General features: G+C 46.6%; 1 protein-coding gene, 1 long non-coding RNA gene and 1 pseudogene across 2 annotated transcripts; 1 reads left to right on the forward strand and 2 right to left on the reverse strand.

Annotated features, from left to right (window-relative positions):
• Positions 1-16,954: 16,954 nt before the first annotated feature.
• On the reverse strand, positions 16,955-21,299 carry LOC141100959 (RNA-binding protein Musashi homolog 2-like). Its single transcript, XM_073589717.1, has 5 exons — positions 20,971-21,299; positions 20,705-20,745; positions 20,423-20,504; positions 19,808-19,892; positions 16,955-17,107 (listed from the first exon to the last, which is right to left on the reverse strand). Exons 1-5 carry the CDS (start codon positions 21,030-21,032, stop codon positions 16,976-16,978), a joined length of 402 nt encoding a protein of 133 aa, XP_073445818.1. The 5' UTR covers positions 21,033-21,299; the 3' UTR covers positions 16,955-16,975.
• Positions 21,300-36,660: 15,361 nt separating this feature from the next.
• On the reverse strand, positions 36,661-37,603 carry LOC141100974 (uncharacterized). Its single transcript, XR_012234834.1, has 4 exons — positions 37,551-37,603; positions 37,379-37,479; positions 37,027-37,307; positions 36,661-36,910 (listed from the first exon to the last, which is right to left on the reverse strand). It is a non-coding gene; the product is annotated as an uncharacterized lncRNA (long non-coding RNA).
• A 3,865-nt stretch (positions 37,604-41,468) lies between these two features.
• Positions 41,469-49,559, forward strand: LOC141100973 (zona pellucida sperm-binding protein 3-like; annotated as a pseudogene).
• The last annotated feature ends 22,530 nt before the right edge of the window (positions 49,560-72,089 follow it).

A 72,089-nucleotide genomic window follows, 5' to 3' on the forward strand; every position in this document is an offset into this window, starting at 1 on the left:
AGAAGGATCAGGCACGTTGGGGGCTAGAGGAAAGAAGAAGGATCAGGCACGTTGGGGGCTAGAGGAAAGAAGAAGGATCAGGCACGTTGGGGTTTCAATAAGCCCAATCCTTTAACCACAGACAGTTTTAGTTTTTTGTGTCTTCGTCATTTTCCTCCCTTATTTCCAAGAGCCATAACAGTTTTATTGTTCGGTCAACCTGGCTGTGTAAAAGCTAATTTTTGTTTTTAACAAGGAATATACCAGAGAAAGGGGAGAGAGGGGGAAAAGTGTGGTGAAGTTTTTAAAAAATGCAATTCTGCTATGTTATTTGGGGTTTTGTTTTAATGGTGAAATTCTGTAACACAAATATTCCGAGATTTAAAAAAAAAAATATATATAGGAGATAGGGTGTGTGTGTGTGTGTGTGTGGTCGCCATTTTCCAACACACACAACATTTTTATTTTTACATCAGTTGAGCTGTGTAAGCTTTTTTTCTGTGCGTGTGTGATGTGCTGATGGTTTTAGTGTTACCAATTTGGGTTATAAATGGTATATGACTCTGGTCTACTTCTACATTGTTTAGGGAGGAGTGGTGAGACAAAAAAAAAAAAATTTTGATTTTTCTCGTTACAGCATTTATTGCTTGGGATAGTTTTATAATTTGATAAATCGGACTGTTATGAACGAGGAGTTTTTAAAATATGTACTTTTTTTTTCAATTTCTTTCATTTTAATCGGGTGAGATGAACTTTCATATTGGATAAAAAACAAACATCGTTTTTAGTCCCATCAGGGAACTTGCGATCGTCTGATCGCCCATACTATATACCTCATTAAGCCTTGAAGCACAGCACAAAGCTGAGCTTCATAAGATTAAAATGGCAGCGATGCCAGCCCCCAGCCTTCAGAGTAACCCATCGGCACTACACAATCGTGTCACAGTGCACCAACTGGCATGCAGTACTTCAGTGGTTAACAACCAGTGCCAAAATACAGCAATTGCCCCGGATGTTAGAGTCCTCTGCACTCACGATCACATACATGGATGTGATACTATGGGCAGGGGTTAAAGGGTTTTCTCATGTTGGTTATAATTGGAAAGTGAATGTGAAAACAAGCAACTGTGCAACTTACTTGTTTTTAAAATTCTTCTCAGAGAATGGAGGGATTTTAAATTAAATTACCAGCCACGACTACAATGTAGCAGGGGTGGCCAAACACGAGCAGTGCTTACAAGCCCTTTCCAACAGAGCTTGGAAGCGCTGCTTTAATGCTGGCCAGATTCGCCAAAGCACCCTCCTCTAAGGCTGTGTTCACACACAGCGTTTTTTTAGCGGTTTTCGCTATAAAAAAAGCTAAAAATAAGCTTCACAGTCATTTCTATGCATCTTGCACATTGATGCGTTTTTTACCGCGAAAAAAACGCATCGCGGTAAAAAAGGCAGCATGCTCATTAATTTTGCGAATTTTTCCGCGTTTTTGGCTTCGTCCATGCGTTTTGAAACCGCTGCGGAAAAAAACGCATCAAAAACACATCAAAACCGTCGCGGAAAAATAGGTGCAGTTTCTGGGACGGGAGTCAGGTTTTTGAGCAGAAATTTTCTGCAGCGTGTGCACTTAGCCTAAAGATGCAGATGCAAAGCTGCTACAAACAGCAGCATTAGAGAGTGCACAAGTCAGGTCAGCAGTGTGACAAGTCTAAACAGGCCATCAAGTTTGAGCACTCTACACCACCCTATCAAGCAGGAAGCTTGGGGAGCAGTGCATCAATCCCTTTAAGCAGGAGAGATCTGTCAATGACTGATTTCTCTCCACATATTGTCCTGCATAAATCCAAGTGCTAAAGTACATTTTGGCCGGCAAACTAACAGCCTTTCTATTACATCGTGGCCATTCACGCTGGGGATTTTTCAAAACAGAGCCATTAAAGTTCTAAATGATGAATGAATTAAAATATCAAATACTGATCCTTCACTTCCAAAGAGAGACCAGGTGTGAACAGGTGCATAGTAAAGAGTATTAATTATGCTTTCCTTATAAAGCGCTATCTTATTCAGCAGCGCTTTACATACCGTAATCATCCCTGTCTCCAAAGAGGCGCACAATCTAAATTCCCTATCTGTATGTCTTTGGAATGTGGAAAAACCCAAGGAAACCCATCAAACATGGCGTGAACATACAAATCCTTGCAGATGTTGTCCATGGTGGGATTTGAACCCAGGACCCCAGCGCTGCAAGGCTGCAGTGCTAACCACTGAGCCACTGTGCTGCCCTGATGCACCTGTTCACACTTGGTCTCTGTTTGGAAACGACAGTCTTTGATATTTGTATAAAGAGACTCTCTGAGCACACCACCCATCAGCCTATGGTGGTTTTAATCACTGCAGGACCCTACCCACCCATATAAATGCAGGCCCATGAGAGGAGTTACATTAGGTTAGGTTCCCAGCAAAGAGTATCGCCTTGTCGTTGGCTGCTGGGCACACATGAATTGGCCAAATTATGTGCTAACTATCTTTGGTTTTTACCATTTTGTAGAGCAGTAGTGTAATTCCATTTTCATACATTTCAATCTGCATGCTATAGCGTTACAGAGAGCAACTACCTAAATGATAATTGAACTGGTCAGGATAAACCATGGGCAAGGTTATTTATATTATGGAGCTATCCAACATACTGGCGCAGATTTCTGTAATGTTCTTCATACTGCTCTGACGTGCTATACAAAGCCATAGAGAATTCATGCTCATCTGTCATTTGCACTATGAAGCTAGCAATCTAATTTCCCTAGCACAAGACTGCATACAAAAGCGTAAATTTACAAGACACTAATTAATCATTTTGTTACCACACACTATAGGGACAAATGGCACTGGGAAAAAAAAAAAAAAAAAAAAAAAGTATGTTCACCCTCTCCAGAGAGCAGAGGCATCATTAGGCCCATCTGTAATAAAATAGGTGGGGGTAGTAGGTTTCAATCCGGTATAAAGCACACATGCACCAAAGCAATGCTACAAACTAGGCCCCAGCACAGCATCATGCCCCATACACACATGGAGGAAAATATATTTATTATTAAAAATGAAATATCGCATTTGCTATTTGGTTTGGAAAGACCATTAACACTGATGGCTTAATTGCCTAGAAATAACTGTATATAATAAAAAAAGGTTTCCAATCATTAGCTATACTATTCAACTGTGAAAGGAAAGTTAAGATCCCGATGGAATCCCAAATGAAAATAAATTAGAAAAATTACTATTTGTGTTAATAGGACTGATCAGGGACTGCGGTAGACAACAGTTCTATGAAAAGCAACTGGTTTTCAAGAATTATTTTGTCTAAACATCTGATTCAAATACCCATATAGTAAACCAAGTAAGGCTGGGATTAGAGGGGAGTTTAAAGTCCATTCATATGTTTTTGGTTTTTTTTTCCTACATCTGTATGGCATTTGTTTTTACACATCAATAAATTAAAAAAAAAAGTGCATGGCCAAATACCGTCGTATCTGGTTATGTACCTGCACAAAAAAAATAAGCAGAAGCAATATGAAGGATCCACATGGCAACTGCGAGTTTAAATTTATTTTATTCATTTCTTCTACATTTTTAAAATCTTAAGGGATGGTAACGCGTGATCACTTTTACTATATTGTACTACTCCAGTATATGGTAAAAGTGACAGTGTGCTCAGCCTACAGCTTCACAGCGATAGGGGTCTTCAGCAGACCACCAGATGTCATAGTAACCCATCAGTCCCCAGTGATTGCGCTGCAGGGGCCCGGTGGGAGCCAGTAAGCTCAGGCACTGGCGCACATGTATTTAAATGACGATGTCAGATTAGCAGCAGTGTTTAAATGGTTAACTGTGGCGGTCAGAACTCTGTTTTGGCAGCAGCTATTAGAGACTGATGGCGCCGATGTAATATAACCGGCAGCAACCACATGTGGCAGGAGCTCGGTCCCTGAGCTCCCCTCTCCACACATATAGACCCCTCAACAAGACGGTAATTCACTTTCTAATGCGAAAACGGGTTAAGAACCAGATGAGAAAAATGCACATGAGAAATTTGTGAAGTAAGACAAAACACTTAATATGTGGGCATTTTTCTTGTATTGCATAGAACAATGGTACAGATTTTAATTTGTGTAATATTCATAAAGGCTTTTTGTGGTTTATTCATTGAAACATTTAGTTCACAGAGGATTACCTAGACCTATAGTTGTAGAAAACTCACCTGCAAGAAATATTAGGCCTGGTCGGTTTCCATTTTTCGGATGTTACAAAGACTATTTTCATTAAAGGGAATCTATCAGCAGGTTTTTGTCATGTAAGCTGAGAGCAGCATAATAGAGCGAAAGAAAGACTAATTCCAACAATGTATCACTTACTGGACTGATTGGTGTAGTTTTCATAGACTCCCTGTTTTATCTGTTAATGTAAGGGTGCCATCAGCTGTATATATTCCAGCCCACATCCCTGATTGGCAGCATACCGTGGACACTGTATATTGGCAGTTTTGCTGACAATCACTGGTTGGGGCGGGATAACACAGATTAGCCTGACTTCTGTGCACATGAGACTTAGTCCAGCAGTGATAATCTCCTGCTGAGGATACACTGATTGTATTGAAACTACAACACAGCCAATTAAGGCTGGTTTCACACTTGCATTGGGCAGAACTGCAAAGGGCTGCTTAGTTTCTCTATGAAGCTCCACCCACTGCCGCACCTCTTCCATTCAGCTCTGCCTACGTCCCCAATCTAACATTGGGTACGCAGGCCATGTGAATGTATGCGGATGCCTCATGCGTCGTTTTGACGTTGCGCCGAACTGCGTCGAACGCAACATATTGCGTTTTGTTGTGGTCGGCGCAGTGTCAAAACGACTCATGCAGAGGCATCCGCATACAATCACATGGCCTGCGTACCCAATGTTAAAGATCGGAAGCATGCCGACGTAGGCGGAGCTGAATGGAAGAGGTGCAGCAGTGGGCAGGGCTTAACGGAGGAACTACACAGCTCTGGCCAACGCAAGTGTGAAATCAGCCTAAAGGCCCTGTCACACTAAGCGAGATCGCTGCTGAGTCACCAGAACTGTGACGTTATAGCGATCTTACCAGCGAGATTGCTGTGGGTGACAGTGACCAGCGACCAGCCCCCCTGCCGGGTATCGCTGATCGTGCCCGAAATGTCTGGACATTTCTTTGGTCGCTCATGTCCCGCTGAGTCGCTTGTATCGTCACGTTTGACACCTAGCCTAACGACCTCATTAGCGACTCAGAAGCAAGACAAAGCAGGGATTAGCGTTCCCGTTTCCACGCCTACCTCGGCTCCGATTGGTGGTCACTACAGCGTCCTGATTGGCGTCTGGGTAAATCAAACTGGAATCACAGCTCGTGAACGCTATTTGGACAGCCGGTGAACGCAAATAGGACACCGATGACCGTTACTTGGGTGTGCTAGCCAAAAGACGTGTTTGAGAACAATGAAATGGAGCGCTAGCAAGTCACCTTTTAAATGCACGGCCAATCAGGACGTGGTAGCATCCACCATTCAGAGCTGAGAGGGCGTGAGAAAGGGAGCGCAATCCACGCCTGTGTAAATACAGCGTCACACAGTACATCCCTCATCGAGGTGTGAATAGTCAATGGAACATGCAATGTGACAGGGTCCCAACGACCACCGACATCGTTACAAAGGTCGCTATGACACGCTAGATTGTTGCTCCGTCGTTGGGTAGATTGGACTGTGACATCTCACGAGCGACCACATAGCGATGCGGCAACAATCCCTGTCGTGTCGTATCGCTGTCGGGATCGTTATAGCGTCGCTAGGTGTGACGGGACCTTAAGTGACACATCCCTGGAATCAGGCCCCTATCATGCTGTTCTCTGATTAAATACCAAAAACCTGCTGAAAGATTGCCTTTAACCCCTTCACGACCTTTGACGCCACGTAGGCGTCATGAAAAGTCGTGCCAGAACGACCCATGACGCCTATGTGGCGTCATGACTTTAAAGCCCCCCTGCGGGTCGGGTGACCTAGGTCACTGAAAGGTCACCCGACCCGCAGATACAGGGGGCTTGGTTCTTCGCCACAGGGGGCGTGGCTTCGCCCCACGTGGCTACGATCGCTCTGATTGGCTGTTAAAAGTGAAACAGCCAATCAGAGCGATAGTAATATTTCATCAATGAAAATTGATGAAATATTACAATCCAGCCATGGCCGATGCTGCTGTAGCATCGGACATGGCTGGAGACACCGATTCCACCCCCCCACCGGCGATCGCCCCCCCCGCAACTGAATGACAGCGGCGATCTGCCGCCGCTGTCATGATCTGCCCCCCTCCCATTCCCTCTGCTCCCCGCCAGCTTCCGATAACCCCCTCACCCCATCTCACCTCCCCCGGCACCTTCTAAGTCCCCCTGTTGCTCCCGGTGTCCGGCGGGTCCGGTTCATGGGCGCCGCCATCTTAGAAAATGCCGGGCGCATGCGCAGTGCGCCCGCCCAAATCTGCCGGCTGCAGATTCCATTCTTTCATTTTGATCACTCTCACAGTGATCAAAATGTAAGAAAAAGTAAATAAACCCCCCGATTATCACCCCCATAGGTAGGCACAACTAATAAAATAAAGAAAATATTTTTATTTTTCCATTAGGGTTAGGGTTGGAAAGAGGGTTAGGGTTGGAAAGAGGGTTAGGGTTGGAAAGAGGGTTAGGGATGTGTTGGGGTTAGGGTTGGAGTTAGAATTGAGGGGTTTCCACTGTTTAGGCACATCAGGGGGTCGCCAAACGCGACATGGTGCAACCATTGATTCCAGCCAATTTTGCGTTCAAAAAGTCAAACGGTGCTCCCTCCCTTCCAAGCCCTGACGTGTGCCCAAACAGTGGTTTACCCCAACATATGAGGTATCAGCGTACTCAGGAAAAATTGCACAACTTTTGTGGACTAATTTCTCGTGTTACCCTTGGGAAAATAAAAAATTGGGGGCTAAAAAATTATTTTTGTGGAAAAAAATGATTTTTTCATTTTCACGTCTCTGCATTATAAACTTCTGTGAAGCACTTGGGGGTTCAAAGTGCTCACAACACATCTTACATATGCTCCTTGGAAGGTCTAGCTTCCAAAATGGGGTCACTTGTGGGGGGTTTCCACTGTTTAGGCACATCAGGGGCTCTGCAAACATAATGACGACCGCAGACTATTCCATCAAAGTCTGCATTTCAAAACGTCACTACTTCCATTCTGAGCCTTGACGTGTGCCCAAACAATGGTTCCCCCCCACATATGGGGTATCAGCATACTCAGGGAAAACTGGACAACAACTTTTGGGGTCCAATTTCTCCTGTTACCCTTGTGAAAATAAAAAATTGCGAGCTAAAAATTCATTTTTTGAGGAAAAAAAAAGATTTTTTATTTTCATGGCTCTGCGTTACAATCTTCTGTGAAGCTCTTCGGGGTTCAAGGTGCTCACCACACATCTAGATAAGTTCCTTGGGGGGTCTAGTTTCTAAAATGGGGTCACTTGTGGGGGGTTTCCACAGTTTAGGTACATCAAGGGCTCTGCAAATGTAACATGATGCCCGCAGACCATTCCATCAAAGTCTGCATACCAAAACGTCACTACTTCCCTTCCGAGCCCTGACGTGTGCCCATACAGTGGTCATCCCCCACATATGGGGTATCAGCGTACTCAGGACAAACTGGACAACAACTTTTGGGGTCCAATTTCTCCTGTTACCCTTGTGAAAAAAAAATTGCGTGCTAAAATTCATTTTTTTTGAGGGAAAAAAATGATTTTTTATTTTCACGGCTCTGCATTATAAACTTCTGTGAAGCACTTGGGGGTTCAAGGTGCTCACCACACATCTAGATAAGTTCCTTGGGGGGTCTAGTTTCCAAAATGGGGTCACTTGTGGGGGGTTTCTACTGTTTAGGCACACAGGGGCTCAGCAAATGTAACATGACGCCCGCAGACCATTCCATCAAAGTCAGCATTTCAAAATGTCACTACTTCCCTGCTGAGCCCCAACGTGTGCCCAAACAGTGGTTCCCCCCCACATATGGGGTACCAGCGTACTCAGGACAAACTGGACAACAACTTTTGGGGTCCAATTTATCCTAGTACCCTTGTGAAAATAAAAAATTGCCAACTAAAAAAAATTTTTTTAGGAAAAGAAAAGATTTTTTATTTTCACTGCTCTGCATTATAAACTTCTGTGAATCACCTGGGGGTTCAAAGTGCTCATTATGCATCTAGATAAGTTCCTTAGGGGGTCTAGTTTCCAAAATGGGGTCATTTGTGGGGGAGCTCCAAAGTTTAGGCACACAGGGGCTCTCCAAACACGACATGGTGTCCGCTAACGATTGGAGCTAATTTTCATTTCAAAAAGTCAAATGGCGCTCATTCCCTTCTGCGCCCTGCCGTGCACCCAAACAGTGGCCCCCCCCACATATGGGGTACCAGCGTACTCAGGACAATCTGGACAACAACTTTTTTGGTTCAATTTCTCCTGTTACCCTTGTGAAAATAAAAAATAGCGTGCTAAAAAATCATTTTTGAGGAAAAAAAATGATTTTTTATTTTCACTGCTCTATGTTATAAACTTTTGTGAAGCACTTGGGGGTTCAAAGTGCTCACTACACATCTAGATAAGTTCCTTAAGGGGTCTAGGTTCCAAAATTGTGTCACTTGTGGGGGAGCTCCAATGTTTAGGTACACAGGGGCTCTCCAAACGCGACATGGTGTCCGATAACGATTGGAGCTAATTTTCCATTCAAAAAGTCAAATGGCGCTCCATCCCTTCTGGGCCCTGCCGTGCACCCAAACATATGAGGTATCGGTGTACTCAGGAGAAATTGCCCAACAAATTTTAGGATCCATTTTATCCTGTTGCCCATGTGAAAAGGAAAAAACTGAGGCTAAAAGATAATTTTTGAGGAAAAAAAGTACTTTTTTTTTTTTACGGATCAATTTGAGAAGCACCTGGGGGTTCAAAGTGATCACTATGCATCTAGATAAGTTCCTTGGGGGGGTCTAGTTTCCAAAATGGGGTCACTTGTGGGGGAGCTCCAGTGTTTAGGCACACAGCGACTCTCCAAACGCGACATGGCAAGCGCTAAATATTCCAGCATATTTTCCATTCAAAAAGTCAAATGGCGCTCCTTCCCTTCTGAGCCCTGCCGTGCGCCCAAACAGTGGTTTTTGACCACATATGAGGTATCGGTGTACTCAGGGGAAATTGCCCAACAAATTTTAGGATCCATTTTATCCTGTTGCCCATGTGAAAAATGAAAAAAATTGATGCTGAAAGAAAATTTTTGTTGGAAAAATTAAAATGTCCTTTTTATCCTTCCATGTTGCTTTAGTTCCTGTGAAACACTTAAAGGGTTAATAATCTTCTTGAATGTAGTTTTGAGTAGCTTGAGGGGTGCAGTTTTTAGAATGGTGTCACTTTTTGGTATTTTCTACCATATAGACCCCTCAAAGTAACTTCAAATGTGAGGTGGTCCCTAAAAAAAATGGTTTTGTAAATTTTGTTGTAAAAATGAGAAATCGCTGGTCAACTTTTAACCCTTATAACTTCCTAACAAAAAAAATATTTTGCTTCCAAAGTTGTGCTGATGTAAAGTAGACATGTGGGAAATGTTATTTAGTAACTATTTTGTGTCACATAACTCTCTAGTTTAACAGAATAAAAATTCAAAATTGCGAAATTTTCCCAATTTTCGCCAAGTTTCTGATTTTTTCACAAATAAACGCAAAAATTATCGATCTAAATTTACCACTAACATGAAGCCCAATATGTCACGAAAAAAACAATCTCAGAATCGCTAGGATGCGTTGAAGCGTTCCAGAGTTATTACCTCATAAAGGGACACTGGTCAGAATTGCAAAAAATGGCCAGGTCATTAAGGTCAAAATAGGCTGGGTCATGAAGGGGTTACCAGAGCTTGAAAAACACTTGAAAATGACTAATGACTGAAAAAAAAAAAAAAAAAGTAACCGTTCTCACACATTTGACCATACTTTGCATAGATATATTCAATTCCTCTGCGGCAAAAAAAAAAAAAAAAATGTTTATTTACTGCTCCTGGGTCTATTGTAATCACACAGGTATGGAAACAGACAGGCTATTAAACACGCTGGAATAGTCTGGTCGCTACAAAAGAGGACTGAAGCATACTGCAATCCCAAAACACTAGGCCAGCCCAATGCTAAAAAGGATAGGTATTAGGAGTGCATGCAGCTAATGTTTTGTAAAAAAAAAAAAAAAAAAAAAAAAAAAAAAAAAAAAAAAGGGGGAGGCTGCCACTAGTGCCAACAACGGTATACATGAATTACCCCCGATACAGCAAAGAGGGAATCGCTGTATATTAAATAGAGGTCTCATGAAACCCCTGTATAATATACGGAGGACTTTTCAATACCAAATCTGCACGACACAAAAATTTGGCACGAAAATAGAAACCTGCTACATATTTTCGAGTTCCACGTCAGTGAAAGCCTGACACGTGTGGACAGTCTTAGGCCACTTCCACACGATAGTGTTGCTGTCCAAAACTTGGAAGAGTTGAAAATCTTTCAATTATAGTTTTCTCTATTTAATCTTGGCGCCAGTGATTTGGCTTACAAATACATGCTAAATTGGCCTTAGTCATGCTTTACTGCCGTATGGCCACAGTTTCCCCCCATGATATTCCGTACGGAAAACTGCAGCATTCTACGCTGTATCGGCGATTTTTACATCCATTTTCCATGAACACAAACATTCAGGGACATGTTTTTTGCAGCAATGGTTCCACTCTTTGTCACACCACTACTCCGTGTAAAAGTACCCTAACCCCTTAATGACCGCCAATACGTCTTTTACTGACCTGAGATATAAGAGAATAGCCTTCCCATCCAGGTGACAATCCAGCAGCTGTCAGCTGTACACTATATCTGACAACTTGCTGTATCACCAATGATCAGTGTTGGCACCATCCATATCTGTTTAATCCCTTAATTGCTGCTGTCAAAAGTGACTACATCAAATAAATGGTTAATAGATTGTGGAGACTTCCGCTTTAACCTAATTGACACACTGAGATCATGATTCTGTGGTCCTGATGTTTGCCATGGCAGTTCATGGCCAAATAGCGGCCTTACAGTCTCCTGGCTGAGAAGTTAGCAGCATTTAGGTGGTAGAAAAACACTTATTCATTCCTGCTATATCACTTTGCATTAATTCCTGAAAATCACCTGAAGGGTTAATAAACCATCTGACCGAAGTTATCAATAGGTCACGGGGCGCTGTTTTTAAAATGGTATCAGTTTGGGGGGTCTTCCAATATAAAGCACCCACAAAGTCACTTCAAAACTGGATAGGGCCCTCAAAAAAAATAAGTAAATTTTGTAAATTTCCTTGAAAAAAATTGAAGAATTGCTGCTACATTTTTAAACCTCCTAAAAGGCTATCAAAATAAATTAGCATTTTAAAAATGGTGCTGATGTAAAGCAGGCATGTGGGTAATGTTATTTATTAATGTTTTACTGTGGTATGACTATCTGGATTAGGCTGCGTTCACACGACGCGGTTTTTGACGCACGATTTTGCCGCGAAAACAGAAAAAAACAGCATCCCATGCAATCCTATGGGATTCTGCAATGCTGTGCTAATGCTGCGGATTTTCCTATGGAGGAATCGCATTGCGGAAAAATCCGCAGCATGCTCATTATTTTGCGGAATCGCGGCAATTTCGCCCACATAGGAATGAATTGTTCTGCTTACTTTCCGCATGTGGCTGCGCCCACCATGTGAAAAGTAAGCAGAACACTTGCGGATGGTACCCACGGTCCGGAGGAGAGGAGACGGTCCTCCGGGCTCTGGGTACCATATCCCTGCAAAATAGAAAATAAAAATCGGGTCATATTCACCTTACGATGACCCGCGCAGCGTCCCCAGGCTTCAGCGATACACGCGGCAGGTCCCGTTCACAGTAATGCATTGCGATAATGACCTTTGCTGACGTCGCTGTCTCGCGATACTGTAGTGGTCCCGCAACGTCAAAGGTCATTACCGCAATGCCTCACTGGTAAAGGGCCCTGCCGGAGCATCGCGGAGGCCTGGGGATGCTGCGAGAGACGTCGGAAGGTGAATATAACACTTTTTTTATTATTATTTTTAACATTAGATCTTTTTACTACTGATGCTGCATAGGCAGCCTCATAGTAAAAAGTTGGTCACACTAGTCAAACACTATGTTTGACGAGTGTGACCAGGCTGTTCAATCAGCGTTTTCCAAGCGATTTGTAGCATCGCATGGAAAACGCTAGCATTCTGCAAGCTAGTCGCTAGTTTTTCCGCGGGAATTTAAAAAGCGATTTTCCCACGGAATGGAATTCCGGAATTCTCGCGGTAACTTCAGCGGGAGTTCCGCAACGTGTGAACTTATCCTTACAGGGATAATCATTCAAAGTTAGAGTTGTCACCACATAAAGTGACATTGGTCAGAATTTAAAAAAACTGGCCCCGTCACTAAGGGGCTAATCATCATGTCTCACAAAGCTGGTGGGGTGAACCAGAAGGCATTTCACACAATGAGGGCCGACTCAAATGTCAGTCATTTGTATCTTAGGCTACTTTCACACTAGCGTCGTGTGATGTACGTCGCAATACGTCGGGCCGACGTACGTTGTGAAAGATTTGCACAACGAGGGGAGCGGATGCAGTTTTTCAACGCATCCGCTGCCCCATTGTAATGTCCAGGGAGGAGGGGGTGGAGTTTCGGCCGCACATGCGCGGTCGAAAATGGCAGACACGACGCACAAAAAAAGTTACATGTAACGTTTTTGTGTGCGTCGCGGCCGCCAAAACACAACGCATCCGTCGCACGATGGATGTGACGTGTTGCCATACGTCGCAATGCGTCGCTAATGCAAGTCTATGGAGAAAAAACGCATCCTGCGGGCAACTTTGCAGGATTCGTTTTTTCTCCAAAACGACGCATTGCGACGTACGTCACATGACGCTAGTGTGAAAGTAGCCTTATGCAAAAAAATGTCAGTTTTCACCATCAGATTTTTGTCTTTTGGGTTTTTTTTTTTGCATACGAGAAAGTTTTACAGGGCTTATGTTGTTTATGTTGTTAAACACAACATAAAAAGGTCTGAGGGTACCGTTACACTTAGCGATGCACCAGCGATCCCGACAACGATATGGATCGCTGGTGCATCTCTAAGTGGTCACTAGTGAGCTGCCACACAGGCAGATCTCACCAGCGACATCGCAGGGGTCGGGGGTCGCTACTTACCGGTCAGATGCGGCGATCCTGATGTCCTCCGTCCGTGTCCATGTGTAGCTCGTCGGCGCCACAGGAAGCTGACGACGAGAAACGGTCCAGGACGTCCAGCGGGGGAGCCGGTCGAAGGTAAGTATCAGACATAGCGATATCGCTAGCAATATCGCTGCTGCATCACAAAACCAGTGACGTTATAGCGATATCGCTATGTGTAACGGGCCCTTTACAAAAGAGGTCTATCAATCTGATCAGCTGTTCCTGATCTCTAACATGCTGCCTGCAGATCAGATGCCATTTTCAACCTGCCAGGTTCCCTTGAACTAATCACAGCACTATGTTATAATGTATGTGGTAGGAAAACCGCACTAAAAAGGAGACTTTAAAGGATTTTATGAAAATTTTGCCTAAAAGAAAAAAAACAAAACTCATCTTTTAATTAAGAGCTAACAAAGCGGTTGTCTGGCCAGTCCTGAATGTTGACATGACCTCTGCAGTCAATCACTGGCATCAGTCATCCCGTGCCAGACAAGTGGCATCACTGCTGAGGTCAGCGATTGGCTGTGGAGGTCCCTACTGGTGAGGACAATTGGACCAAAGGGGCTGGAACAGCCAGTGATTTCAAAGGGCAGTTATAATGTATAGGACAACTTCCAGAAAATCCCTTTTAAAAATGCACATGAAGGTGACAGGACTAAAACCAGCTTGTCTTGGAGACCCTCATGAATATCACCACTTGTACAGGAGTGACAAGTCATTCACCTTCAAGGGTCTTGAAGATTCAGGAGCCAGCTATAATTTTCGTGTTTAAAGACAGGATGATCTAGCGAGGATTATTTCGAGACTCAAGGTCCCAATTGAGATGCAAATAGTATAAGACTGTAGTTCACAGGGTGAAGATATTCCCAAAATACAACCTAGCAAAACAAGAAGCCCATACATTCAATAATTTTATATCAAAATCCACTCAAGCACTTTCACTGCCAAAGACGTATATAACAGGTCACGACTTGAAACCATTGCCGTGGCCAGAACATAAGGGCTAGACAGCAGGCACAAAACTCTGTAATATTCAGGGTGTAGCGCTCGTCTGAAGTCTGAGAGTGAGCAGGATGAAAGTTTTACTTCCTGCATTTCCATCTGTATATTGAATATGTAGGAGGGGAAAGCTGCCAGCGAGAGCAGAAAGAGAACGGAAAGCTGAAATGCAGCACGAGATGAGATTTGCTTTAAAAAAAAAAAAAAATCATGGCAATGCAGAACAACTGCATGATGTGAACATACCATTACAATTACCTAACCACCTGCAGTCTTCCGGTCACCCCAGATATGTGATACAGGAACTTTTTATCATGTCATCACCCCTCTTAGAAAGGAGAAGAAATACGTACAAGTATGTCACAATTAGGAAACGTCTCTTTGCTTCCCTAAGGCTAGAGTCACAGCTCCATTTTTTTTTCCCCCTCAAGGAAACTATGCTAATCATACTAAGAGTGTGATCCAATTTTCTCTAACGTGAAAGAGATGGGAAAAAAAAAAAAAATCTCATCCGAGTGCAGTCCAATGCTTTCCACGGGATTCTTTGACTTTCCTGGCCAAGTGCAACCCGAATATCGGACGCCGTGATTTTTTTTCCCTCGGACAAACTCAGTCCTAGGAGAAGAAATCAGACGTGCATAGCCTCATAGAATAACATTGGTCGAAGTGCAATCCAAACTCATCTGCACGAGCCCTAATAAAAGGAGTGACAGTATCAGCAGGCATACATGTAATCGCCTGCAAAGCCAAATTCAGGCCATTTGCTGAGTATCAGGATTGCTAATCCTTGGATCCGATCAGCTCTGGTGAATATGAATAGATATGTGCTTGTAAGAAAATGCAGTATGTGTAAACTTATTTTTACAAGGGGTTGTGCATTTCAGGCTGTTGCGATACAAAAATAACCTTTCATGCCGCATTACACCTGGTGTAAAATAGCAAATCAATTAAAGTGGCCATAAGTGTAAGGAGCCAAGTAGTATCTTTTAGAGTGTGTGTGTGTGTGTGTGTGTATACATACACACACACACACACACGGTATATTGAATTTACTTTACAATTCAGATCTGATTTGTGGGTGTTAAAAGTATGAACAAGATTTCTCTCGCGCATCACCCCTACTCTGGAACTCTCTACCACAACATATCAGACTCTCACCTACCATCGAAACCTTCAAAAAGAGCCTGAAGACCCACCTCTTTCGACAAGCCTATAACCTGCAGTAACCACCGATCGACCAAACCGCTGCACGACCAGCTCTACCCTCGCCTACTGTATTATCACCCATCCCTTGAAGATTGTGAGCCCTCGCGGGCAGGGTCCTCTCTCCTCCTGTACCAGTTATGACTTGTATTGTTTAAGATTATTGTACTTGTTTTTATGTATACCCCTCCTCACATGTAAAGCGCCATGGAATAAATGGCGCTATAACAATAAATAATAATAATAATAATAATAAATAATAATAATAATAATGCGTCCTGATGAGCATCATATATTAGGAAGGTAAAAAGTACAGTGTATTGGGAAGGATGAGAGTCATGGAGAAGATCGCTAGCAAAAAAAAATAAAATGCTGATACAATATCTGTTGCCATCATTAGGTTTTCCCAGAATTTTGGGTTTGCTCCATGTGCCAATTCAGGCCTGGTGAAACGCCCAATCAAGCAGTCCTGCACCAGAAGCCAGCTCCAGATTGAGCACTTTTGTGAATTCATGAATAAGGAATTAAAATTATTGTGTGCACAGAATGTTGTCTGCAATACATTTATCACACACTGCTGGTAAACTACAGAACAGTCTTTAGACAAGTGCAAGCAAGGAACGTAGTTTTGACCCATAACAGCAAATATGAGGACAGTTTTAGAAAATGCTGCAAGTTGAATTGTGGAACGATAACAAAAAATCCCATGTTGGATGAATGGTTTTAAAATGATTGGACCGCACTTTCGAAGGTACAGTGCGTTATGAGCCATTAAGACTCAAGGCTCTGTCTGTTCCAATGAAAACTAGAAGTGTCAGATCTACAACATGTCAAGGTCTCGCCATATGACAACAGCGACCAGACTAGCCAAGAAAGCTGATTACAATGCCAACAACTAAAACTGCTGCAAGCTCCGAGACGCGATCCATAATACTGCAGAAGGCCAAAACTACGTCTAACAGGCTACACAAACGTAAGAAAGGCTTGTGACAATTCACCGGATGCCAGGATCCTATCCGGTCTGGATTACCTTTTATTCTACCATCATTGGCCGTCAATCCCGTCATTAATAAACAGTCAACGAAACAGATGACGATCTCTCACAGGTAAAAGAAATTAAATGAAAAATAAAAACAAACTTCACTGAGCATTTTTTTTTTCAACAATGTTTAATTTTTAGAAAAGCAAATTACAAACCAAAAGCATCCGCTCTTTTCTAGTTATAAAATCACGGCAAGTTCTGAAAATCTCAAACAAGCAAAGAGCTTTATTTGCCCAATTGTAAAGTGAAAAAAACAAAAAAAAAAACAACAAAAAACTAGAAATGAAGTCAAGTAAACTTAATAAAGCTGTAACATTTTGGCCTAGTGAGTACAGAGTTAAAGCTAGACACCACAGATCTCCTGTAGTTTCCCAGCCATATGCTGATACCCTTAAGACGCCATGCGCTCCAGCTTTATAAGCTTTCATCTCCAATTCCCTGTTTGAAACCTGAACCGCCTGGTAACAATGACTCTCTGTGTGCCGAAAATCCTATTATTGATCCTCCTACTTACCTTGGGCTGGGCTCTTCTTGGAAATGCAACTTTAGGGTCAATCTGAAAAGGAAAGGACATAGAGAAAAAAAAAATAAAATAAAAAAAAATAAAAAAAAAAGAGAGGAGGGAAAAAAAAGAAAAGGAAAGTCAATGAGTAGCGTGCATTCATCTTTACCACCTGGAGATTAATGGCTCATATTTAAGGGTGGTATTATAGGCATTTATCATTTAACCGTTGAAAGGGCATTTTAGCGTACACTGTAATGCTCTGCAGCCCTGACAAAGTCAAAAAAGGGTTACTAGCCTGAAATAAAATGGAAATTTAATGTGCTCGGTTTGTACCTTACAGAAATGACATTGATTTCCTTTATTACAATGTATTGAGAAATGACAAGTCCCGGGCACACAAGAGACCCACTGATAGCTGTATAACAAAGTGCTTCTTTCTTGCTCAGTGTGCTGAACAGATGTTAGAGCCCCACAGCTAAAACTTAAAGTTATTTGCATGTGCTTCATAATGCACCACTCCGCAGAGCAATGTGCAAACAATTCTGGATAGAAACCTTCACCCAACAGATTAATCTATGGGAAAACTCAACCCCCTCTGAGCCGCCACTCGGAGCTGCCTGCAATGCAACATGCTGCCGCGGCCACCTAATCACCGATAACACGCACAAATACAGATGCCAATACCTGCTTCAAAACATAAATCCCTTCTGTTCAAAAACGACATGCAGTCTATTACAGTTTAGGAAGAAATAAAGTGGATTTTCCCTAGAAGACTTGAAATAAGCAAATGTTGTGGCTGGCAAGAAGCTATGTGCAAGCCTTCAAAAAATGAAGATAAACCCACAAATCCAAGAAGCTCCATAAAGAGTTCTGCTGCAACAGATTCCCCCGACCACCACCACCCCATTTACTTCAAAAAGCAGCAATGTATTTAATAAGGTCACCAACAGATCGGCCGGGTGCCGTGTAACAGAGGCAGCACTCCACTTTAATAAATGAAGTGCAGGGTGAAGAGGAATCTGCACAACGGATAACGTTTCTGCAAATCTCGATAATGCTCCCAAATGACCGTCGTCCTCTTCTTCTGGTCTACAGGGATAGCGTTCACAATGCAGCCCCTTAAAACGAGCCATTAAGCCTACTCTTCAATACATGGTACAAAAACAGTGAGAATTCTAATATCTTACCAAAGAATCATACTACTGGGGGGAAATGCGACAGGTAAGATTTTTCCTTATAGACCAATAAAAGATTCAACTTAAAGTCATCATTTTCACCAAAGCATAGATGACGGCAACTTTTTATCATCTCATTATCATCTCATTCACGTATATTATATCCAAATAAGGTGGTGCATTTTTGGAGGAAATATTGCCTTAAAGACTTAGATGAAGGTCACGGACCATATGTATGTCCAATACCAAACTGGCATAAGTTAGTCAGTCAATTCTACTTACTCTATCTACTAAAAAAAAAAACAATGACTTGTAACCCATTTCTGTGTATTGTAGGCCATTACTAAAAAAAAAAAAAATCAAACTTTTAACGCAGGTGTAAACAAGAAGGGCGACTCCATGCCAAAACCCAACCGAGCTACATCCTGCACTGAATGTTCGAACACGAGTCAAAGACTACGTTAACAATAGCCAAGAACGTAGGGACAGACATGCCATCACGATCCACGGACCCACTCAGCCTTCCCTCGTTACCCAAGAGTAAAGTCTACTAATAATACTCCAGCATCATGAAATTGACGTCACTAGTAAATAAGATAATATTGACCTTTCTGCACATAGCAATATACCGTATATATAAAATCATACAATAATCACGACAAAATGAGACAATGACCAAGCAACTACAACAACAAAAAAAAGCAGAATGAAGTTCAGTGACAAGTTGTATTGGCTCAAAAATAATGGCCCTGAAGGCACCGTTATAGCAGTTGGAAGATACAATATATACACAGATGCAACGAAAGATTACACCACAGATAGACGTGAACATATCTAGACGGGTCAGCAAGTACGGAAACTAACTCTAAAAATGCATTAGTGGAATAGGAATTTGATCATAGAGCTTATTCTTATCCCTTTCCCATCAGGAACAATAGCCCTAGATGAGGACAGTGTTAAAAACTCCTTTATCTAATCACTGTAATTAGCTCACCTTTCCCTCCTCATTAAGCACCATACCAGCAATGCAGAGGATCTTTCCTCAGCGTCCTGTCTCCAAGCTTTCTTAAGGCATAATTAAACTGGGTAATAGGGTGCAAAAAAAGGCCACATCTTCGCCTCCCTTGTGCTATGCAAACACCTAGGTGAGACTCACAGACAAGCCTGGTAGACCTGTCACAGACGCTGAAGGCTGGACTCAAGCAAATTGGGATCCGATACCCCTAACACCACAAACAAGTCAAATGTGACAGCGAATATTCCAGATTTCTAGATTGTTATAACCCCTAAGGTCACCTGGCCTTAAACTAAATTATAATGCGGTGACCTCACTGGGGAGAGGTGGTGTTTTATAGACTAAAGAGAATAAAACCATTCCCCGGTACTCAGTCAAGTGTAAAGGATCACAATAATGACAAGAATTAAAATAGAAGCATCTGCGAGGTATGGAAGGAACGAGCAGGTGGAATGCAGAAACTTTAGGCGGACCAGGTACGAGCTGATAGACACACCATCCAACCACAGAGCAGAAAAGAGAAATTGTAACAAAAAAAATAAATAAAAAAGCACAACATACCGTCTTGGAATCTAATTCATGGTGGGGTTGAGCTAATACTTTATCTACACTCGCAGGATCTGCAAACGTAACAAAGCCGAAGCCTCTGAAATCAGACAAAGAACAAGAGAAATGACAATGAGTGCTAAACATTGAGCACGGATGCAAGGCAAAAAAAAATTAAAATAAAAAAAACAAACAAATACAGATTAAAAAGTCACATATCTGAAGTGCAGCCTGGACACATCTAGGGGTTCTCAGAGCTGCAGCAAGCTGGCAAGGGGCTAAATAATGGCAGCTAGCCCTGGGCAGGGGGTGTGAGGGCTCCACTTTGTGTAGGGCAGGAGAAATATTTACAATAATAGAAAGATACAATTGTGACAGGGCACAGCTCTCACATTATGGGCTAGGGGAGAGGGCACAATTTACTTTGGCACTGGGCAGAATGGGTACAGTGGTGAAGGGTCCAGAGGCAGAACATGAGCGGATTTCTGGCACAGAGTCATTGTAGTGATGATCAGGCGGAGACGCCGTGAGACAAGGGGGTGTGTGCCTGACAACTGGAAGCTTACATCCAGATGGTATCTGCGCCCACCACAAGTTCTACACGCCCGGTACAAGGCACATGGACATTACCTGGATCGCTTCGTGGTGGGGTCCCTCATCACCATGCATTCTCGGATTTCTCCAAATTTGCTAAAATAGTCTCTGAGGCTGTCTGTGCACAAACAGAAGAGATGACAGCCATCAGCCATGAAGGGTTAACAGTCCAGCAGCAGCCACCCCCATCCAAAGAGCCCAAATAGCGATAGGGGTCGAATAGAGGACTCGGAAAGGGGGGAAGAAAGAGAAAGAAATGAGGAGGAGGAGAGGGAGAAGCTGGCAGCAGGGAACAAAGAGCCGAGAGGGGCCGCTTACCTGGGGAGGTCTGCCAGCTCAGGCCGCCGATAAACATTTTACTACAGGGGGGAGAAAACACAACACAAGTCAGCACAGATGTCACATCGGCCATTTTGACGTGTAACTTACAAAAGCTTAAAGGGAGAGGAGAGAGCTCGGCAGAGATGGGGGCACAGGATGCCAGGGCAGGACAGCCAGGTGGCAGAGATGCCCACATCCCCGTGCCCCTCCGGTGCCCACTCCCCCAGCCTGCCCTCTGCAGGGCACCAGCCCAGGGAACTTACCCGGGGTCGTGCTGAGAATCGCTCGGACTCCCGGAGGTGGCCTGGCTCCCATCTGCCTCCATTGCCCCGTCACACACTTACAGGAAAAAATAATAATAATAACAAGTAAAGAACAAGCGGCAGAAAGGCAGCGGAGCGGGGCTCATACACGGGCACGGCGGCGGCACTCCAGCACTGGCACTACTGTGTGTCACACACGGAGACAGGCAGCAGCTGAGCTACGAGGAGCCCACAACACAAGATTATTGAGCCGGGAAGGAGCTCGTCACACGTGGGATCAGCTCAGCACTGCTCTGCCTCCTCCTCCTCCCGCCCCTTGTCTCCCAGAGCGCCGGCTGGGGGCGGGCCCGGAGAACGTGGCCCGTGACGTCACGCTGCCCGGCTCCAGCTTCTGGCCAGTAACAACAATAACAAGAAGGAGCATGACGCGCGCGGCGCTCCGGTGTGTGGCTGCCGAGCGGCGGGGCTGTCACCTGCCTGGTGTGAGAGTGACGGGGTTGTCACCTGCCTGCCCGGTGTGTGGCTGCCGAGCGGCGGGGCTGTCACCTGCCTGGTGTGAGAGTGACGGGGTTGTCACCTGCCTGCCCGGTGTGTGGCTGCCGAACGGTGGGGCTGTCACCTGCCTGCCCGGTGTGAGAGCGGCGGGGTTGTCACCTTCCTGCCCGGTGTGAGAGCGGCGGGGTTGTCACCTGCCTGCCCGGTGTGAGAGCGGCGGGGTTGTCACCTTCCTGCCCGGTGTGAGAGCGACAGGGCTGTCACCTTCCTGCCCGGTGTGAGAGCGACAGGGCTGTCACCTGCCTGCCCGGTGTGAGAGCGGCGGGGCTGTCACCTGCCTGGTGTGAGAGTGACGGGGTTGTCACCTGCCTGCCCGGTGTGTGGCTGCCGAACGGTGGGGCTGTCACCTGCCTGCCCGGTGTGAGAGTGGCGGGGTTGTCACCTGCCTGCCCGGTGTGTGGCTGCCGAACGGTGGGGCTGTCACCTGCCTGGTGTGAGAGTGACGGGGTTGTCACCTGCCTGCCCAGTGTGTGGCTGCCGAACGGTGGGGCTGTCACCTGCATGCCCGGTGTGAGAGCGGCGGGGTTGTCGCCTGCCCGGAGTGAGAGCTACGGGGCTGTCACCTGCCTGCCCGGAGTGTGGCTGCCGAACGGTGGGGTTGTCACCTGCCTGCCCGGTGTGTGGCTGCCGAACGGTGGGGCTGTCACCTGCCTGCCCGGTGTGAGAGCGGCGGGGTTGTCACCTGCCTGCCCGGTGTGTGGCTGCCGAACGGTGGGGCTGTCACCTGCCTGGTGTGAGAGTGACGGGGTTGTCACCTGCCTGCCCACTGTGTGGCTGCCGAACGGTGGGGCTGTCACCTGCATGCCCGGTGTGAGAGCGGCGGGGTTGTCGCCTTCCCGGAGTGAGAGCTACGGGGCTGTCACCTGCCTGCCCGGAGTGTGGCTGCCGAACGGTGGGGTTGTCACCTGCCTGCCCGGTGTGTGGCTGCCGAACGGTGGGGCTGTCACCTGCCTGCCCGGTGTGAGAGCGGCGGGGTTGTCACCTTCCTGCCCGGTGTGAGAGCGACAGGGCTGTCACCTTCCTGCCCGGTGTGAGAGCGACAGGGCTGTCACCTGCCTGCCCGGTGTGAGAGCGGCGGGGCTGTCACCTGCCTGGTGTGAGAGTGACGGGGTTGTCACCTGCCTGCCCGGTGTGTGGCTGCCGAACGGTGGGGCTGTCACCTGCCTGCCCGGTGTGAGAGCGGCGGGGTTGTCACCTGCCTGCCCGGTGTGTGGCTGCCGAACGGTGGGGCTGTCACCTGCCTGGTGTGAGAGTGACGGGGTTGTCACCTGCCTGCCCAGTGTGTGGCTGCCGAACGGTGGGGCTGTCACCTGCATGCCCGGTGTGAGAGCGGCGGGGTTGTCGCCTGCCCGGAGTGAGAGCTACGGGGCTGTCACCTGCCTGCCCGGAGTGTGGCTGCCGAACGGTGGGGCTGTCACCTGCCTGGTGTGAGAGTGACGGGGTTGTCACCTGCCTGCCCGGTGTGTGGCTGCCGAACGGTGGGGCTGTCACCTGCCTGCCCGGTGTGAGAGCGGCGGGGTTGTCACCTGCCTGCCCGGTGTGTGGCTGCCGAACGGTGGGGCTGTCACCTGCCTGGTGTGAGAGTGACGGGGTTGTCACCTGCCTGCCCGGTGTGTGGCTGCTGAACGGTGGGGCTGTCACCTGCATGCCCGGTGTGAGAGCGGCGGGGTTGTCGCCTGCCTGCCCGGAGTGAGAGCTATGGGGCTGTCACCTGCCTGCCCGGAGTGTGGCTGCCGAACGGTGGGGCTGTCACCTGCCTGCCTGGTGTGAGAGCGGCAGGGCTTTCACCTGCCTGCCTGGTGTGAGAGCGGCGGGGTTGTCACCTGCCTGCCCAGTGTGAGAGCGACAGGGCTGTCACCTGCCTGCCCGATGTGTTGCAACCGAGCGGCGGGGCTGTCACCTGCCTGCCCGGTGTGAGAGCGGCGGGGTTGTCACCTGCCTGCCCGGTGTGAGAGCGACAGGGCTGTCACCTGCCTGTCCAGTGTGTGGCTGCCGAACGGTGGGGCTGTCACCTGCCTGCCTGGTGTGAGAGCGGCAGGGCTTTCACCTGCCTGCCTGGTGTGAGAGCGGCGGGGTTGTCACCTGCCTGCCCAGTGTGAGAGCGACAGGGCTGTCACCTGCCTGCCCGGTGTGTTGCAACCGAGCGGCGGGGCTGTCACCTGCCTGCCTGATGTGAGAGCGGCGGGGTTGTCACCTGCCTGCCTGGTGTGAGAGCGGTGGGGTTGTCACCTGCCTGCCCGGTGTGAGAGCGACAGGGCTGTCACCTGCCTGTGTGGTGCCCCTGAGGCTCAGTCGCCACAGAGGTACTGCACCTTCTTCTAAGGTGTAATGTAGTGCCCCACCACCTAGGTAAGTTGGGAACTCCTTTCCACACTCCAACACCTGCATCCCACACACAGGATAGTTCAGCAGGACCACATTGCGGCTCCATGCTTAGAGGGTAGCAGAGCACCTTTCATGGGTCCTTGCTTCGTAACACGAGATGTGCTGGGAGGTGGGTGGAGTTGAGATATATAAAAGGTTGGTTGGGAAGGTTTAGAATGACAGGATCAGTCTGGAGGTGCAGTCTGACAGAGGGCCAGAGAGGAAGGAAGCCACTCGGGAGGAGTGGGGATCCCTGGAAGAAGGGATGGAGGAAGGAGTGCTGCAGCTGCCTCAGTGACCTGAGCCAGCTGGCACTGGAAAGGAACAGAAGGAGAAAGACGTAGAACTGCCTGCCCCGAGTGAGAGGTTCGGGGCTGTCACCTGCCTGCCTGGTGTGTGAGCGGTGGTGTTGTCACCTGCCTGCCCGGAGTGAGAGCGACAGGGCTGTCACCTGTCTGCCGGTGTGTGGCTGCCGAGCGGCGGGGCTGTCACCTGCCTGCCCAGTGTGAGAGCAACGGGGATGTCACCTGCCTGCCTGGTGTGTGGCTGCCGAGTGGCAGGGTTGTCACTTGCCTGCCCAGTGTGAGCGCGACGGGCTGTCACCTACCTGGTTTGTGGCTGCGGAGCGGCAGGGCTGTCACCTGTCTGCCGCCCGGTGTGAGAGCGACGGGGCTGTCACCTGCCTGCCCAGTGTGTGGCTTCCGAGCAGCGGGGCTGTCGCCTGCCTGCCCGATGTGAGTGCGACGGGGCTGTCGCCAGCCCGGTGTGCGAGCGGCTGGGCTGTCACCTGCCTGCCTGGTGTGAGAGCGGCTGGGCTGTCACCTGCCTGCCTGGTGTGAGAGCGGCTGGGCTGTCACCTGTCTGCCCGGTGTGAGAGCAAGGGGGCTGTCACCTGCCTGCCCCATGTGAGAGCGACGGGGTTGTCACCTGCCTGCCCGGTATGAGAGCGGCGGGATTGTCACCTGCCTGCCCGGTGTGAGAGCAAGGGGGCTGTCACCTGCCTGCCCCATGTGAGAGCGACAGGGCTGTCACCTGCCTGTCCAGTGTGTGGCTGCCGAGAGGCGGGGCTGTCACCTGCCTGCCTGGTGTGTGGCTGCCCAGCATGCTGGGCTGTCACCTGCCTGCCCGGTGTGAGAGCGACGGGGCTATCACCTGCCTGCCCGGTGTGTGAACAGCGGGGCTGTCACCTGCCTGGTGTGAGACGGGGTTGTCACCTGCCTGCCCCGAGTGAGAGCTGCGGGGCTGTCACCTACCTGCCTGGTATGCGAGTGGTGGTGTTGTCACCTGTCTGCCGGTGTGTGGCTGCCGAGCGGCGGGGCTGTCACCTGCCTGCCCAGTGTGAGAGCAATGGGGCTCTCACCTGCCTGCCTGGTGTGTGGCTGCCGAGTGGCAGGGTTGTCACTTGCCTGCCCGGTATGAGCGCGACGGGCTGTCACCTACCTGGTTTGTGGCTGCCAAGCGGCAGGGCTGTCACCTGTCTGCCACCCGGTGTGAGAGCGACGGGGCTGCCACCTGCCTGCCCAGTGTGTGGCTTCCGAGCAGCGGGGCTGTCACCTGCCTTCCCGATGTGAGTGCGACGGGGCTGTCGCCTGCCCGGTGTGAGAGCAAGGGGGCTGTCACCTGCCTGCCTGGTGTGTGGCTGCCGAGTGGCGGGGCTGTCACCTGCCGGTCCAGTGTGCGAGCGGCGGGGCTGTCATCTGCCTGCCTGGTGTGTGAGCGGAGGGGCTGTCACCTGGCTGCCCGGTGTGTGAGCGGTGGGGCTTTCACTTGCCTGTCTGTTGTGTGTTAGTGGCAGGGCTATCACCTGCCTGTCCGGTGTGTTTTAGCGGCAGGGCTATTACCTGCCTGCCAGGTGTGGGAATGCCAAGCAGCGGGGCTATCACCTGAAAGCCTAGTGTGTGAGAAGTGGGGCTGTCACCTGCCTGCCCGATGTTACAGAGGTCGGGCTGTCAACTTCCTGCCGTTTGTGAGCTATGGGGCTGTCATCTGCCTGCCTTGTGTGTGAGCGGCAGGGCTGTCAACTGCCTGCCCGATTTGTGGCTGCAGGGCCCTGGAGCTGTCGCCTGCCTGTCCGGTGTGTGGCTGCCGAGCATCAGGGCTGTCACCTGCCTGCCCAGTGTGAGAGAGTGATGAACTGGCTTCAAGATGACTTCACCACATTCAAACATGCAACACTCGCATTCAAATCTGCCCTCACTTCTGCTAAACAGGCCTACTTTACGTCCCTTGTATTTTTCTTATCCCACAACCCCAAACAGTTGTTCAACACTTTAAACTCCCTCCTCTGCCCACTATTGACTCTCCGACTTCCCTAATCTTTGCCGAGGACTTTGCCACACACTTCAAAAATAAAATAGACCAAACAAGGCAAGTCTTTATTGTCTGACCACCACAACCCGTTTGTATGCCAGACCAATGCCCTAACCCCATAACTTCCCTATCCAAAATCACTGATGGAGAGCTTGCTCATCTCTCCAAATCACACCTCACCAATTGTGCACTTGACCCCATCTCACCTCCTCCCCAACCTCACCACCACACTTTTCCCATCCGTAACCCATCTCTTCAACCTATCACTAACTTCTGGTACCTTCCCCTCTGCTTTCAAACATGCCACAATCACGCCTATCCTCAAAAGCCATTCTTTGACCCGAGCACTATGTCCAGCTATTGCCCCATATATTTGCTTCCAAACTCCTTGAGCAGCACATTCATGCTGAACTTTCCTCTCACTTTGCATCTAACTCGCTCTTCGACATCCTACAATCTGGCTTCCGTCCCCACCATTCCACTTAGACTACCGTGACCAAACTTACTGACGACATATTTAGCCAAAGCTAACAGACAATTCTCTTTAAACCTCCTTCTAGACCTGTCCTCTGCCTTCGATACAGTTGACCACTGCCTCCTATTACAGATCCTCTCCTCCTTTGGCGTCAAATACCTTGCCATATCCTGGATCTCCTCATACCTTACCAACCACACATTTAGCATTTCCTACTCCCAGACTACCTCCTCATCTTGCCCTCTCTCTGTTGGAGTCCCTCAAAGCTCTGTCCTAGGACCCTTCTCTTCTCAATCTATACCCTTGGCCTGGGACAACTCATAAAGTCCTATGGCTTCCAGTGCCATCTATATGCTGATGACACTCAGATCTACCTTTCTGGCCCAGATGTCACCTCTCTGCTGTCCAGAATCCCAGAGTGTCTGCCATATCCTCCTTCTTCTCCTCTCGCTTCCTCAAGCTCAATGTGGACAAATCTGAACTAATTATCTTTCCTCCAGCTCGCATATCTTCTCTACCTGATCTATCAATCACAATTAATAACCTCACACTTTCCCCTGTCCCAGAAATATGCTGCCTCGGAGTAACCCTTGACTCTGCCCTGTCCTTCAAATCGCACACCCAAGCTCTCGCCACCTCCTGTCACCTCCAGCTCAAAAATATTTTTAGTTTCCGTCCTTTTCTCAACCCTCATTCTACCAAAATGCTTGTGTATGCCCTAATCATCTCCCGCCTCGAGTAGTGCAACATTCTCCTCTGTGGCCTCCCTGCTAACACTCTCGCACTTCTCCAGTCCATCCCGTTACACATAGCGACGCACCAGCGATCCCGACAACGATATGATCTGGTCAGGATCGCTGGTGTGTCACTACATGATCGCTGGTGAGCTGTCAAACAGGCAGACTCACCAGAGATCAGGAACCGCAAGGACGCGGGTAACTAAAGCGAGCGCGTCGCTTAGTTACCCGCTGTGTACCCTGGATAACAGCGTGCTCGCGCTGGGAGCTGCTATCCAAGGTAAACAGCGGGTAACTAAGCACGCGCGGCGCTTAATTACCCGCTGTTTACCTTGGATACCAGCTCCCAGCGCGAGCACGCTGGTATCCAGGGTATACAGCGGGTAACATCGACGAGCGCGATTAGTTACCCGCTGTTTACCTTGGATACCAGCTCCCAGTGTCTGCTTACAGCGCTGGGAGATCGCTGATCGTTGGTCTCCCGCTGCCACATGCGATGCGTGCTGGCCAGCGGGAGACCAACAATCAAAAAAAGGCCCAATACACTCCTGCGTGATCAGCTGTACCCGGCGGGAGGGCTGTCGCTGATAGGTGTCACACAGTGAGATCGCTGCTGAGTTCGCTGTTGCGTCACAAAACTTGTGACTCAGCAGCGATCTCACTAGCCATCTCGCTTAGTGTGATGGGGGCTTAACTCTGCTGCCCAACTAATTAATCTCTCTCCTTGCTACACTCCTGCTTCCCCTCTTTGCAAATCCCTTCACTGGCTTGCAATTTCCTAGTGTATCCAGTTTAAACTGCTAACACTGTCCTACAAAGCCATCCATAACCTTTCTCCTATGTATTTTCAAACTAATCTCCCAATATCTTCCCTCCCAAGTCTTCCTTCTCTTCTCCACACTTATTCGCTCCTCACCCAAACACTTCCAAGATTTCTCCCGAATATCCCCCATCCTCTGGAATTCTGTGCCCCAACACATCCGATTATGCACATTTGGATCCTTCAGATGGAACCTGAAAACCCATCTCTTCAAAAAAGCTTACAAACTGCAATGACCCCGCTGCTACCTCAACACCATCAGAGCTACTGCAACCCCCAACCTACTGTCTACTTCCCTATAATCCTGTAGAATGTAAGCCCGCAAGGGCAGGGTCCTCTTCCCTATGTTCCAGTCTGTCATTTAGTTTGTCTACTGTAAGTGATATTTGTATTTTGATGTCACCCCTTCTCATGTACAGCACCATGGAATCAATGGTGCTATATAAATAAATAATAACTGGCGTTACCAGGCAGGACACTGTATAGTGCCCACAGCTCACACAATGCAGGGCTCAACTGGCACCTCACCACAGCTACAGGGTGGCAAGCTCAGCTGCAGCTTCATCTTCAGTGCCCCTTACCAGGGTCGGTAGACCAGGCAGCTGCCTAGGGCCCCCGCTCCGCCAGGGGCCCCCAGCCAGCGGCACATCACACAGCCGCTATGGGGCCCCTTTGATGGAGGGGGGCCCGCCTGCCCCCAGCGCTGACTCCCGCCTCCGCATTGAAGGAGGCAGTGATGAAGGAGAGAGCGTCAGCTGATGTTCCCTCTCCCATCATTCCCCGCTCTGCCTCTGACACAGCACGGGCGCGATGATGTCATCGCGCTCTCACTGTGTGCAAGACAGAGCATGAGGAGACAGGAGCAGCCAGCAGCGTGGGCACGAGGAGAAGATGAGGAGAGTTTGTTTTTTTTTTTTTTAAATGAGTGTGAGTACTGGACTGTGGGGCCACTCTGGGGGGCTATATACCATGCTCGGCTGTATCATACCATGCTGGGCCGTATTATACCATGCTGGGCTGTATTATACTATTCTGGGGGGCTATATACCATGCTGTTCTGTATTATACTGTGCTGGGCTGTAGTACACCATTCTGGGGGGGTGGCTATATACCGTGCTGGGCTGTATTTTACCATTCTGGGGGGGCTATATACCATGCTGGGCTTTATTATACCATGCTGGGCTGTATTATACCATGCTGGGCAGGCTATATACCATGCTGGACTGTATTATACCGTGCTGGGCTGTATTATACCATGCTGGGCGGGCTATATAACATGCTGGGGTGTATTATACCATGCTGGGCTGTAGTATACTATTCTGTGGGGGCTATATACCATGCTGGGCTGTATTATACAGTGCTGGGCTGTATTATACCATTCTGGGGGCGGCTATATACCATGCTGGGCTGTATTATACCATGCTGGGCTGTATTACACCATTCTGGGGGGCTATATACCATGCTGGGCTGTATTATACAGTGCTGGGCTGTATTATACCATTCTGGGGGCGGCTATATACCATGCTGGGCTGTATTATACCATGCTGGGCTGTATTACACCATTCTGGGGGGCTATATACCATGCTGGGCTGTATTATACCATGCTTGGCTGTATTATACCATTCTGGGGGGGCTATATACCATGCTCGGCTGTATCATACCATGCTGGGGGGGCTATATGCCATGCTGGGCTGTATTACACCATCCTGGGGGGGCTATATACCATGCTGGGCTGTATTATACCGTGCTGGGCTGTATTATACTGTGCTGGGCTGTATTATACCATCCTGGGGGGGCTATATACCGTACTGGGCTGTATTATGCCATGCTGGGTGGACTATATACCATGCTGGGCTGTATTATACCATGCTGGGGGGCTGTATACCATGCAGGGCTGTATTATACCATGCTGAGCTGTATTACACCATTCTGGGGGGGCTATATACCATGCTGGGCTGTATTATACCAAGCTGGGCTGGTTTATACCATTCTGGGGGGGGTATATACCATGCTGGGCTGTATTATACCATGCTGGGTTGTATTATACCATGCTGGGCTGTATTATACCATGCTGGGGGACTATATACCATGCTGGGCTGTATTATACCATGCTGGGCTGTATTACACCATTCTGGGGGGTTATATACCATGCTGGGCTGTATTATACCGTGCTGGGCTGTATTATACAATTCTGGGGGGCTATATACCATGCTGGGCTGTATTATACCATTCTGGGGGGGCTATATACCATGCTGGGCTGTATTATACTATTCTGGGGGGCTATATACCATGCTGGGCTGTATTATACCATGCTGGGCTATATTATACCATTCTGGGGGGGCTATATACCATGCTGGGCTGTATTATACCATGCTGGGCTGTATTACACCATGCTGGGCTGTATTATACCAAGGTGGGCTGTATTTTACAGCCCACCATGGTATACCACCCAGCATGGTATACAGCCTGTATACCATGATGGGCTATATACCATGCTGTGCTGTATACCATGGTGGGCTGGGCTATATACCATGTGGTGCTGGGCAATATACTATGCGGCTGTGTTATATACCATGGGGGTACATTTTACATTATATTCTATAGGGGGAGGCTGTGTTATATAATATGGGGGCTACATTATATTCTATGGGGAGGTGGGCTGTATTCTATTTGGGGCTGCATTATATTCTATGGGGGGGCTGTATTATATTATATTCGATGGGGGCTGCATTATACTGTATGAGGATGGCTGCATTGTATTCTATGGAGGGGCTACATTATACTATATAAGGGGCTGCATTATATCCTATGAGGGGGTTGCCATATATTCTATGGAGGGGCTGCATTATACTATATGGGGGGTGGGGCTGCATTATATTCTATAGGGGGGTTACATTATATTCTGTGGAGTGGCTGCATTATACTCTGGGGTAGCTGCATTATTCTCTAAGGGGGGGCTGCATTATACTATAAGAGGTGGGCTGCATTATATTCTATGAGGGTTACATTATATTGTATGGTGGGGCTGCATTATACTTTGTGGGGTGGCTGCATTATGCTTTGTGGGGTGGCTGCATTATGCTCTATGGGGTGGCTGCATTATACTATATGTGGGCTGCATTATACTGTATCGAGGACTATGGGGAATACATTATATGAAGAACTATGGGATGCATTATGCTATGGGAAGTGAATTGTACTACATGGGTGACTATGACGGTGCATTATACTATATGATGAACTATTAGGAGTGTATTATACTATATGGAGGACTGAGCAGTGTATTTTAATATATGGAGGGCTATGAGGAGTGTATTATACTTTATGGAGGACTGAGGAGTGTATTATACTGTATGGAGGAATATGGGGCAGATTATATTATATGGAGGACTATGGGGTGTAAACTGTAGATGTGCTGCTGATAACATGATACTGTATGGTGATCTCTTAGGGTGTGTGCACACATTGCGGATTAGGCCTGTTTCACACTTCAGTTTTTTCAAATCAGTTAAAATCCGCCAAAAAGTGAAAATGGCGGATTTGCAAAAAATGTGTAAAAACGGAAGCCAGCTGATGGTACGGATCCGTTTTTTTCCGGATCCGCTATACGGATTTTTGTACGGATCCATAAAAAAACGGATCCGTACCATCAGCTGGCATCCATTTTTTCCATCGGTTGGATCCGTTTTCTTGCGGATCCGTTTTTCCACACCTCCAAAATGGGATGTTCCCAAATATGATTGGCTCTTGGAAAATGCTCCCAAATGTGATTGGATACTGGAAACTAGGGAAAACTATATCTAGGGTGTTGGAATACAATATCTTTGAAAGGTTTTAGCGCTAATGGCAGCGATAGAAGGAGTTATTGCGAGTGTTGACAGCTTCTGTGTGGAATTTGATCTCCACTGCAATCGGTTGGCAATTATTGCTCTCCAGAGGGAGAAAAGAAGACTGCGAATCCTGCGTATGAGGAGACGACGGCAGTGGATTCATCCGATTAATGCGCAGAGGTTTACCCGAGGCATGTTTTCAACACTATACCTGGAATTGAGGGATAACCTGGACAAGTTCAACTATGTGCGCATGAGGCAGGACTTGTTCGAGATATTGGTGGAGCGTGTTGGAGAACAAATCCGGAGAAGGGACACCTACATGCGGTTTTCTATTTCACCGGCGGAGCGTTTGATGGTGACCCGTTTCCTTAAGTTATCTATTTTTTAAAAGGTTTCAGATTCAGCATACTTTTTTTTGTTATGTTATGGCTTGTATTTTGTATTAATTTAACTTTTTTCCCTTTTTTTCACAAGTTTCCAGGCAACTGGAGAATCATTCACCTCCCTCCATTACCAGTTCCGCCTTGGGATTTCAACTATATCTGGAATTGTACAACAAACCTGCCGTGCATTGTGGGATTGTCTACAGATGGAATACATCCCAGAGCCAACACAGGAGAGGTGGCTGGAGATTGCTGACAACTTTCAACAAATCTGCCAGTTTCCAAATTGCATTGGTGCCGTGGATGGGAAGCATATCAAGATTGTGAAACCCATTGGATCTGGTTCAGAATTTTACAACTACAAGAAATTATTTTCTATTGTACTTATGGCCATTGCAGACGCAAAATGCAAATTCATTGCCGTGGACATTGGTGCGCATGGGCGTTCAAATGATTCTCAGGTCTTCAAGATGTCCGCAATGGGCCGTCGTTTGTATGGAGACAGTTTTGCTTTCCCACCTCCCAGACCACTCCCTGGAACAACAGGCCCACCAATGCCATTTGTGTGCGTTGGTGACGACGCATTTCAGCTGTCCAAACACCTACTCAAGCCATATGGTAGTCGTGGATTGACACACCGCAAAAAAATATATAACTATCGATTGACCAGAGCGCGCAGAGTGGTGGAGTGTGCTTATGGCATTTTAACTGCAAAATGGAGAGTCCTGTTAATGGCCATAAAAATGAAAACAGACTGTGGATGAGGTGGTGTCATCCTGCACAACTTTGAACTTTCAAAGGAACCTGTTTCCATAGAAGAAAATCTGTCTGAAACCACATTGTGGGATTATCAGCAGCCAACTGTTCGGAGTACTGGGTCAGTGGTAAGAATGAGGGACACATTTGCAGATTATTTTCTGACATCAGAGGGAAAACTTGCCTGGCAAGATGACATAGTATAATTTAGTTTTTTTATACCAATTGTGGGTAATAACAGTGTTGTGTTTTTGGGTCGCCCTCGCACACCTAGGGCAGCGGGATACTCGGTACCAGGCTGGTGTCAAAGCGGGAATGTGTCACAGCAGCGGTGACCCGGTCCGTGGCACTGGGCGCCCAATATCAATTGCGGTGATATTAATCGTGTTAAAGTTTATATGAATAGTTCCTGACGCCACCTGTGGTGTTTGGCAAGTAAGATGGTAAGCTAACGCTGCATACAGATCCGCTGGGACTGATGGTGTGGTGCAGCAAAGATGGTGTAGCTCCCCACAGGTGGAGCTGTAGTCCCAGGGCAGTGTAGGTGCAATGGATGAGGGGAGGCGCAGAATGGTATAGATGTTGTTACTCAGGTGTAGCGGTGCTGGAATAACTGGAGGACACCAGAGTATGCGGTTCCAAAGCTTTACTCACGGTTTGCAGTTCACACAACTGCCTGCCTCCATACCGTGTTCTCCAGGTCAGGGCTCCAGCCAACCTCCAGGCAGGATAGGATTCTCCCACACTCCGCCATCGTGTACCTTACTGAACGACTCCTCCAATGCGCCTTTAGGTGCGAAGCACTCCAGTACTTAGTTACCCTGGAATGCCTCTCTCTAGGTGTTCCTAGTCTTTACTTGTATGACAGACAGCTGTAGCCTGCTTCGGGGACTCCACTCTGCGTCCCGGCCCTCTATTCAGATGCTGTTGTGTCCCAAGTCTATGATGGGAGCAAGGCGTTGGCGGCTCACTACTCCGGTGTCTGTTGCCGGACATAAAGATCCAATCAACCTCGAGGACCGGGCCCCGGCCTTTGCGCTCTCTGGACTGGAAGGGTTCTCTCTCTTTCTCAACCTGCTTCCCACCGTCCTTCTATTCTCCTTTGTTCCGATCTGTTCTCTCTCTCTTATGGATGGTTAGGTTATCAATCTTATCAGTCTCTTTCTCTGGTCTTTCTCGTGCCAGCAGCCCAGATCACTGGGACCTGCTGAAGCACGTCCCTCAGACACCCATCTTCTCTCTCCTCTAACTAACTTTCACTCTTCCCACTCTTTTGTATCATCTCTCTCCACCCGCCTCCCAGCACATCTCGTGTTACGAAGCAGAGTTCTACGAGGGGTGCCCTGCTAACCCCCAGCCTGAAGCTGTTAGGTGGCCCCACTGAACTATCCTGTGTGTGGAATGCAGGTGTGGAGCATGGTCAGGAGTTCCCACCTTACCTGGATGGTGGGGCACTACACCTTAGGAGAAGGTGCAGTACCTCTGTGGCGACTGAAGCCTCAGGGACGCCACATTTTCACCAACGGTTTACTGTAAAATGTTACCAAGTGTTGTGTTTTTTTACCTTGTACACCACCAGTGTACTTTTAAATGTTACCAAGTGTTTTTTTTTTAACCTCACCACCAGTGTACTTGTTGTATTTGTTTGTTTTTTTACCTCACCACCAGTGTACTTGTTGTTTGTTTTTTTTTTACCTCACCACCAGTGTACTTGTTGTGTTTGTTTGTTTTTTTTACCTCACCACCAGTGTACTTGTTGTGTTTGTTTGTTTGTTCCTCACCACCAGTGTACTCGTTGTGTTTGTTTTTGTTTTTTTTTTTACCTCACCACCAGCTTACTTTAAAATGTTACCAAGAGTTGTGTTTTTTTTCCCTTTTACACCACTGGTGTACTTTCAACCTTTACCAAGAATTAAATAAAAAAAAATAAACTACACAATAAAGTTCTTTTTAACAAAAAAAATTTATTTGTCAAATTTTTTCAAACTTTTTTTATTGGTAAATAAAAAAATTTTTGTACAAATTTTTTTTTTTTAATACAAAAATTATTTTTATTACAAACACCTTACAACTGTTAGTATCTCCACCCAACAATACCATCGGAGGGGATAACAGGGTTGACCACATCGGGGGGGGGTGGAGGACTGGGAAGGGAGTTGGTGAGGATCAGAGGTGGAAGGGGGGGGTGAAAACATGAGGTTGGGACGGGAGTGGATGGACAGACGAGGTTTGTAGGAACATTGAAGGTGTGTGTGGGGGTGGGTATGGTGAGGGCATTGGGGTATAATGCAATGGGGAAGGAAGGTACTGGGAAGAATGGAATGGGGAACTAGAGAAAGGAGAGAGAGTGGTAGGAGGAGGGATGGTTGTATGATGGATGGTGGTGGAAGGATGGACAGAGGGAGGATGGGATGCTTCTGAGAGTACCTCCACTAGAGTATTGTGACAGGCTTGCATCACACGCATCTGCTGGTGAGTACTTAAACCTTTCATTTGCCGGACAACGGATTGAAAAAAGATATGTCTCGGCGTCTGGTTTGACTCTGAATTCATCTGTTCAATGTATCTTCTGAGTTCCATGATGCTTTGATTGATCATGGTCAACCCAGAAGATAACCGTTCTCCATAAGTATGGAAACCATGCTGGACAGATGTGTTCAGACTCAAACAGTCAGACAAGGTCATCCTTTCCTGACTCCTCATACGCTGCCGACCAGAACCAAAAGTTGGTTGAGATGTTGCGGCAGTGTCAGAGGGATGGGGTAAAGGGTACTGTAAGTTGTCACCAGCAGCTTCATGTGATGAAGTCTGCCCTGCTGCTCCAGTGCTGGAGGAGGGGATAGAGGGATGAGACAAGAGGGAAGGTAGGGAGGGGTCGGGGTCGGATACCTCGATGTGGTCACCGGGGGCAGTCTCTGAAGGGATCCCTCCAGAGGGAGGCAACACAGAAGCAGGCTCCCGAGTGCTGCAGACAGTGCTAAAAAAAAAGAGAAAAAAAGTATATTAATATCTTTATATTTCATTTAGCATTGCTGAAAAAAAAAATTAGGTTAAACATGTCAACATTTGTACTACAGAAATGGTGTGTGGAATATTTACCTTCTGCTCACCATCGTCGACCTGAGGAACGCCAGGGCTCTGTAATTTTTGTACTGGGTGCTCCGGCGTCCTCCTGATCCACTCGGGGCCTGCATCTCCTTGTTGAAGTCCCTCTTGAAGCGATCCCTGAGCGACCGCCACCGTGTGATAACACTCTCACCTGTGAAGGAAAAAAACAAAGTGGTTAGTATTCGACACTTCACATGCTGTAAATCAAGTTACTGAAATTAGAATACTTACGCACAAAATCCCTGGCCCTCGCATCGAGCTCCTCCCAGTTGTCTACTACCTCCGAACACACCTCATCCCAGAGCCGTCGTTCGGTCGGTGTTGTATCGGTTTGCCATGTTCCACAGCGGCTCCTGTGATTGCACTGCCTGGATGAGGTCGTCCGTCTCTATTATGAGACCCTCCTCAAACAGTCTCTGGGGAGCACGCTGTCAAACCGGTGAAGAAAAAAAAAAAAATTTACATTCAATTTAAACACATGAGGTTCATTAATCAATTAGCTAAGGGTTACTTACCGTTCACCGACCACCAGAGCCAGCACCTCGACGACGCTGGGATGTCCTGGGAGTCGCTCTTGTGCGGGCACCAGATTGTGAAGACTGTAAAAAAATAAAAAAAAAGATAAATTTGGGTTGGATGGATGCGTAGTTATTGTGTGTGCTGTGATGAATGTTTGTGTTGGGTGTAGCATTATGTATGTATGTGCTAAACTTACACTCTGCGCGCCCCCTCCTTGCGTCTCTCCACCCTGCATGTCTCCTCCTGGTAGCTCCTCAGATTCAGGTTCCTGTGAATACATAATAAATGTATATATTGTAAAAAAAAAAACCTGTAAAATAATAGTTAAATAAAAACATTTATCTAACCTCAGTTGGCTGTTGCTGTGAGGGGGAGCTCCCAGAAGAAGACATTTCTCAAACTGCTGCGGCCTAGCTGGGGGATTTCTTCTGCTGCTGCTGTGTTGTTCCAGGAGGTGCTGCTGCTTCCTGAATGGATCTGCAAGTATAAAAGACACTTGTAAAGCTACTATACAAAGGATATCAAAGCTTTCATGTCAATATACTTACAGGAAAATAGAAGTGCTTTGCTAACTGCTGCAGCCTAGCTGGCAGATTTCTTCTGCTGCTGCTGTGTTGTTCCAGGAGGTGCTGCTGCTTCCTGAACGGATCTGCAAGTATAAAAAACACTTGTAAAGCTACTATACAAAGGATATCAAAGCTTTCAGGTCAATATACTTACAGGAAAATAGAAGTGCTTTGCTAACTGCTGCGGCCTAGCTGGCGGATTTCTTCTGCTGCTGTGTTGTTCCAGGAGGTGCTGCTGCTTCCTGAACGGATCTGCAAGTATAAAGAGAATTATCATAACATAAAAAAATAAAACCTTCATTGGTATTAATGTGTGTAAATTCCCTGAAAATCTCTCACTGACAGTAACCACACTGTGATTGCATGTGTGTAATTCCTGAGTATACTCATACTTTTAGTGTTTGGATGTGTGTAAATTCCCTTACAATCTCTCACTGAGAGTAGCACACTGTGATTGGGTGAGTAATTCCCCAAAAGTCATATAGTATACCCTTGTATTTTCATGTGTGTACATTCCCCTAAACTCTCACTGAGAGTATACCCAAGTGTTTTCATGTGTGTAAAATTTCCTTAAACTCTCACTGAGAGTAAACCCAAGTCTTTCCATGTGTGCAAAAATTCTAAGTGTTTTAATGTGTGTAAATTCCAACTCTCACTGAGAGTATACCGAAGTATTTTCATGTGTGTAAAATTCCCTTCAACTCTTACTGAGAGTATACCGAAGTATTTTCATGTGTGTAAAATTCCCTTAAACTCTCACTGAGAGTATACCCAAGTCTTTTCATGTGTGTAAAATTGAAAGTGTTTTAATGTGTGTAAATTCCAACTCTCACTGAGAGTAAGTGTTTTCATGAGTAAATTCCCTGAAAAACTCTCACTTGAGTAACACTTGTATACCAAAAACCAACACTTCATATACCCATACTTAATTTTACCTGGTTTCTAAATAATACAACGGACAGTTTTTATTAATTTTTTTCTTCCACAAGTAGGAGCTACTCTGCTCTTTATTTAAAATACCACAATAAATAAAAAATAAAAAAAGTGATATACAACAGATACAATACACAACACAATCACACCACAATTGCAAATATGAAAATAAAATGCAATACACATGCAACAGAAAAACAATTAAAGTATGAAAAAAAAACCACACACACAAACACGCATGCCACACACACACACGACACACATGCAGACAAGCTACAGACACACAGACATGCCCCACACAAATATTTTAGCACAATTGCAAATATGGAAAAACATTACATTACTGTGAAAATAAAATTCTGTACACATGCAACAGAAAAACAATTAAAGTATGATAAAAAAAACCCACACACACACAAACACGCATGCCACACACACAGACAGACAGGCCACACACACACATGCTCCAGGGGTCTTGCAGTTGGAAGACTTACAGCTGGGCAGGCAGGTTTTATAGCTCTAGCTCGGTCTCCTTCTATCAGTCTGGCTGGTGCCGGATGTCTGGCTCTGTGTCTTCAGTGTGGCTGGTGCCGGATGTCTGGGCCCAATTACACCACATACAATACCAGTTACACCACATACAATGCACACAGAACACAATCCCAGCATACTTGCAAATATTAAAATAAAATTACAGTAGTATGAAAATAAAATTCTGTACACATGCAACAGAAAAACAATTAAAGTATGAAAAAAAAGCATAATAATAATACACACACACACAAACAGACATGCAACACTGGGAGGCCACGAACATACATGCAGGAAGGCAGACCACACACACACACAAACACGCAGGCCACACACACACAGGCAGACAAGCCACAGACACACACAGACATGCCCCACACAAATAGTTTAATACTCACACAATTGCAGGCTTTGGTGGCTTGGTAGCAGGCCTCTGCGTCCTGGCTTGTTGCTGGGCAGGTGCTGGCAGGCCTCTTGCAGCTGGGGTATGGCAGGCTGGCAGGCTCTCTCTCTTTCTTCAGCTGGGGGTCTTTCTGCTGGGCAGGTGCTGTCTGGCTTGCGCTGTGTCTTCTCAGTCTGGCTGGTGCCGGATGTCTGGGCCCAATGATTAATTAGCCCACCTTATACAGTTTTGGGACTGTTTGTAAAAGTATCTTTTTTTCTGAGCATGCTCAGTGCGATTTGGCGGATTCCGCAAAATAGCGGATCCGCCGCCCATAGGCGCCGATTCTACAGCATGGTGGACGACGGTGGATCCGCCGTTGTCCGCCATTTTGACGGCGCCAAAAAATGTTGCAAGCTCCGTCCACATCAGACAGAATCCGCCTGGAATATGGCGGATTCGCCGAATAGCGGACGTTACGGACGACCATCCGCCACTAATGTATCTCAATGGGAAAAAATGGCGGATCCGCCACAAGAAAAGCGGATACGCCATTTTCACTTTTTGGCGGATTTTGACTGATTTGAAAAAACTGAAGTGTGAAACAGGCCTTAGTCTGCTGATTTTTCTGCAGAGAATATCTCTTGGCAGAAACCGCAGGGTAAAACACATGCATTTTTCCTGCGGATTCCTAGCATGTGTACAGCGGATTTTATGCAGGTTCTAGTGCTGTTTGGCAGTGCGGATGAGAGAGAGAGATTGATTTTTATGTGCCGGCACGTACACTGCAGCTGCGGTTCCGCATAAAAAGAAGAAACATGCTGCGGAAAATAAACCGCAGTAAATCTGCGTGGAATTTTCCGCAGCATGGGCTCGGCGGATTTGGTTTTCCATAGGTTTACATGGAAACCTTTTGGGGAACTGTAATTTAATAGCAAGAATAGCATCATGCACAATGATGGGCTCTATAGCAAAGCCTAAGCAAGCCCCAACAGAAGGTACTATGGTCAATTAGAAGCTGTTGGTATTTTCTATGTGATGGATCCTGCAGGACATCTTAGATTTACTTATGAATCGAAGCAACACAGCAAAATTCAACAGAGTGTAAGTTGAAACTTAGCTTTCTCACTATGAGAAATAAGAAAGGAGCTGCTGAATAAAAAAAACAACAATTTGGAGGAAAAGGATGACTGACTGAAGGACAAATATTCAAAAAAATGCCCTATCTTAAGAGTTGGTCTTCTTGTGAGATGGTGGACAGGAGCTGTCCCCCTCAAGAAGACATTGTGTTAAGCGGGTTAAAATTGCTAAAAGTTGTATTTGTATGATGGCAGTATTTGAGTATATTATATATAAAAGTGTATTTTATCCTTATGGCCGGTGTGTGCCAGGTTCCTGGAGAGTTAACCTCAAGCCCATCCCCAGGAAGGGTGGTGGGAGGTTCAATAGGGGAACCAGTAGGAAGGATATAGGTGGTGTTTAGTCAGAGGGCAGAGTGTGGAGTAAGCTGTGTGCTGGAGAGGAGGTGACAGAATAAGTATGGTGGTAGAACTACAAGGCTCAGCACGGAAAGAAGCTAGCTACAGAGGTGGCAGGACATCACAAGCAAGTGGGAAGTCAAGGAGAAAAGAGCTTAGAAGTTTGGAAAAAGTACGGTCCAGCTGAAGAGAGGGACCTTAGGAAAAGCCCTGCTGTGAGTACTAAAACAGGAAGCTAGGTCTAAATGAGTGGCCCTTGGGATTGTATTAGCTAAAGGCTCTGGTTATCGAGATCATAGCGTTACACATGGAACCGTATGATCCTACTCCTAAGGAAATCAGGTAGATCAAACATGCCCGCTGGATACCTGTTGCCGGGAACAAAGTGAAAATTATAACTCTGAGAATGGAGTAAGAGAATGTATGACCTGTAATCCACGGTTCACCAGTTTGGCCGAATATAAAATGGACATTGTTTTTAAGTACTTGTCTGGTTTATTGAATGAAACGGGTAACGCATGTGAGACTGCACTAAGTGCAATGGAACTGGCGATGACAGCAGCAGATCCAGGTAAAATGTCGCACACACTCCAACAATACAAAATTCTCTGTAGCTGGCCCCGATTTGGACATGTTGGACTACTCACATGACTACCACCAGGGGCCAGTTTACAAGTGGCATATTTGGCAGGATTCAAACATTTCAAATGAAGAAATTGGGGAATCTAATACCTGTAAGGCGGACAAGATGGCGGACAGTGGCATGAGTTCCAAGATAGTGGATGGCGCCATGAACCACAAGATGGCGGACAGTAGCGTGAGTCCCAAGATGGTGAAGGCTGGTCTGAGGCAGGGAAGTCCAGCCCATCGTGGGAGTGGATGACATCTGAAGGTGTTAAAACTGTGCTCTGTCCACCAGAGTAAATCAAGAAAGGCACATCCAGCCCATAAACGGCAGCGCTTCCCAGGACTCACATCCAAGGATTTTTGAGGATACATAATCTAAAGCTATATTAGTCTTCTATCAGGTGAGTGCATAAAATTGTGCACCCTTTAAAGACTACAATATTGTGTTTACGCACTTAGGGCGCCGCAAATTGTCTGTTCTTCTCTCCCAAACAGGGTTTTTTTTGCATACTGTCCATCAGAGTGATAACCTCAAGGGGGAGGTAAGTCAGAGTTAAGGTTCGACCCAGAAGAGGTGACATTTCGTGGAAGAAGGCGCGGTCCAGAAATGGAGGCGGCCCATAGGGTGAAGAACCCAAAGTGAAGAAAGGCAGTCCAGCAGGTGAAAAATGCCAAGTGAAGGAGGCATGTCCAAAGGCGGAGTCACGGGGAGTGACAGAAGAAGTGGTCACGTCACTAGTACAGTCTTCGGAAGGGCAGAGCCAGTCGGGCGGGAAGTGTGTGGTGAGTGACTGGCCAGCGCCATTTTGCTTACAGCTAAAGACCACAACAGACATCATAGACGAGATCGCAGTGACGAGCTGCACATGTACAGCAAATCCAGCAGAGCGGAAGACATGGAAATCTCCAAAGAGGAAGTCATCTACCTGGTGACCCCCTTGGGCCCCAGAATGAGAAGAGTGGCCAGAGGGTGTGGGCGCAGGACAGGCGACGACACTGCCTGTTTCCATTCAGTGGCAGACAATGCCACAACCAAAGGTGGGCCTGTACCAACACGAAGTTCGAGTACTCTATTGGAGCCAGAAGCTGGTGGTCAACCAGATGCCAGTGCTTGAAGACATTACTGCGTCAGGTAAGTTTCATCCTGTTAGGCTGACCTTGCCATAGTTGGCCATCGAAGCTCTGTCCTTGGTCAGGTCCCTGTCAGGAAGAGGAGGATACACCGCAATCTACACCCAATCTCACAAAGCAAAGGTGGCCTGAGAGTTTTGACTGGAACCAGGGGAAGTGGGCCCCCCCAACCCCTGTAAGGAAAACATCCCAGGGGATTCTATGGCCACGGGAGATGCCCAATGTCATTGAGGAGCGGAGGAGAGCGGATGTGCTAGCTTGGGAATGGCAAGCAGGCCTAAAGCAAGCTCTGTTTGAGGAGCAATGCATGGAGTGTCGGGTGGTTGATTTCAACCAGATCAAGGGATCCAGTTTCATCAAGGAGCAAGGGACCGGGGATCAAGTTTAAGTCAACTGGGCTATGGTGAAGAGGGACAGGTTGGTGTAGAGCCTGCACAGTCTATACATAGGATAAAAGGTCCATTAATGCAAGGTATGGTGCCGCAAAGGATGGAATGCGGTGGGGGTCACTCGCCTCGCAACCAGCGAAGAGGTCGAGAAGTGGGAGGAGGCAGAGTTTGAGAGGCAAAACTGGCATCAGCGTCGCAGCCAAACAGCTAGATCCGTGGGACAGGAGCCGAAGGGGAAGCACAACAGCGCCGCAAAGATGTGGGGACCCAGACTCCTGTTCGGACCGAGGAGGAAAAGAAGGAGCCTCCTGGCACCGAGATACCCCTTGTGGCCACATCCGACACTAATATTTGTCTTTCAGGGAACACGCAAGTATTCTTGACAGGAACAGGACTGCTTCAAGACAACTACAGGAGGCGGTGGTAACCTGAGCAGCCTTGGAGATTAGACCGAACATATAAAGCGTATAAAGGAAATGGACATTTCCAGTGCTCTTCCAAGCTTATCCTTTAAGGTCATGTTAGTAAGGACTTGTTGATTTTCTGCTGTGTTCTAATGTTCTAAAGAGGAAATCAAGATCAGTAAGACTCAGAGTCTCTAACTGCTGATAGTCCCCCCAGTTGTGCAAAGTTTGTCAGTCTGTTTCTTTGTTTGGCCTATATCCTTAGTTAAAGGGATTTGGATACTTTTTCCAGGGTCCCAACCAAGGTGACTCAGAAAGAAAGTGAGAGAAAGAGAGAAGACATGGGTTTTGAGGAGAACAGTGTGGGGTTTGGACTGTCACCAACGTGTGAAGTTAATTGTGTGCTAATGTTTTTGTTCTTAAGGTTTCAGAGGTCAGTATGGTTGAGGGCAACCATCTTTAAATGTGGGGTATGTGAGAGGGTGGACTGTAACTCTGCAGGTTAAAATTGATAAAAGTTGTTTTTGTGTGATGGAGAGGAAGTGACAGAGGACATGTTCTTTGGTGGTAGAACTACAAGGCTCAGCATGGAAAGAAGTTGGTTACAAAGGCAGCAGGACATCACAGGCAAGTGAAGACTCTTGCATCGAGGAGAAAAAAGCTTGGAAGTCTGGGAAAAGTATGGTCCAATGGAAGAGGAGGACCTTAGGAAAAAGTAGCTCCTTGCTGTGAGTACTAAAAACAATGAGTTTAGTCTCAACGAGCGGCCCTTGGGACTGTCTTAGGTAAAGTCTCTGGATATTGGAAAAATAGCATTATACATGGACCCGTGTGAACCTACCCCTATGGAAATGCAGATCAAACATCTCCCATGTCCCTGTGGTACCTGTTGAGAGGAACAAAGTGCAGAATGTAACTCTGAGAATGGAGCCGGTGTATTGTGTAGAATTTAGAGGAAAGGAATGACCTGTAATCCCCTTTTCTCCAGTTTGGCCAAATATAAAATGGACATTGTTTTTAAGGACTGATCTGCCGTTTTGAATAAAACGGTTAATGGGAGTGGGACTGCACAAAGTGCAATGGAACCGACGATGGAACCATAAATCCAGGTACAATGTCGCGCACACCCACCAACAACACAAAATTCTCTATTGCTGGCCCCAACTTGGAAATGATGGACCACTCACACGACTACTGCCGGGGTGCAGTTTACACTCTTCCCATGTAGATTGTAGGACTCCTGGGAGGCAGGGGTTTCTCTTCTATGTACCAGTGTGTAACTCATTTAGTCATGTATATTGCACTTGTTCTTTACCCTGTGTTATACACTCATGTTTTATTACATATACACTCACTGGCCACTTTATTAGGTACACCTGTCCAACTGTGTGTTATGACTTAATTTCTAATCAGCCAATCACATGGCGGCAACTCAGTGCATTTAGGCATGTAGACATGGTCAAGACAATCTCCTGCAGTTCAAACCGAGCATCAGTATGGGGAAGAAAGGTGATTTGAGTGCCTTTGAACGTGGCATGATTGTTGGTGCCAGAAGGGCTGGTCTGAGAATTTCAGAAACTGCTGATCTACTGGGATTTTCACGCACAACCATCTCTAGGGTTTACAAAGAATGGTCCGAAAAAGAAAAAAAATCCAGTGAGCGGCAGTTCTGTGGCCGGAAATGCCATGTTGATGCCAGAGGTCAGAGGAGAATGGGCAGACTGGTTCGAGCTGATAGAAAGGCAACAGTGACTCAAATTGCCACCCGTTACAACCAAGGTAGGCAGAAGAGCATCTCTGAACGCACAGTGCGTCGAACTTTGAGGCAGATGGGCTACAGCAGCAGAAGACCACACTGGGTACCACTCCTCTCAGCTAAGAACAGGAAACTGAGGCTACAATTTGCACAAGCTCATCGAAATTGGACAGTAGAAGATTGGAAAAACGTTGCCTGGTCTGATGAGTCTCGATTTCTGCTGCGACATTCGGATGGTAGGGTCAGAATTTGGCGTAAACAACATGAAAGCATGGATCCATCCTGCCTTGTATCAACGGTTCAGGCTGGTGGTGGTGGTGTCATGGTGTGGGGAATTTTTTCTGGGCACTCTTTGGGCCCCTTGGTACCAATTGAGCATCGTTGCAACGCCACAGCCTACCTGAGTATTGTTGCTGACCATGTCCATCCCTTTATGACCACAATGTACCCAACATCTGATGGCTACTTTCAGCAGGATAATGCGCCATGTCATAAAGCTCGAATCATCTCAGATTGGTTTCTTGAACATGACAATGAGTTTACTGTACTCAAATGGCCTCCTCAGTCACCAGATCTCAATCCAATAGAGCATCTTTGGGATGTGGTGGAACGGGAGATTCGCATCAGGGATGTGCAGCCGACAAATCTGCGCCAACTGTGTGATGCCATCATGTCAATATGGTCCAAAATCTCTGAGGAATGCTTCCAGCACCTTGTTGAATCTCTGCCACGAAGAATTGAGGCAGTTCTGAAGGCAAAAGGGGGTCCAACCCCTTACTAGCATGGTGTACCTAATAAAGTGGCCAGTGAGTGTATGTTATGTGCCATAAACTCTGTCCGCACCTGTTCTGTATATAGAGCAATCATTGCTATCACTGATATGGGGGTCACTGAACCATCTGAAAAAAAGGAGTATACAGTAAGTTTCATGCTATTGAAGTGTTTAACTTGGAGTTGACAAAAATTAATGCTGCCTATTTGGCCAAAATAGTTGTGTGTTAAAAGCTGGTAACAGAATCCCTTTATAGAGTTAACCCTCCACAACAGAACTGTATCCCCTAACTAGAATGGGTAATATATGAAAATCTTCTTTCATGGTTAAAAAAAAATACTAGTATTCTGTATCAAGTATTGTTCAGGCTCCTTGCTGGAGGAGAGGAGATTATTATCCTGATTTCTTCACCATCCTTTTAGGATACATTGAAAATTAATTTGCTAGGTTTGAAAATCACTTCTGACAAATAATGTATGAGAAAAATAGGTGAATCAATCCTTCCCTTCTGTTCTATAGACCAGCAATCAACAAAATGTTCTCTATTTTACCATTCAGATTCTCTATAGGATCAGCCTTTACTTGCACAGTCAGTACTCTTAAGGCTACTATATTCATCATTGCGTGTTTTTAAGTGACTATTCTTTTTAGTTTTGTTATATTCATTGCTCTTTTTTGCATCAAATGATTTACAGTGGTGCAAATGGATTGATAAATTTTGCACAAAATCAAAAATGTTCGTTTTTTTTCCTTTTACCTTTTTAACATCATGGTTTGCACATTAATGACCAGGCCAATTTTTACAATTCTGACCTCTGTCACTTTATGAGGTAATAACTCTGGAACGCTTCAATGGATCCTGGTGATTCTAAGACTTTTTTTCGTGACATATTGTACTTCATGATATTGCTAAAATTTCTTTGGTATGATTTGCGTTTATTTGCGAAAAACACAGAAATTTGGCAAAAATATGGAAAATGTTGCAATTTTCCAAATTTTGACTTTTCATGCCCTTAAATCACAGCGATATGTCACACAAAAGAATTATTAAATAACATTTCCTACACTTGTACATCCCACAATCAGCATCAAAAACCAAAATTTTTTTTGTTAGGAAGTTATAAGGGTTAAAAGTTGACCAGCGATTTTTCATTTTTCCAACAAAATTTACAAAACCATTTTTTTAAGACCACATCACATTTGAAGTCACTGAGGGGTCTATATGATGGAAGATACTCAAAAGTGACACCATTCTAAAACTGCACCCCTCAAGGTGCTCAAAACCACATTCAACAAGTTTATTAACCTTTCAGGTGCTTCACAGGAATTTTTGGAATGTGGAAAAAAAAAAATGAACATTTAACTTTTTTTCACCAAAAAATTGGGGGAAACTTCACACTAGACCTTAAGCAGCTTGGATTGTGTGCTTCTCCACTCCTCCTCCAGACTCTGGGATCTTGATTTCCAAGGTCTAGTGTGAAGTATCCACAATCAATGATAGTTTTGTAGTTTTGTGAGCCATGTTATCTGCTGGTGTAGGTTCACTGTGTTTTATCAAGACCAAAGTCAGCGCAGCTGTGTACTCTGGAAATTTTTGAGCACTTCATGCTTCCCTCTTCCAACAAGCTTATTGAAGATGAAAATTTCTCCAGCAGGAATTGGCACCCGTCCACACTGCCAAAAGTACCAATTCCTGGTTTAAAAACAGCATCATCACTGTACTTGATTGGCCAGCAAACTCGTCTGACCTTAACCCCATAGAGAATCTATGGGGTATTATCAAGAATAAGATGAGAGACACCAGACCCAACAATGCAGACGAGCTGAAGGCTGCTATCAAAGCAACCTGGGCTTCAATAACACCTCAGCAGTACCACAGGCTGATCACCTTCATGCCACGCCGCTTTGATGCAGAAATTGATGCCAAAGGAGCCCCGACCAAGTATTGAGTGCATTTACTGAACATGCATTTCCGTAGGCCAACATTTCGGATTTTAAAATCATTTTTTCAAGTTGGTATTATAAAGTATTCTAATTTACTGAGATAATGACTTTTGGGTTTTCACTGGCTGTAAGCCATAATCATGAACATTAACAGAAATAAACACTTGAAGTAGACCACTCTGTTTGACTCTATCTAATATATGAGTTTCACTTTTTGTGTCGAAGAACTGAAATAAATTAACTTTTTGATGATATTCTAATTTTGTGAGATGCACCTATATAAGAGATCACAGCACAGTTACAGATAACAACTTACAGCTGACGTTCTTTCTGATGGAATCATTCACTTTTCATGTCTTTTCCATCTGGCCCAGACCGACATGACAACTTCTTCTAGCCAGGACTCGGCTGCAGAAAATACAACAAAGACACATTTAACTTCTCACATTTTCAGCACTGTCCCCAATGGGACTATTCCCAACCTGCACAAACTCCTCATCCTGCTGATACCCTAATACTGAGCTGCTGCTGCCGTATGTGTTTCTATTACTGCGCCTGCTGTGTGGCTCTCTGTGCCTTCTAAATTCTATAGCAACCCTCTAGAATATAGTCATGCCGGGTGTGTAAGGAGGTGGCGGGGGACCCTCACATATCTCCTCTCCTCTGGGTACTGTTCACATATTACGTGTGGCACCTCGTCGTTCACTAATGTTCTTGTGTGATGCATTTGTTATGTACTGCGAATAAGCTTAGGGATAGATTAGGAGATAGTATAGGACCATAGGGTAATTAGAGTAGTGGCGGGCATCATAGAGAATTGTCATGGTTGTGGATAGGGTATCTTTCCTGTCCTCTCAGGGTTAATTTTGTATGGCCTCCTTCTGGTTTGGGGAGGACTATATTTACCCGCCTTCATCTGGGGATCCTTGTCAATGATACATCTGTCTTGGCTGTGTGTCTTCTGCTGCAGTCAGGAAGGAACTGTGGGTCAGGTGGAGTTGTCTGCTATTGGTTCTCCTATGTGGACCAGACTTTGTTCGATCCTTGGGCAGACATCAGCGTCAGTCAGATACTTGGTGGAGGAATTATCAGCCTGGACAGGGATCTTCTAGAGGACTTGAGCAACCTATATCTGGAGTGGGGTCTCCCAGATGGGACAGCAGGTATAATGGCAGAGACCAAGATCTCCAAGACCTTACTTAAGCGCCATCCTCTGTCAGAGTGCAGTGTGGTGAGGACATGATGGTGTTGATGGTGAGCAGAGTCTTCTGTGGGAATGGTAAGCTGGTGAAGCCCTCAGACCTGACCTTGGGCTCCTGCACGCCTGGACAGCAGACTACATATAGTACTGTGGCGTTTGACAATGGCCTTCAAGAATGTGGGAACATCTTGCAGATGACTCCAGACTGGCTGATCTACAACTCCAACCTACGTTACACCCCCACCTCTTTCAGGAATGTGCCTATCACCAGGTCCAACTCTGCTGTGGTTCCTGTCTAGTTCTTCAAGACATGGCGATGTGAGCAGTAGCGCAATCAAGACAACATGGACTCCGTTGAGCACCACAGTGACAGCAGAAGAGAGGCTGGCGTTCTCCTTGCAGCTTATGACTGTGGAGTTCGGAGCCCCGAGTTCTGTACTGGTCTTTCAGCCTGGTGAGAAATTGTACATAGAAGCCTCACTGGATATTCAGAACTATGTCCCCATGATCCTGTTTGTTGATCACTGTGTGGCCACCATTACCCCAGATGTGGACTCTAGACCCAGTTATGGCATAATCTCCCTCCTTCCAGAGGTAACTCTGTTGTGTGGGTGATGGTGGATAGATTTTCCAAACAGGCTCATTTTGTACCTCTGCCTGCTTTACCGTCTGCTGAAACCTTGGCCAGGTTGTTTGTGCAGCATGTGGTCTGTCTGCATGGTGTGCCTATGAATGTGGTGTCTGACAGAGGTGTGCAGTTTGTGGCCAAGTTTTGGAGGGCTTTTTGTAAGAAGTTGGAAATCACTCTGTCTTTTTCCTCTGCCTATCATCCGTAATCCAATGGGCAAACCGAATGCACTAATAAGTCCCTGGAGAAAATTCTGAGATGTTTGGCATCTTCCAGACAGGATGACTGGTGTGATGCGTTACCCGTGGCAGAGTTTGCTTTCAACGGTCGTGTGAGTCAGTTCACGGGAATGTCTCCCTTCCTGGTCAACTATGGGTTTAACGCGCATTTTGGGGAGTTTTCTCGCATTGACTCAGGTTGTCCGGGGGCAGAGGGTACGGTGTAACGCTTAAAGGCACTGTGGGTGGAAGTTCAATGCAACATCACCAAGGTCTAGGGAAGGTATAAATTTTTTGTGGACAAGAGAAGTGGGTCGGATCTTGCATTCCTAGTGAGTGAGAAGGTGTTGTTATCCAACCGCAATATTAAGCTCAAGGTCCCCTCGGCCAAACTGGATCCTAAGTTCTTTGGCCCATATAAAATTATTGATGTTGTCAACCCGGTGGCCTACAGGTTACTGCTTCCCGCCTCCTTCAAAATGTCCATCATTTTTCACAGGTCCCTTTTGAAACCATTGGGAGCAGTCGCGGAGGACTCCTCGTCCTTCAGTCCTCCTGTATTGGTGGAGGGCCACCTGGAATATGAGGTGGGGCGCATCATTGATTCTCGGTGGGTGCGCCACAATCTGCAGTATTTGGTGCACTGGAAGAGGTATGGTCCAGAGGATCAGTCGTGGGTCTCGGGCAGTTCAGTGCATGCAGATCGGTTGGTTCAGGCTTTTCATGATAGGCTTCCTGAGAAGCCTGGGGGTCTAGTGGCCCCCGTTAAGAGGGGGATGCTGTCATGGTTGAGGACAGAGTTCCTTCCCTGTTCTCTCAGGGTTAATTTCGTATGGCCTCTTTCTGGTTTGGGGAGGAATATATTTACCCACTTTCGTCTGGGGATCCTTGTCAGTGTTACATCTGTCTTGGCTGTGTGTCCGACCCCCTGGTGTGCTTGCATACTGTTTAGTCTGATTGCTTTCTTGTGTATGACCCGGTCTGTTTTCTCGTTCTGTGCATTGCCTTGTTACTCTGTGCATATTGTCTGTTTTTGGCTCTGACCTTCGGCTTGGTGCTCTAACTTCCCACCTGTCTGCCCTGTTTGTACTGCACCGCTGTCTCCGGTTTCCCAACCTTTTTGCTACCTCCTGACCACTTTTAGCTTCTCACCCTTTGGCACTTTATTGATCTCCTGGCTTGACCTCTGCACGTTCAGACTACTCACCGGCTTCGCCGGTCACAGCTGCTACTCAGCGTCTGGCTCCGCCTCTGGCCACTCCCTCGGTGGTCACATGTCTCAGGTCCTGCACTCCGGCAAGTAAGCTCACCGCAGTGCTCCTCACACACTCTCTGTCCTTCTGTAACACATGCACAGACTCCTGCTGTGAGTCTGCAGTAGGGTTCTTGATAGAATAGAAGTGTTAGTTAGCATTGGGGTTTAGCAGTTGGAAGGAGCTACAGGGCAGGGCAGAGCAAGGGATTTAGAAAAAGTACTTCCTGGTTAGGCAGCAGAAGCCCGGGCAGTCTTGCCCAGGGCAAGGTGTGAGCCATAGCAAAGCAGATGGTCAGCCATGGGGATAAAGCTGCTATGGCAGTAAGGGGCCCCAGGCAGAGAATTGTGCAGTCAGGCACCAGCTCAAAAGTACCATCCCCAAGAAGGTTCCAGGGTCTACGACCGGGGCGGGAGTAGTTGAGATGGCATTCTTGGAACCTTTCCCTATTGGAACCAGACAAGGGGCTGACAGGGAGCTGGTGACATTGAAGGCATGAATGGGACACAGACTGTCCAAAGATACGGCAGGGATTGCCGGGAGAAGTTAGACAGAGCCGATAGAGAGGATAGAGGCTGCCCAAATGGCAGGGAAGGATAAGATGTTTCTTTGTTTAACCTGTGCTGCCAGTGTAATGAATGCCCTATTGATTAGTAAAGTTCAACTGTTGGAAAAGAACTGTCACGGAGTGACTGATCCAGTGTGACATGACCCAATGGTTGGTCGGTCAACAAACAGCACAACACACAAGGGAACAAACACCAGGAAAAAAATAACAATGGTGGGCCCTGTTGATAGGGAACGGGGGAATGGACACCTCCTGCACTCACCTGAGGATGTGCCCTGATCTAACTATCATCCCTATACGGGTTCTTTCACCCTGTCGCCGAGCAGGATACCTAATCCCTCACTTGCCCTGCTCTTATCCCCAAGTAGGAAACTGGTAGGTGAGAACACTGGTCCCACTGCAGCACTAATACAACAAAAGTAATGGAAAGAAGGACAACGTAACAAAAAATGCAACACTTAGCTTTCTGCTGCAGAGCACCGCACAGCAGGATAAAGACACCAGATCAGCGAAGCATCACTGCACCCAGCCAGCTCCTTCATCCATTACGGTCACTGTAGAATCCTCTAACACCGACCGTCAGCTGATGCATCAGGTGGCCTCTTGAAGGATGGTGGGAGTGGTCACCACCCACATCAGCAAACCCAGCAGCGATGCAATTACGTCAGCAGGCCAGCGGGGGAAAAAATGTTAACCTCCGATGGCTTGAAAGGAAAAAAGTTTTAATCTGAGAAGCCAGATCTACCAGAGATCCAAAAACGGATCGTGACAAGAACTGTAACTCAGATGTTTTGTGGAGCTCGGGAAAGCGGAGCCAGAGTGACAGAACCTGAGAGGATCCTGGCAGTGAATGTAAGTGTATTGCTGCGCACGCTGCACATGCAAAACAAGGGACACTGTATTCTGTGGGGCGTCAGGGTGTGGGAATCATACAACCCGTTGCCACGACTACCACCCTGACCCCCTTACAGGGTGCAAATGCCCTAGAAACAGTGCCTACGTTTTGTCCCCTAGAAAGTAATAATGCCCTCTGTTTCCCCTTTGACAATCACATTAACCTGAGTTCCCCTATAGCAATAAGTGCCCACTTTACATTTAATAATGTCCCAAATCTCCCCCTGTACATCTCCCTTTACACAGTATGATGCTCTCTTATACATAGTATAATTCCCCCTCACTGTATAATACCCCCACACAGTATACTGACACCTTAGTAACCCCCAAACTGTTTGATGGCTCCAACACTTTACAAATATCAAGCATTATCTCCTACACTGTATGTTGGCCCCCTCACTGTAATCCCCCCAGACCTCTATATAGTATAACATTGTCCTCTTAGACCTCTATATAGTATAATGAACTTCCCATAGGCCACCATATAGTATAATGCACTCCCTGTAGTCCGACTTTATATAGTATAATGCACTCCGCTTAGGCAGACCTCATATAGTATAACACACTCCCCATTGTTATGCCCTCAGCCGCAGGCCCCGTCTCTGCTGCGCAGGGAGACTGGCGCCTATCACGCAGCTCCACTGGTACTAGTCACCCTGTCTGTGGCTCCAGACGATCAGCGGCTCTTTTCTCTGCTAAGAACCTGCATCCTCTTGGTAGGTCTCCTGGCAATGCTCTTAGGAGGCACGCCCCACTTCCTGCACATACTTAAAACAAAATTAATCCACTATATGTCCACCAATACTGCAAATGGCACTTCCCTAACAATATGCAAAAACCAATGGAGGCAGTGTATCAACTGACACCAAAAGAAGAGAACCATAAATATTAACAAAAATATTGTTTATTAAACTATTAAAAATCCAATAAAATGGCTACTGTAATTTCTTAAAAACAAACATGTACCCCAAAAGGGGCAGCATCAACTATAGCTCAAAAAACCTCATAATTCTAGTAAAGTGTATACTTGTGTCATGATAAAAATTAATAGATGTAGCCTAGTGGCATACATTCTACATAAACACAATTTCCTAAGTACACCTGGTAGTAATTAATTAATTAAGAGAAAAACATATGTAGGGAAATCAGAGAATGTCATCAGAGAATGACACAAAGTAATCCCATTATACTGTGCCACAAAAGCATTTCTCTAAAAATACCATAGCGTCATTGAATCTCTGGTTACACAATCTCCTTGTCATGGGAAGCCTAGGTAACTTTAGGCTGAAACCCCGGGGCCCCTGCGGAGTCCCTCAGACTAGGGGAAACCCTGTCTGTCCCTCAACCCAGGGTTTACACTGAAGGTGTGCCTGCCTGGGCCTCCACCCTGTCCTTGTCTCCTGTCCAGCCCTAAGATGAACCCACCACCCTCCACCCAGTGAGGAGACCAAACACCAGACCCCACAAATAAGTATGGACAGGGATAAAGGAAAAGCACCACACCGCGTACACACAGGAGAATACAATAATGTGCAAGGGCAACCAAAAAATACAATACAGGGAGGCAAAATGGCAACAATGGAATATACTACACCAGAAACCGTATGCTCCTTAGACCACCACTCCAGACCGGTATCGCTAGCACAAGGCAAGAGCTATAGTCGGCGACGCCCATAGTCACGCAGGACAATTTAAAGACAGAGGGCGTGGCTAAGCACTCAGCCATAATGACAACCTGGTTAACCCAATCCAAGCCGGATCAGAAGACCATCCAGCGCCGCTGAGAACCAAGTGGTAGGATGGGGTATTACAGCTGTCTGCCGGACACCCTGGTGCGAACAGTGTCCGACATGACACTCCTATATAAATATATGTGCAAATTGCATAGTTATCAACTTATCCACAGGGGTGTACTTACTAAGGAATAAAGAGAGGTGACTGCCGCTTGTGATGCTATCCCCGCATCCTGACGCGCGTTTTGCCCGGTTGCTTCTTCCAGCCCCGGATTCCTTTGCGTCATTCTCTGATGATATACACATTTCCCTACATACCGGTCACTAAGCAGCTGATTAAGGCCACCAGGGGGGCTGACCTTGTTGTATATGTGCAGGCCGCATCACAGTGAATGATGCAGACACTGCTGAAGTGGAGGGAGCACAGCTGTATCTTCTTCCTGCCGGAGAGGAGCTTGTGGGTGGATCAGACAGGAGGCCTGATGGTGAGTACTGTTGAGCTTCAGCTCTCTGTGTGATGAGGAGGTGGGCACTGATAAGGCCAGGTCCCGTCCTGTATAGAGTCAGCAGACCCTCTCCTGGTCATCACTGAGATTTATTGCAGGAGAGTGAACTTTCAGGGTCGCCCTGTCAGTGCCAGGTTATCAGCTCCAGGGTCACCAGATCTGCAGGAAAGTTCTGTCCCTGTATAGAGTGCCAGAGACACAATACAGAAACCTGCACTGGACTGATCTAGCCTGAGCCTGATACAAAGAATAATACAGACATCAGTGGTTATACCTTGTACACACTGTCATATACAACCCCTGGCAAAAATTATGGAATCACTGGCCTTGGAGGATGTTAATTCAGTTGTTTAATTTTGTAGAAAAAAAGCAGATCAAAGACATGACACAAAACTAAAGTCAATTCAAATGGCAACTTTCTGGCTTTAAGAAACACTAAAAGAAATCAAGAACAAAAAATGTGGTAGTCAGTGATGGTTACTTTTTTAAACCAAGCATAGGGGAAAAATTATGGTTTCCCTCAATTCTGAGGGAAAAAATTATGGAATAACCCTGTAAATTTTCATTCCCAAAACTAACACCTGCATCATATTAGATCTGCATCTAAAAAGGAGTGAGCACACCTTGGAGAGCTGGTGCACCAAGTGGACTGACATGAATCATGGATCCAACATGAGAGATGTCAATTGAAACAAAGGAGAGGATTATCAAACTCTTAAAAGAGGGTAAATTATCATGCAATGTTGCAAAAGATGTTGGTTGTTCACAGTCAGCTGTGTCTAAAATCTGAACCAAATACAAACAACATGGGAAGGTTGATAAAGGCAAACATACTGGTAGACCAAGGAAGACATCAAAGCGTCAAGACCGGAAACTTAAAGCAATATGTCTCCAAGACAGGAAATGCACAACAAAACAAATCAGGCACGAATGGGAGGAAACTGGAGTCAACGTCTGTGTCCGAACTGTAAGAAACCGCCGAAAGGAAATGGGATTTACATACAGAAAAGCTAAACGAAAGGCATAATTGACACCTAAACAGAAAAAAACAAGGTTGCAATGGGCTAAGAAAAAGCAAACGTGGACTGTGGATGACTGGATGAAAGTCATATTCAGTGATGAATCGTGAATCTGCATTGGGCAAGGTGATGATGTTGGGACTTTTGTTTGGTGCCGTTCCAATTAGATTTATAAAGATGACTGCCTGAAGAGAACATGCAAATTTCCACAGTCATTGATGTTATGGGGCTGCATATCAGGTAAAGGCACTGGGGAGATGGTTGTCTTTACATCTTCAATAAATGCACAAGTTTATGTTGATATTTTGGGCACTTTTCTTACCCCATCAATTGAAAGGATGTTTGGGGATGATGAAATCATGCTTCAAGATGAAAAATGCATCCTGCCATAGAGTAAAAACTGTGAAAACATTCCTTGAAAAAAGACACATAAGGTCAATGTCATGGCCTGCAAATAGTCCGAATCTCAATCCAATTGAAAATCTTTGGTGGAAGTTGAGGAAAATGGTTCATGACAAGGCTCCAACCTGCAAAGCTGATCTGGCAACAGCAATCAGAGAAAGTTGGAGCCAGATTGATGAAGAGTACTGTTTGACACTCATTAAGTCCAAGCCTCAGAGACTGCAAGCCAGAGGTGGCTTATAAAAGCCAGAGGTGGTGCATCAAAATACTAGTGATATGTTTGAGTGTTTTTTTGTTACCGTATATACTCGAGTATAAGCCGACCCGAGTATAAGCCGACCCCCCTAATTTTGCCACAAAAAACTGGGAAAACTTATTGACTCGAGTATAAGCCTAGGGTGGGAAATGCTCCATAGATTATTCCCCCATATGCTGCCCTCATAAGAAGCTCCATAGATTATTCCCCCATAAGAAGCTCCATAGATTGTTCCCCCATATGCTGCCCCCATTAGAAGCTCCATATTGTTCCCCCAGATACTGCCCCCATTAGAAGCTCCATATTGTTCCCCCATATACTGCCCCCATTAGAAGCTCCATATACTGCCCCCATTAGAAGCTCCATATTGTTCCCCCATATGCTGCCCCCATTAGAAGCTCCATATTGTGCCTCCATTAGAAGCTCCATATTGTTCCCCCATATACTGCCCCCATTAGAAGCTCCATATACTGCCCCCATTAGAAGCTCCATATTGTTCCCCCATATACTGCCCCCATTAGAAGCTCCATATTGTTCCCCCAGATACTGCCCCCATTAGAAGCTCCATATTGTTCCCCCATATACTGCCCCCATTAGAAGCTCCATATTGTTCCCCCATATACTGCCCCCATTAGAAGCTCCATATACTGCCCCCATTAGAAGCTCCCTATTGTTCCCCCATATACTGCCCCCATTAGAAGCTCCATATTATTCCCCCATATGCTGCCCCCATTAGAAGCTCCTTAAGATTATTTCCCCATGTGCTGCCGCTGCTGCAGCATGTAAAAATAAAAAAAATGACATACTCACCTCTCCGTCGCTGGGTGTCAGATTCTCACCTGTCCTGCGTCCATGGCTGCTCACCGCTATCTGCCACGTCATCAGTCAGTGACGTTCAGACTGCAGGGGGCGCGGCGCCACCGCCCCTCTGCTGTCTGAAGTCACTGACCGATGACAGACAGCAGCAAGCAGCCATGGACGCAGGACAGGTGAGTATCGCTATACTTACCCGTCCTGACGCTGTCGCTTGAGTCCCCAGCTTCTCCGCGCTCTCTCTTCCTGCCTTCAGCGGTCACGTGGTGCCGCTCATTAAAACTCATGAATATGCGCATATTCATGAGTTTTAATGAGCGGCACCACGTGACCGCTGAAGGCAGGAAGAGAGAGCACGGGGAGAAGCTGGGGGCTCAAGACACAGCGTCAGGACGGGTAAGTATGACCTGACACCCCCGCCCCCCTCCCCCTCTGACCCCCCGGTGTATATGACTCGAATATAAGCCGAGAGGGGGACTTTCAGCCCAAAAAAACGGGCTGAAAATCTCGGCTTATATTCGAGTATATACGGTAGTTTGTTTTTCATGATTCCATAATTTTTTCCCTCAGAATTGAGTGATTCCATAATTTTTCCACTATGCTTGGTTTAAAAAAGTAACCATTACTGACTATCGCATTTTTTGTTCTTGATTTCTTTTAGTGTCTCTTAAAGCCAGAAGTTGTAATGAGATATAGGCGGGCACCACACTAGGCTTCATGTCTTTTCACTTGTTTTTAATGATGTTTTATTGTGCACATTTGCCTGTTTGGTATATGTATGTCTAATAAAAGCCTTTTTTGATACTGATTCATACTGTGAGTGCACGTTTTTCTGTACTTCTTTTCTACTTTTGATAAAGCCAGAAAGTTGCCACTTGAATTGACTTTAGTTTTGTGCCATGATCTGCTTTTTTTCTACAAAATTAAACAACTGAATGAACATCCTCCGAGGCCGGTGATTCCATAATTTTTGCCAGGGGTTGTATTTCAGCGTTTGCTCACCCACTGAAATGAATGGGTGGTGAAAAAACACTGACAAAATACGCCAAAAACTCAGGTATCAGGTTTTGCTGCGTTTTTTTTGTGCCAAAACCTGATTCTATAGAATAGGACTTTTTTTTATATCAAATGCCTGTTATATGTTATCTTGTATGTGTTAGGGCCTGTGCACACACTACAGATTGTCGCAGATTTTTCTGCACAGATTTGTCACAAAACCTAAAAGGGTTTCCTGATGCCAGCAAGTGACTGAGAATCCCGATGTCTTGTGCAAACATTCCTTATTTTTTCCTTGCAGATTTGGCACAGATTTCAATCTTCAGTCAATTTTTTCAGTGCTTTTGCTGCAAATTTCACTCAAACTAATGAGTGGTGAAAATCTGCAGTAAAAATGCATGTAAAAAAACACATCAAAAGTACTATATGCAGCCTTTTTCCTGGCAAGAAAGACAGAAATAGGGCAGAAATATCTGCACCAACTACTGTGCACATACATAATTTCCCCCCTCAGAATTGAGTGATTCCATAATTTTTCCCTATGCTTGGTTTTAAAAAAGTAACCATTACTGACTACCACATTTTTGTTCTCGATTTCTTTTAGTGTTTCTTAAAGCCAGAAAGTTGCCATTTGAATTGACTTTAGTTTTGTGCCATGTCTGTGATCTGCTTTTTTTCTCCAAAATTAAACAACTGAATGAACATCCTCCAAGGCTGGTGATTCCATAATTTTTGCAGGGGTTGTAAGTGACATGCTCAATTGTGCAAAGAACAAAATCCTGATGACAAAAAAACAAGCTGTGTGAATGAGATTTCTGAAATCTCATAGACTTTGCTGGTACTGTAAAACGGAGCTGAAAATTTGCATCAAAAAATGCTGCAAAAATGTCTAGTGTGAACTTAGCCTAAGTCAAAAATACTCAACATCTGCATGACACTTCAGGTTTCTCATTCACCTTGCTGGCATCAGGTTTTGCTTCAGGTTTTGTTAACAAATCCACGCAGAAAAAACATGGCAAAAACGTGCAAGTGTGAACATGGCCTTATACTTTGTGTACTGACATGAGATGTTGTACAGTATACACACTGTCATGTATACGTATATACACACATACACATGTGTATACTGTATAACATCTGATGTTTGCATGGCCCCTTTCACATGTCCATGTCTTCAGTTCGTGTGGTGACAGTTTTCACACGTACGGAAACACGTACTCACGAAGACCCATTCAAATGAATGTGTCTGTGCACGTCAGTGTGTTTCCATAGACCATGTGTCCATGGGCAAAACACGCTGACATGTTCGTCTTTTGCTGTCAGCACAGACGGCAAAGGGTCCCGCACACGTGCACATGGAGAACACACATTGATGTCCTCTGTGCGGCACGCATTGGCACCGGGGGAAGAAGCGCTACAGTAAGTGCTGTTCCCCGGTGGCAGGTGCTGAAGCCGGCTGTCATCATTCTCCCCTGCTCTGCCAGCAAGCAGAGGAGAATGATGAGTGTTATATTAAACCCTTCACGACATGCGCCGTACTAGTACGGCGCATGTCGTGTCTCCCGGCGCTGAGCCCACATCAAAGTTGGGACATGTCAGCTGTTTTGAACAGTTGACATGTGCCAGCAATAGGCGCGAGCGGAATCGCGATCAGCCCGCTCCTATTAACTAGTTAAATCCCGCTGTCAAACTTGGACAGCGGGCTTTAACTAGAGCTTTCGGCCACGTGGCCGGAAGTACGTGCACTGACGACCCCCGTTACGTGATTCGGACTCCCTTTTCCCCCAATCAAAATAAAACAATAAAAAAAATCAAACCTACACATATTAGGTATTGCCACGTTTAGAATTGCACGATCTATCATAAAATGTAATGATGGGCGATAGAACGAATCTGCACAAAAGTGGTATCATTAAAAACGTCAGATCGGCGCGCAAAAATAAGCCCTCACCCAACCCGAGATCACAAATAATGGAGACGCTATGGGTATCGGAAAACGGCGCAATTTGTTTTTTGGTGTCTGTCTATGAACTCGCAATGACCTGGAGAATCATAATGGAAGGTCAGTTTTAGCATTTCATGAACCTAGCAAAAAAAAAGCCAAACAAAAAACAAGTGTGGGATTGCACTTTTTTTGCAATTTCACCGCACATCGAATTTTTTTCCGTCTTCGAGTACACAACATGGTAAAACCAATGGTGTCGTTCAAAAGTACAACTCATCCTGCAAAAAATAAGCCCTCACGTGGACATATTGATGGAAAAATAAAAAAGTTATGGCTCTGGGAAGAAGGGGAGGGAAAAACAAACGCAAACCCGAAAAAGGGCTCCATCTTGAAGGGGTTAAAGTCTGCACAACAGCAGGTGGGGGCTTTTGGGACTCTTAGGCCGGGGTCACACTGGCGAGGAATACGGACGAGTGAGAGGCATTAAAAGCACGCATTACACACGGACAAATGATTCTCTATGGGTTTGCTCCCAACAGCCGTATATTTCTCGGGCGTATTCTACGGTCCGTGCCAATCGCAGCATGCTGCGATTGTCGGCGAACTACGCCCGTAATACGTCAATGCAAGTCTATGGGTGCGCAAAAAATACGGATTACACACGGACCACACGTGTGACTTGCGAGAAATACGCAGGTCTTTTGGCTGGTGAAAGGAAATGGCCCAATCCATCATCAGGAAGCCTAGACATGCAAATCACCACAAATAGCGCTCCAGACATCCAGGAAGTCAGCCTCCACTGAGAACGGGAGCAGCGTCATGGTGCCATATTTCCTAAATGTGGAGATGCTCATTGTACTGGTACAGGAGCGGCCAGAACTCTGGGACCAACGGGATGCCAATTATGCAAACCGGGCAAGAAAGGAGGCGTCATGGAGGCGCATATGTCGCCAGATGTTCCATGACTTTGGTGATCGGCCACATGAGGAGCAGCAGAAACTGAGTAAGTACAAGGCCCAAAAATAATTAAAATTACCTCACAACCAAAAATGCATACAGATTCTGCCCCCCTCCCCTTCCTGTGCTTCTACTTTTTTCCTCATGAGGCGTGTAGATTTTGATGTGACACATAGTTTCACACTGCCATAATTTTGCCCAGGCCACAAGCTCCTCATCCTCTTAGCCAACCAAGTTATTAAGTGTAGCTACTTGATACATGAACTATTCAGACCCTGTGTACAGTATCTGGCCTGGATGGGCCAATTAGATATGCCACCCTGGCTAGAAAGCACGCCCCAGAAGGCCATATGCCTAGACTACTGGTAGCAAATGTGACCGATCAAATATGTGAAATTGATAATATTTCCTGTCACATTGCAGTGGAAGATGTTATGAAACGCTGGCGCAACATCCGGGATCAGTACCGGCGGGAACGTCAGCAGCGGTCCAGGAGTGGGGATGCGGGCCATGTAAAAAGAAAATACGTTTATTATGACCGCCTCTCCTTCCTCGCCCCAATTCTGGATCTGAGACCGTAAGTAGATACTTCACACCACATTGCATCCATACTTTACAGGGCCAAAAATATTGATGTATTTTTGGCTCTGTTCTATTTCATAACAGAACTCAATCCAACCTTACAGATTGAGGAACGGGCTCAGAGACAGAGGCCATAATTGATCCTGTAGGGGATGAGGTGGCTGGCCCATCTTCTCCACCAACAAGAAGCATGGGTGAAGAGTCATCACAAGAGAACCCATTGCCTGCCCAACAAACACCACCACCAGGACCGTCTGCTGCTGGGCCATTACCCATAATAATAATAATAATAATAATAATAATCTTTATTTATATAGCGCCAACATATTCCGCAGCGCTTTACAGTTTAACAGTTTCAAAACACAAGTCATAAGTAACAACGCTAACAATACAATAATTAAAGCAAAATAAGACGAAATAAGACGACCCTGCTCGTGAGAGCGTACAATCTACAATGAGGTGAGGGAGATACAGAGAGCTACTGGAGGAGCAGGGCAACATGAGCAGCAGCCCAACTGCCCAGATCCGGGGCTCCCCACAGGCTGCTGTAGCATCCCGGCGAGGACGAAGAAAGCGGCAGATGGCTGTTCAAGATACCAGGACCAATGTGGACACTGGGGTCCTAAATTACCTATCTAGAGTCAATGCAGATGATAGGGAGGAGGCCTATTCACGTAGTCTTGCCCTTTATCTCCGTGCCCTTTCCCGTGAGGTGAGGCTCCGTATTCGAGAATGTTTTCAGATCCTGCTTGATGCAAGCACACACCCCAATATCCCATATGAGCTTTTTGAATATCTGGAGAGGTGGCAGCTTTCCCCCAGAAATCTTATGCGCATGAGACCACCCACACAGATGCTTGCTCAAGCAGGGTCTGAACATCCTCAAATACGTGGCCCTACACCTCACCCCCTTCCTCCCCCTACCCAACCTTCCATACAGCAGCAACATATGTCTGCCTCTAGCCAACCCCACCAATATGGCCACTTTTTCCCACCCAGTGTTGGAGGCTGGTCCCAACCTGGTTGGGGACGACATGGCTATATTGGTGGGTATGAGACACGGGCCTACCCGCCCCAACAAGAAGCCCCTCAGCAGTATTACTCTGGCCACTACCCCCAACAATCACAGGAGGAAGGTCAGTACCAACATCATGGGCAACAGTATGCCCCCACACAGGGCGTTGTTGCTCAAAATAGTCAGCAGCAACCACAGGCTGCTCTTCCGCCTTCTCCTTCCCCAACATTCCACAATTTATAAGTGGCTACAAACATGCAAATTGTTGATGCATACTGTACATCAGTGTCCAGAAGTGGACTGATAGCAGGAGATGTCCAGTGTGTTACAACTGGTGCTAAAATTCACAATCCTAAGTAAAAAAGAGGTGCTCTACATCATCAAAATGATGTAAAAACTATAAAACGAACATTTTATTATGTAGGTTTTCAAAGCATATTAATAAACCATCATGACAGGCAAGGCTACCTTATGCACTGTTTTGGCGCACGGCAGAGCTCAGAAGGGAAGGAGCGCCGTTTGACTTTTGCAATGCAAAATTGGCTGGAATTCAGATCGGACGCCATGTCACGTTTGGAGAGCCCCTGATGTATCTAAACAGTGGAAACCCCCAACAAGTGACCCCATTTTGGAAACTAAACCCCCCAAGGAACTTATCTAGATATGTGGTGAGAACTTTGAACCCACAAGGGCTTCACAGAAGTTTATAACGTACAGCGGTACAATTAAAAAATCATATTTTTTCCGCAAAATGACCTTTTCACCCCCAATTTTTTTTTTCCCAAGGGTAACAGGACCCTAAAAGTTATTGTGCAATTTGTCCTGAGTACGCTGATACCCCACATGTGGGGGTAAACCACTATTTGGGCGCATGGCAGAGCTCGGAAAGGAAGCAACGCCATTTGACTTTTTTGGCTGGAATTGAGATTGCACAGCATGTCGCGTTTGCAAAGCCCCTGATGTACCAAAACAGTGGAATCCCCCCACAAATGACCCCATTTTGGAAACTAGACCCCCCAAGGAACTTATCTAGATGTGTGGTGAGAACTTTGAACCCCCAAGTGCTTCACAGAAGTTTATAACGCCCAGGTGTGAAAATAAAAAAATCTTATTTTTTTCCACAAAAATGATATTTTTGCCCCCAATTTTTTATTTTCCTAAGGGCAACAGGAGAAATAGGACCCCAAAAGTTGTTTTGCAAATTGTCCTGAGTAGGCTGATACCCCATATGAGGGGGTAAAACACTGGGTGCATGGCAGAGCTTGGAAAGGAAGGAGCACCATTTGACTTTTTCAACGCAGAATTGGCTGGAATTGAGATCAGACGCCATGTGGTGTTTGGAGAGCACCTGATATGCGCAAATAGTGGAAACCCCCAATTCTAACACCAACCCTAACCCCAACACACCCCTAACCCTAACCCTAACCCTAGCCCTAACTCTAACCCTAGCCCTAGCCCTAACCCTAGCCCTAACCCTAATGGGAAAATGGAAATAAATGCATTTTTTAAATGTTATTATTTTTCCCTAACTAAGGGGGTGATAACGGGGGGTTTGATTTACTATTTATGGTGGTATTTATATTTGGCAGCTGTCACACACTAAAAGACGCTTTTTATTGTAAAAATAGTTTTTGCATCACCACATATTGAGAGCTATAATTTTTCCATATTTTGACCCACCAAGTCATGTGAGGTCTTATTTTTTGCGCGACGAGTTGACGTTTTTATTGGTACCATGTTCGGGCATGTGACATTTTTTGATCGCTTTTTATTTCATTTTTTGGGACACAGAATTGACAAAAACCAGCGTTTCATGAATTTCTTTGGGTGGTGCGTTTACGCCGTTCCGCGTGCTATAAAATTGATAAAGCGGTTTTCTTCTTCGGGTCAGTACGGTTACAGCGATACCTCATTTATGTCTTTTTTTTATGTTTTGGTGCTTTTATGCAATGAAAACAATTTTATATAAAAAATAATTATTTTTGCATCGCTTTATTCTGCGAGCTATAACTTTTTTATTTTTTTGCTGATGTTGCTGTATGATGGCTCGTTTTTTGTGGAACAAGATAACGTTTTCAGCGGTATCATGGATATTTATATGCGTCTTTTTGATCGCGCGTTATTGCACTTTTTGTTCTGCGGTATGATAATAAATCATTATTTTTTGCTTCGTTTTTTATTTTTATTTTTTAAGGGGTTCGCTTAAGGGGTTAACTTTATTACAATGTCCCAGGGGGGACATAACTGTCATGTGACAGATCGCTGATCTGTCACATCACAGATCGCTGTGACAGATCAGCGATCTGTCACAGGCACTGCTGCAGGCTTCCTCATGCCTGCGCTCTGCGGGCAGTGAGGAAGCCAGCTTCCTGCAGGCCCCCGGAGGTCCCCACCGCCATATTGGATCCGGGGACCTGCAGGAAAGGAGCCCCCCACAGCAGCGCTGCACATTGCGCTGCCGTGGGGGGGCTCAGGGAAGCACAGAGGGAGCCCCCTCCCTGCCGATGCTCCCCCTTAACCCCTGGTACACCGCGATCGTGTTTGATCGCGGTGTGCAAGGGATTAACGTGTCAGGGGAGGTCCGTGACCACCCCTGACACATTGTGCCGGGTGTCAGCTGTGATAATCAGCTGACACCCGGCCGCGATCAGCGGCGCTCACCACGTGGGCGCCGCTGATCACACTTGACGTACTATTCCGCCCTTGGGACTTAGGTCCCAGGTCACATGGACGGAATAGTACGTCCATTGTAGGAAAGGGTTTTAATATAACGCTCATTATTCTCCTCTGCTCGCCAGCAGAGCAGGGGAGAATGATAACAGCTGGTTTCAGCACCTGCCGCCCGGGAACAGCGCTTACTGTAGCACTTCTTCCTCAGTGGCTGTTCGTGTGGTACTGATGTGGCACACGGTTGCCACACGTGTGCCACATGTAGTACACACACGGACACGGATATCTCCGGTACCGGAAATAAACGGACGTGTGAAAGAGGCCTTACAGTGTTCCATATGCTAGTTAATATATTATCCTGTATGTATTATACTATGTGTACAGACATCAGATGTTATATAGTAGATAATACTGTATGTGATAGTGTAAACTCTGACGGCTGTACTCATAATATAAACCAGTCACATACTATCCTGTACATGACATCTGATGTTTGTAGACATATCACAGACCAGTCACATATCCTGTATTCTGTATGTAATATACTATGTGTACAGATATCTGATGTTATGTACAGGATATGTGTTTTGGTGTAATATCTGATGTCTGTAGTCGTTGTATAATATACACCAGTCACATACTATCCTGTATATACAGTGGGTACGGAAAATATTCAGACTCCCTTAAATTTTTCACTCTTTGTTTCATTGCAGCCTTTTGGCAAATTCAAAAAAGTTCATTTTTTTCTCATTATTGTACACTCTGCACCCCATCTTGACTGAAAAAAAACAGAAATGTAGAAATTTTTGCAAATTTATTAAAAAAGAAAAACCGAAATATCACATGGTCATAAGTATTCAGACCTTTTGATCAGACACTCATATTTAAGTCACAAGCTGTCCATTTCCTTCTGATCCTCCTAGAGATGGTTCTACACCTTCATTGGAGTCCAGCTGTGTTTAATTAAACTGATAGGACTTGATTTGTAAAGGCACACCCCTTTCTATATAAGACCTCACAGCTCACAGTGCATGTCAGACCAAATGAAAATCATGAGGTCAAGAAACTGGCCAAGGAGCTCAGAGATAGAATTGTGGCAAGGCACACATCTGGCCAAGGTTACAAAAGAATGTCTGCAGTAATCAAGGTTCCTAAGAGCACAGTGGTCTCCATAATCCTTAAATGAAAGAAGTTTGGGACCACCAGAAGTCTTCCTAGACCTGGCTGTCCAGCCAAACTGAGCAATCGTGGGAGAAGAGCCTTGGAGAGAGGTAAAGAAGAACCCCAAGATCATTGTGGCTGAGCTCCACAGATGCAGTAGGGAAATGGGAGAAAGTTCCACAAAGTCAACCATGACTGCAGCCCTCCACCAGTCTGGCCTTTTTGGCAGAGTGGCCCTACGGAAGCCTCTCCTCAGTGCCAGACATATGAAAGCCCGCATACAGTTTGCTAAAAAACACATGAAGGACTCCCACACTATGAGAAATGAGAGTCTCTTATCTGATGAGATGAAGATGGACCTTTTTAGTGATAATTCTAAGCGGTATGTGTGGAGAAAACCAGGCACTGCTCATCAACTGCCCAATACAATCCCAACAGTGAAACATGGTGGTGGCAGTATAGGATAGGCGAGGGGGGGAGTGCTGATCCAACAGGAATGGGGGGTGACCCACTTCTTGCCTCCGACAGACACGAGACTGAGACAGGAGTAATATTCAACAGGTCCGTTTTTATTGGCCGCCTCTCTGATGACCGATGCAATTCTTCACAGGAATTTCACAGTCCTATGGCTCACAGACCCGGGTACCGCCACTTCTTAGTTTCACCGTCGTGGTGTCCTTTTTGGCTCTCCTCACTGTGGCTGCCCTAGGCACATCCACCACAGCGCTTCACCAATCAAAGTACACCGTCCACTTGGTACCCCCAGACCATCTCCGTCTGCGGCTATGTCCTTTGAGTCACCCCCCTGTGACCGTTTCCACTGTTGGTTACTCTCTGAAGGCTTTTACCGTCTTTCTCTCTACGGCTGATCTTCCTCTCTAGTAAGCTCCCCTGGCTGACTGGACTTTCCAGAACCTTCCCTCAGCCTTTATACTCCCAGTCCTGGTAGCTCCGCCCACTATCACCTGACAGTTACCTTTGACCAGTGACAGCTACCTCGACCCATGGCAGTTACACAGTCACTCTCTCCTACCCTCCCCACTGCCCTCTAATGGTAAAACTACCACATGACACCCCTTTCTCTGTATCTCAGCCTACACTGCGCTATCTCTCTGCCTTTCTCAACAGGCAGACCTGTCCGTTAGTTCAACCTCCCCACATTCCCCCTTCCTTTATCTATTGTCATCCTCGACAATCTCATCCCCCTCCTTTCCGTTCTGAAACTTTCCCACCTTTTTTTGTCAGACCGGTTGTTGGGCCAGGCCCGCGATACGCGGGGGTTGAACCAAACCGGGAGCAATCTTGCTCCGAGTAGCTCACGGCTTACTCGCCAGCGCGTACGCCACCATGACAATTCCTTCAGACTGGGTTAGGTCCATCCGGACTACTCTACGGATGTGTACCTCCCACTGCTCTCCCCTTCTGTCACCCTCTTAACATCATGACCGAGGCCCTGACCTACCAGGTCATCGTCAGTGTCCTCCTAACCTTCTGGGGTGTACGTCTGGTTCTCGGGGTCTGACTCAAAGATCACTGTCTGTCTACACGCTTCCTGTCTTGTCGTCCTGCCAACTTACATACGTAATGGTCAGCATACTCCAAGTACCCGGGACCTGAAGAAAACACACATTTTTTATTAGAACATTTCAACATGCCAAATTTACTACACACTTTACCATATTTACTGTAATACGTTTTTATCAAAACATTTTTTTTTTAGCCTTTTACTTATTTTTTTTAAGCAAAAACAATACACTCCAAACAAACAAACAAAAAATATTAACCAACTGAGGACAGGGGTGCTCCCCCTTCTTTTAAGAAAAACACTCTCATTAGGCATCCCTGATGCACCAGGAGGATATGCTTCCCATGGGGATGTGGAATAGTCCCCTCATTGTGCAACGGTGCACTGCAGTCCCGGCAGTCCATTGTACAGGTGCTCCAGGCCACCTCCTCGCAGCCGATGTTTCGCCAAAACAGGGGGACTCCACAGCCATAGAGTCTCTGGAATGCCAACAATATCTCTGGGCCTCGAGTGTCCCTGATGCTCGAAACCCAGGAGTCCTCATCTCTTTATAGGGGCTCGTACCCTTCCGGGTACGCGATGACGGCCACAGCATAGAAGCCGCGGGGGCAATATTCTTTGTAATAGGAGACTAGGCCTCCCTCCCGCGGAACCTGGCCATGCTTAATTGAGGCCACGTTCAGATATACTTTGTAGCCGGTGGTGTCTCTAATAAAGCCGTAGCCCTTGTCAGTGTCCATATATACCAGCTGTCCGTGTGATCGTGGAACAGACATGGCGGCCTCCCCATTCTCATGGAGTAACGCCCACACCTCCCGTTCCTTGGCCTTCTTCTTTTCAATAATTTCCGCAACCCAAGCAGAGGGTCCGGTATAGGCCGCAGAGTCCGGTGGGCGGGCCGCAGCCATGAGTGGAGCAGAGGTGGCCGTAGACAATGGGGAGCAGGCCGCAACCGGAGTAGTGGATGGGGCAGAAACGGCCACAGGTGTCATCAGGTAGGCTGTGTAGTCGGCTTTAACCGTAATCAAGGCGGCCGTGGGCTCCCATGAGTAGGCCGCAGCCATGCCTGCAGATGGGACAGCGGCGGCCGCTGGTGTCAGTAAGTAGGACGCGGGGACCTGCGGCGGGCCCGAAGGGACAGCAGGCTCCGGTGAACAGGCCGCGGCCGGAAGACAGATCACGGCAGGGGCAGCCGCAGGTTGGCTCCGCACCGGCGTCACCGGGCGGGGTGGCTCGGGATGTTGGTCAGGAGGAGTAACGATATCCAGGGCCGTAGTTGCTGGAGGGTGGGAGGTCAGCCGAGGGGGCCGATGGCTGGCATCAGGGCCCGGGGACCTGTCTGGTGCACTGGGCGTGGGGGCGGGATCTGTCTGTAGTGCCGCCAGCTGGGCCGGGGAACACTCACCTTCCCCGGCATCATGGCTCCTAGCAGGCTTTCCCGCAGCTCCTTCAATCGCCATAGATCTTTACTCTGCCGTCCGGCAGGGTCGGCCTCCAGGCCCGATGGCTCCGCGGGAGATACTTTTCCAGCTTCTTCCACCGGCGGATGCATCGGGGTATGGGGCACTGAGAATGGCTCCTAGGGGCAGGTCTCCAGGCGAGTTTCAACTTCATGACGCCATTACCTCTCCAGGCGTCCGAGGCCACGGCAACTGCAGCGTCGCATATCGCCCGAGTTCCAGAGACTAAATGGCGTCAAGCAGCTACACTCTGTATCTTCACCAGGGCCACTCCCGCTCAGGGGTGGGGCCTTGGTCTTCCCCTCCACCCATTTTCCAAGGTCCAGCATGGAAGGGTGGCTGTCTCCTGATATAAGCCGCTCCCCCCAGGGGCGGATGCGACACAGTCCTAGATTGTCCGTTACAGCTGCAAACTCCTGTGTCTTTTCCTGACGCTGAAATGCCACAGCCATTGTAACAGTACACTTTTCTGCTCCGGTTTTACTTATTGGCAGCCAGCAATCCAGAGGACAGTCCCAAATTGTAATCCACAGAGACAAAAAAATAAATAAAATCCTTCACTCCGCACAGCTTGGGGGGGCCTGTGGTACTTGGGGGCAGGCTTGCCACTGAAGGTGTGGCATTGGTGGCGATTAATCCTTCCGACTATGCCAAATGTAGGATAGGTGAGGGGGGGAGTGCTGATCCAACAGGAATGGGGGGTGACCAACTTCTTGCCTCCGACAGACACGAGACTGAGACAGGAGTAATATTCAACAGGTCCAATTTTATTGGCCGCCTCTCTGACGACCGATGCAATTCTTCATAGGAATTTCACAGTCCTATGGCTCACAGACCCGGGTACCTTCACTTCTTAGTTCCACCGTCGTGGGGTCCTTTGTGGCTCTCCTCACTGTGGCTGCCCTAGGCACATCGACCACAGCACTTCACCAATCAAAGTACACTGTCCACTTGGTACCCCCAGACCATCTCCGTCTGCGGCTACTGTCCTTTGGGTCACCCCCCTGTGACCGTCTCCACTGTCGGTTACTCTCTGAAGGCTTTTATCGTCTTTCTCTCTACGGCTGATCTTCCTCTCTAGTGAGCTCCCCTGGCTGACTTGACTTTCCAGAACCTTCCCTCAGCCTTTGTACGCCCAGTCCTGGTAGCTCCGCCCACTATCACCTGACAGTTGCCTTTGACCAATGACAGTTACCTCGACCCATGGCAGTTACACAGTCACTCTCTCCTACCCTCCCCACTGCCCTCTAATGGTCAAACTACCACATGACACTCCTTTCTCTGTATCTCAGCCTACACTGCGCTATCCCTCTGCCTTTCTCTACAGGCAGACCTGTCCGTCAGTTCAACCTCCCCACAGCAGCATCATGCTATGGGGGTGTTTTTAAGCTGCAGGGACAGGATGACTAGTTGCCATTGAAGGAAACATGAATGTGGCCAAGTACAGAGATATCCTGGATGAACACCTCTTCAAGAGGCTCTGGACCTCAGACTTGGCCGAAGGTTCACCTTCCAACAAGACAATGACCCTAAGCACACAGCTAAAATAACAAAGGAGTGGCTTCAGAACAACTCTCTGACCATTCATTGCTGGCCCAGCCACAGCCCTGACCTAAACCCAATTGACCATCTCTGGAGAGACCTGAAAATGGCTGTCCACCAACGTTCACGATCCAACCTGACGGAAATGGAGAGGATCTGCAAGGAAGACTGGCAGAGGATCCCCAAATCCAGATGTGAAAAACTTGCTGCATCATTCCCAAGAAGACTCATGGCTGTAATTCAAAAGGGTGCTTCTACTCAATACTGTACATATCTAATTTTAATGTGTTATCACCATGTCTAGTTTATTCATGTACAGCACATTAATTTTTGTGTCTATTTGTTTTACAATGAGGTTTTGACAAAGACCCTGGTGGGGTTGAAACGTTACCCTATCTTCACTAAAACGTTCTGTTCCTGCTGTAGTGCGGCTGTTTCCTTTTTTCCACTCAATACTGAGCAAAGGGTCTGAATACATATGACCATGTGATATTTCAGTTTTTCTTTTTTAATAAATTTGCAAAAATTTCTACATTTCTGGTTTTTTTCAGTCAAGATGGGGTGCAGAGTGTGCATTAATGAGAAAAAAATGAACTTTGTTTCATTTCAGCCATTTGGTAAATTCAAAAAAGAGTGAAAAATTTAAAGGGGTCTGAATACTTTCAGCACCCACTGTATACAGAGCTGGGTGGGCACTCAGAGGACATTATTTGTTATAAATGGGGACGTTAATAGTTTTCATAGGGGCACCCGAATCAGAAAAACGTCATCTGTAAGTTACTATATATAACTGTACTGTAATCACATGTATGTGCCGGAGTGGTATCTAACAATATACCATTACTATAAGGTGGTATTATTGCTCTTTCGTAGTGTTTTTTTTTTTCTTTTTTTCTTTAGTAACAGTTTAATGTGTTTCGGTCATTATGTAGTATTAGATGTGTGGTGGTATAATTGGTCTTTGTATAAAGTGTTTTGTTATGTGGAGGTAATGGTAATATT

This window comes from Dendrobates tinctorius, unplaced genomic scaffold (genome assembly GCF_039654945.1).
Source record: "Dendrobates tinctorius isolate UK_male_01 unplaced genomic scaffold, ASM3965494v1 ptg000112l, whole genome shotgun sequence".
Classification (NCBI taxonomy): domain Eukaryota; kingdom Metazoa; phylum Chordata; class Amphibia; order Anura; family Dendrobatidae; genus Dendrobates; species Dendrobates tinctorius.

What these genes read in the sequence shown, in the direction of transcription:
- LOC141100959 (XM_073589717.1), bottom strand. Translation starts at nt 21,032, where the DNA reads ATGGAGGCAGATGGGAGCCAGGCCACCTCCGGGAGTCCGAGCGATTCT. An exon ending in GAGCTGGCAGACCTCCCCAG is followed by an intron (nt 20,505 to 20,704) that starts GTAAGCGGCCCC and finishes GTTTGTGCACAG; the next exon opens with ACAGCCTCAGAGACTATTTT. An exon ending in ATGAATTAGATTCCAAGACG is followed by an intron (nt 17,108 to 19,807) that starts GTATGTTGTGCT and finishes TTTCCTTTTCAG; the next exon opens with ATTGACCCTAAAGTTGCATT.